Source organism: Peromyscus eremicus, chromosome 16_21 (assembly GCF_949786415.1).
Source record: "Peromyscus eremicus chromosome 16_21, PerEre_H2_v1, whole genome shotgun sequence".
Lineage (NCBI taxonomy): Eukaryota > Metazoa > Chordata > Mammalia > Rodentia > Cricetidae > Peromyscus > Peromyscus eremicus.
Genome location: NC_081432.1, coordinates 66,104,170 through 66,176,258, shown reverse-complemented (window position 1 = coordinate 66,176,258; position 72,089 = coordinate 66,104,170). Strand labels below are relative to the sequence as shown.

Genomic DNA, 72,089 nt, shown 5'->3' with positions numbered 1-72,089 from the left:
AATATTACATTCTAGCTTGAGGTAATGAAGACTCACTTTATGCATTTTAGCTCCATACAACCCTGGAAGTAGAAATTCCCCCAGGATCCCTGAATCCTTTTTATGAAGCATCATTTTTAGACACCAAGCTTAGGTATACAGTGACTCTACAGCTGCTATTGCTCTCAGGTCCTTTCAGAGGTGGCATTCATTCTTGTCTTCTGCTTTTCTGTACCTGTAGCCTCCTCCCTGTCACACATTGTCAAAGAGTAGTGGAGTTTTCTGATACTCAGTAACTATTCACCTCAAGGAAGCAGCTTTAGACCTAATCTATCTCTCTTCTGACCATGCCTCAATATTGCTCAAGCTTTGTTCTTCAAAATTATCAAAATCATAAAAGACAAAGAAAAATTCTCATATTAAAATATTTTAAAGAAAAAAATCAGGGCCAGCAAGATGGCTCCATTTAGGTAAAGGCATTTTGTCGCTGAAACTGATGACCTGAGTTCTATCCCCTGGACTCACATGGTGGAAGGAGAAACCAACTCTTGTAAATTGTCCTCTGACCTGACACATATGTCATGGCATATACATACTACCCTGTTGTTGGTTGTTTCTTCTCTTTTGGGGGGCCCACAACTCAGCTCCCAAATAAATCAGACATGGAGGCTTATACTTAATTATAAATGCCCAACTTTAGCTTGGCTTGTTTCTTGCCAGATTTCCTTAATTTAAATTATTGCATCTACCTTTTGCCTTTGGGCTTTTATCTTTCTCTTCTGTAAATTTTACTCTTACTCCGTGGCTTGCTGGTTGTGTAGCCGAGTGACTAGCCCCTGGTGTCCTCCTCCTTCTCTAGCTACTTATCTTTTTTCTTCTGCCAAATTTCTCCTTCTTTATATTCTCTCTGCCTGCCAACCCTGCCTATCCTTTCTCCTGCCTTGCTATTAGCTGTTCAGTTCCTTATTAGATCATCAGGTGTTTTAGACAGTCACAGTAACACAACTTCAGAGTTAAACAAATACAACATAAACAAAAGTAACACACCTTAAAATAATATTCTACAATGCTACCCTTCCACAATAAACTAAATAAAATTTAATAAAAACAAACAAAATAAATAAAATAAGTTATCTTGGCTTTCATCTTGGAGCAGAAAATATTTGGATAATTCGAGTGATACATATTATGTGGTTCAACTTAGCTAATATCTTTGGATCAGTCAGTTGTATTATACTGTAATTTCTCTGAAAGTTTTGATTAATATAAAAAGTAAGATAGAGAGAAAAGAAAAAAAGAAACAAACATCAAGGCACTTTCCATTACATCAATAGCAGGGAAGGGTCTAAGGAGATTTATTTGGTATTCTAGAGTCATGCACTTAAAATTAAAAAAAAAAAAGAATTCCTACAAATGAGTTAATAACAATGACATTAACTAGAAAAATATTAACAGTTGTTTCAAAAGGGAAATGTAAGGATAAGATAAATGCAACAATTAGAAAAGTAGGGAAATAGGAACCAAAATATACATTGTGAATCAATGCAAACATCTTCTCTGAATAAAATAAACACAGTTTTGAAATGTTTGATTCAAAAGAAAGTGACTGTACAGGCCACAAATGTGAGGGTCATCACTATGGATACAGGCACACAATATCAATATGTTTGAACATTCATCTGAAGTTGATGATGTAATAAGAAAATATAAGTTCACTCAAGAAAATGAAGAAAATCTGAATGCTATAAGCACACACATCCTCTAATATACCTAAACACTGTGGTAGCACACAGTGGGAAAGAGAAACATCAGGGTATTGGGAAGAATCAACATTGAAAAATGTCAGTTATCCTCAACAGAATAATAAATTTAATCTCCTCTCAATCAAAATTCCATTATAGTCTTTCACATGTATTACAAATCTAATTCTAAGTTTAAATGAAAGAGAATGTTGACAAATATAACAAAGATCTCTTGGAAAATAGGAAATAATAAGGTACCAGATCTATCCAAATACTATATATAAGGTGGCAATTCAGCAAAGAATATGAATGCATCATAACATTCATCTGTGGAAAGTGATGGAGATTTCAGACATGGATCAATGGATACAGAAATGCTATGTGTTTCATGTATACTGTGAAAGATGGTGTTATGACAGTTGATTTATTTTCTAATTTTTAAATCATACCCAGGTGTATGAGTCTGCATGTGGATTTGTGCATGTGAGTACAGATGCCATGGAGGCCAGAAGAGGGCACCAGCTCACCTGGAGTTAATTGTGAGCTGCCAGAAGGGGGACCTCGGCAAGAGCAGTGTGTGTTCTGAACTTCTGAGCCATCTTTCCATCCCCATTGACTTTCTCCTAGGAAAGAAAAATTTAAACATCTACCTCTTAATATTTACACAAATACAACAAAATCTCAGATATAATTAAGCTCTAAAACTTCTTTGAAAGTTATATGTTTATTCAGGGTACTTGGAGAAAGTATTTCTGGAATCCTAGAATAAGATAAATCTACTGACACATGACACAAATTGAAAATACTACATGAAAAAGACTTTTCGATGAAAGAAAATGTTAGCAAAACAAAGATATAAAAAAATCACCCAACTACAACCAAATTACACAGAATGTTGTAACTGGGGTACATCTTTATTATTTATATTTGAGAGGAATTAAAAATAAAATTCATGCAAAAGAGTCTCTCAATCCCACTGAAGAGTGGACAGACACACCATTCACAGTACAGCTACTAAGATATGGAATAAACACAAACCTGACAGAAAAGCCAACATTAAAAAGTGAGACTTGGGGGAAAGAGCTCTCTTTTAGAATCATTGGTGAAAACTTGATTCCGTTCCAGGAAGTAGTGGCACATACCTTTAATCCCAGCCCTCAGGAGGCAAGCAGATCTCTGTAAGTTTGAGGAAAGCTTGGTCTACAAGACAGCCAGGGGTGTTACACAGAGAAACCTTGTTTCAAGAAAAGAAAGAAAGAAAGAGAGAGAGAGAGAGAGAGAAAGAAAGAAAGAAAGAAAGAAAGAAAGAAAGAAAGAAAGAAAGAAAGAAAGAAAGAAGGGAAAGGAAAGGAAAGGAAAGGAAAGGAAAGGAAAGGAAAGGAAAGGAAAGGAAAGGAAAGGAAAGGAAAGGAAAGGAAAGGAAAGGAAAGGAAAGGAAAGGAAAAGAGAAAAGGAAAATGGGTTCCCATAGCTGCTTTGACAAAGAAGGCATTTTAGTCTTGCTAACCTAAAGCAAAAAGTTCTTTTTGGCTTAAGAAGTACAGTTCCTTTCACTTAATATGGGATAGGACACAGATATGTGAGCAGAGATATGTGCTTGTTGTGACCTAGGAAGAATATTTAGTGTGAAGACGTTCATCAGAATGCACAGAAAAACAGTACATATGATAGACTCAGATGGGATCTATTTGTGTAATTGGTCTGAAAGAACTGTCAGAACACATCGTTGGATGGCAAAAGTCAGCTCATAGGGAATATGTGTAGTATTCATGCTGGTCAGTTTTGTCAACTTGACACTTAAGATCACAAGGTGAAGGGGAACCTGAATTTAAGAACTGCTTCCATCAGATTGTCCCATGGGCACAACTATGTGGTATGTTCTTACTCAGTAGTTGATGTCAGAGGGTCCATCCCACTGTGGTAGTGCCACCCCAAGGCAAGTGGGGCCAGGGCTGAATAAGAGAAGTGGCTGGTCAGTAAGCAGTGTTTCTCCACAGTCTTTGCTTTAATTCCTGATTCCAGGTGCCTGCCTTGGGTTTCTGCCCTGACTTCCCCTACTGATAGAGGGTGACCTGGGAGTTTAAAGATAAAACAAGCCATTTCCTCCCCAAGTTGTTTCTGGCCCTGATATTTATCTTAGCAACAGAAAACCTAACTAGAACAGTATTGTACTATTAAAATAAATGGGCCAGTTAGATGGCTCAGCAAGTAAGGTGCTTGCCGTCAAATCGGAGAACTTGATTTTGATCCATGGAACCCAAATTGTAGAATAACAGACTCTGGCAAGGGGCATGTTCATGCCCCACATCCACATAAATGCATTTTTATTTAAAAATAAACTAAACTTTCACAAGAACTTGGAAGATCACTCCATGATTAAAGGGTTCTTCCCCAGAGCCCACTTAAATGTCAGATGGGCATTGCAGACCACCAGTGCTTGGAAGGCAGAAACAAGAGCTCCCTGTGGCAGGGTGGCTGGCCATGCTAGCCTTATTGGTTGGCTGGGTTCAACTGAAAGAACCTGCCTCAGGGAATAAAGTGAAGAGTGATAGAAGGAGACTTCCCAAGTTAACTTTGAGCCGCCTCACATACATGTACATTATGGGTTTGCACACATATTCCCACACTCCTGTGAGCACACACACAGACATATATGCACACCACACACATGTACACATGGAAGAAAGATAAAGAACTTGCCCAAAACATTAGACTACTTACTATACTCAACCAATGTAAGTGAAAAGATGTACTATCTATACCTAACCAATTCAATGAACAACAAGAAAAAAAGTCATTTGTCCTTAGGGGATGGAGAAGATCAAAGATTATCATTAAGAGTGACAGATAACTCTGTTTTTACTATTCAATTTTTTTACATCAACTCAAATGACACTGTTGTATATGAAAAATATTTTTAACTTTTTACAAAGAAAAATAGCAGTTATTTGTTCTACAGCAATAAGTAATATATATTACATTCATATAAATTAAAGATTTCAAAGACTATTTTATCAATGAATAATAACATAAATATTGTCATTTCCACTTTTCTGTACATATGTATATCCTTATGTAGCTAGTTCTAAAAAATCACCACTTAATTATGTATATTTAATTTTATGTAATATTGTATTTCTAAAAAGTTGAATTTAATTATTATCCTGAATTAAGTACAGTTATTTGATGAAATATCTTATAGTGAGTAATTTTGTAAATATGGACTCCATAAAACTTGAGTTGTGGGTATGAATTTTAAGCAGTCATCATAACAGGATTGAGGACAGCTCAGCATGACAGTTTGTGTCCCTTCTCTCTATTAGATGAGAAAAACAGTTAATACAGAGAGTATTTATTTATGTTCTTAGACCAATTCACTTTTTATAAGAAGTACTGTTAGGATGAAGTCCTTTGACTTAAATATCAAAAATTTTCCACTGATTTCTTCTCAAATCATCAAAATCTCCTTGGGAAACTGTCTGGGGTGGAGGAGAGCTATATTAGGTTTTATGTTTTAATTTTATTGCCAAACAATTGATTCTTTTTAATAAGTGCTGATACAAGATGAGGATCTTAGGCTTGTGGTCAAGCCTCAGAGAAACTTCAGGACCCTAAAGGACTACTTAGGCTGAATGACTTCTTAGCTGGCTTATGCAGATTCTGTGGAGGCCTTTTCTTAGCTGACCCACATGTTGTAGCTCATCTCCAGGTATGTCCTGCCATGGTTCAGCTGCAACACCTCATTAAGAATGATAGGTTTCAACTCTATGCTCTATTAATTTTCTTTAGAAGAGGTCCATGAAAATGAAATTCCCTAAAGTAAAAAGTCCCAAGATGCATTCTCTATGTTTTGGGCCTTTGTCAATCTTAGCCCAACCTCACTAGTTTGTGATCTATGTCAATTATACGTTTTGCCACATTGTGGCAGCTGGAAGTAAGTCACGTTATGAATTAGAAGGTTTTGGGATACAGGGGTGGGTATGCACTAAATTCCTCATGTATTTGTATGAAAATATCCTTCTGAAACCTGCTACCATGTACAAAATTATATGCAATTAAAATATTATTAAATTTTAATGAATTAAAGATAGTATACATTAGCATAAAAGGCCATCATATTCCAGAGTGATGCCCAGATCCAGTTTTAGAAGCCAGCATGTCCTCTGTAGTTCATTGTTTTCTAACACTTTTATTAGCGTATATTAACTGTACAGTGGGGCTTCACTGTGATGCTTCCACACATCTTCATGATGTGCTTTGATCATATTCACACCTTGTCACTCTCTCTTATCTAATCTCCCACCTTTCCCTTCCCTTCCCTGTACCTGTTTGTTCCCTGTTCAGTTTCACATCCATTTCCTCCATGGCTTCCATAGACAAAGGAAAATACAGAATAGTAGATCACTTTACTTAATCAACTCCAGTTCTCAGCATTTCCTGCAAAAAAAAATGACATAATTGTGTTCTTCATGAATGAATAAACTATGTCATGTACATACACCATACTCTAGGCACTCATCTGTGATGGACACGGACGTGGATTCTTTAGCTGTAGAATCATACAACTGGGTACATAGATATCTCTGCTGAAATCTAATTTTCATTCTGTTGGATATACACTACCATTCTTTTCCATCTCTAAGATCTGTCAACTGATCACAAGTGGGGAGCTAAGGTACAAGCTCCAGTTTTGACAGGAGTAGGAAAAAAGCCAAAACCAAATGGGATAAAAGTCTATAACCACAAAATCATATTCAGAATATACTAGAAAAGTTTGTGTTACTATTTGAAATATGGAAGTTTTGAACATAGAATAATATAGTGAAAAAGTTACAAAAGTAATCATGTGACAAATAAAAAAGTATATTTTCAAAGCACAAGATAACTAGAGCAAACAGTAGGTGCAGGCTGGAGGGGGCACTATCAAGGTTAACACTGAGGCTCGTGAGTAAATCTTCTAAGGGCTGTGAGTTTGGGTCAGAGCCTCAAGAGAAGTAGGAATTGGTTGCTGCAGGGTAAAATGTGAGAGGTTCTCTAATTTTAATGTTTTTTGAGGATTTCCTGCAAGAGTACACTGTATTTGCATCATTCCCACCTTTCTCTCTCCCCTGTTCAACTTCTGTGTCCCTTCCGTGTTCCCTTAAATTCACACCCTCTTCTTTTCTAATTGTTGTTGTTATATATGTGCATATATACATGTTTATGTAAGCTCATAACCTATTGCATTCAATAGTATATTTAACCCATAACCATATGTAAATACACCACCTATTTCAGCCAATAGTGTTGCTCATATATGCATCTGTTCAGGGCTGTCCACTTAGGACTAAGAGCTAATCCTTGAAAAAAACTGGTTCCCCTTTCCTCAGCAGCTGTTGATTGCCTGCAGTTCCTCATTTAGGGGTAGGACATTTTGAGACTTTGCTCCATCCATGTTGGTATGACAGTTTCAGGTCTTGTTGAATTCATCACATTGTTAGCAGCATCCCTGTCATTTCTAAAAGACACCATTTCAGAGCATGCATCCTGGTCCTCAGACTCTGACAGTCTCTCTACTCTCTGTGGGGCTGGAAACCCCACAGTCACTCACTATCTGCATTTTCACCAGTTCTGGATCCTGTAATAGCCTCAGTCCACTTGGTCATTAGTTTTGAATGCTCACTGGAAGTTGATAAAAATATTTTCATATTTCATTTCACTTGTTGAGTAGAGTCGTAATAGTAAAAAATTAAACCTTCTCACCCAATTGTTTTCCTTCACAATATATGGGCAACCAATTAGAATACCCCCACAACCCTACAGTAAAAAGATATGCATAGGGTTACAAAGTACAGAAAAGAGATGGGAAGTTTTCCATAAGCCAAAGGGGGGGAAAAACAAAAACAGAAAATGTAGGTCACCAAATTACTCTGCCAGCTTTCTTTCTACAAAAAGACATATAGCTAAGGAAGGCTGTCATATAGTTTGTATATTTTCTCCAGTGTATCTCTTGCTTTTCAAGGCTCACTGTAGAAGCATATAAACAAATAAGCAGATAATATTTTTCAAAAGCTAAAAGGACACAGATTAGGTCAGGAGACAGCTTCAGGCAATTAGAATATATAAAAGAGAACTTCTTAGAATTATCCATTTTGCTAATATAGAAATCATTTAGAAAGTTAGCCAGTGGTACTATTACTTAGAATATCTTGATCTCTGTCAGTTAGCTCTGATAAAACTGTGGAAAGATAACCTCCCAATTGGCTACTTTTATCAATAGGGTGTCTTGAGTTTTTTTCTTGTGTTCAAACTCCTAGTGAATTCTTTTTTAAAAGGTTGATTTGTTTTCTTGTACATGTGCAAGCCTATGTGAGGCCTTTGTGTACCATGTGTGTGTTTCCAATATGTTCTGAAACAAGGAAACATGCTTTGAGCTAATGTTGAGTGCTCAAGGGAGATAAGATAAAGTACCAAGGTGTACAGGAGTGAACAGTGGAGTTGGAGATGAGCAAAGTTTTGAACAAGGAGATTTACCTTCACCCCTTTTAGTCTATGGTAAAAACTGGAATGCCACTTCTTTGAAAATTATCAACCACTGCATGTGGCTTTAAAAATACAGAAAAAGTGAAACTGATTATTAATTTGCCATACCCATACTTCATCATCATGGTGGTTCTCATGTTCTTTGTCTGTATGTTGGGAATAACTGCCTTCCATCAAAAAATGTGATGTCCAAATTCTATCAAAATGAGCCAATCTGCACTTCAAAAATTGAAGAACCGTGAGCAACATCATGAACTGAGTATGTCTTCCTTGGATTAAGAATTTTATCAACAGAAAGAGTCAGTTTGGAGCTAATCACATTAGCTCAAACAGAACCATGAACGGTCTTTTTATCATAAAAATGAAAGAAATTATGTTCAAGGCCAGAGTTTCCATTTCATGAGGAACAGTTTTTCAATAGTGGCAAATTCCCTTCCTCATGTAAGGCTAGACTGCATGTCACTGGGATGAACTGAGCATGTATTCTTCCTGTATCATCAGGAGAGATAAAGCCAGTCGGAAAGCACAGGAATGTCCAAATACATATATGTAAACAAAGTATCTACACGTGGAGCTTCAAGCAAATCCAGCAACTGCTGTGGTGGGCCAGCCACTCCAGGAGCAGAGGAGAGCAGAGGGTTCCTTATCCCAGAAATCAGGAGAGCTGTCTGCTAGTGACTCAGAAATGAGTTCTCTCAGAAAAATTCCATCTGTCAAATGGAACAGCTTCACTCCAGATTAGGACTCATCTTCAAAGGCAGCTCAGAGCCAGCCCGGGTCAGAACAGGTGTTCAAATGCACAGTGCCCTTGCTTTAATTAAGGACAACTGCCAAGGACCATTCTAGGTTCAGAGTTAAGGCTCTCCCCCATCTGCTTGTCTGGCACCCACACCGTGTACAATACTCCTGAGAACACACCCCAGCACAGAGCTCTTTCTAGGAATCATTTCCAGCCTAAAACAGGATGCCAGAGACTGACATTAGGAACATTTTCTTTCTGTAGCTTGTGTACAGTAGAAAGTCAAGAGATATCTAAATTTAGCAAATCAGAGCATCAGCAGCAGAAAAGGGTGATTTAACATTAGGAAAGAAATCTATAAATAAATATGGGAACTGATTTCAGCAAAACGATAGTGATTAGACTGCGGCCTGAAAGAACATACATTTCCCTATAGCACCTTTTGTGATTGTCAGTTAAATGTGTTCACAGCTTTGAATGGTTTAAGGAGAAGGATCTGCTTGACTGTTCACATTTATCTCTTCAAATATAGTACAATGTTCTATGACATGTAAAGAGCCAGCACTGAACCATTTAAAGTTGAAAATAAGCAAAAGGTGAGCAAATGCATCAAAGAAAAGAGGGTCAAAACCATGGCTTTGAATATCAATCAAACAGACAAGATGGGGTGGCAAAGCTCAGTGGTCAGCACATGCTTGTTATGTATGAGAACCTGGGCTCAATCCTCAGCACCTCCAATATGTAAATAAAGTATTAGTCAAGGACAGGGAGATTGTAGATTGATATAGTTTAATGAGCTCTCCTAATCTGCTTCCTAACCCTTATGCTCACAAGTCCCATAAACATAGAGAAGGAGGTAGATCTCTAAGAAATTCTGAACATTTCCTCTAATGTTTCCCCTCCGAATACAACTTCACCCAGTTTAAAAAAAAAAAATAGCTCAAACAAGTCCATGAGGCTATGAAGAGACAACACTTTCAAACAGAAGTTCTGATTGCCATGCTAATATCAAAAGAAGTATGTGTTCACCACTTTTAAAGCCTTCCACCTGACCTGAGAGAAAAGTCAAACAGGATCTCCATTTGCAAACAGTAAACTAAACTCTCAAAACATCAGATGTGTATAACAGCATGAAGGAGAGAGAGCAGTGTTGGTGTAGACACAACCCAGTTGAACCATTGCTGCCCTCAATCATAGTGTATACACATACATGCATACCCATATAAGCACACACACATACACATGTGTATACATGTATGTACATACATACTTTTTTTTACTACAGTGATACAAAGATAGGGAAACCACTCAATGCACAGTCTTTGGACATAGAGGGCAAGAGAGCCAGACTTCTGAGGTAGGGATGGTAGCACATGGCTAGAATACTAGCATTCCAGAGGCTGAGGCAAGAGTCTTACAAGTTCAAGACAGAAGGGAAAAAGGAAAGAAGGAAGGAGATAGGGGAAAGATAAAAGGAGAGAGGAAAAGAGAAAAGATGAAAAGGGAAACATATCTCAGAAAATATGAGATAGCGAAGAAAGCTCATCCAAATGTCTGAAAGAAAAAGAAAATATTCCAGAGAGATGTCACCCATGTAAGAAAGAAGCTGTACAGCAGGAGGGAGGGTGTGAGCGAACACAGGAGGAAGATGAGAAGGAATGAAGGAAGAAAAGAGGGAAAGGCAGGAGGCGAGATGAAAAGAGTGAGCAAGAGCACTGTGGAGAACTCACTTTTCACTGTTGGGTCAACATTCTAAATCATTCAGTTTAAGTCATCACATTAGTAAAAAAAAAAAATGCAAACCATTTGATCAGGTTGTCTAAACAGAAGTAGGAAATCCATTCAAAAAACCCCAACACCCACTCAAGACACATGTGATTTCTAAGGTGGTATTAGTAAAATGGAAAGATCTGGGGCACACAACCAAAGAAGAAACACGGGAGGAAGAAAGCTACCAAACCTGTGCACATCATCCTTCAACAGCACAAATAGACAGAGCAAGGCCTTGTGACAAAACACCTCCTCATCTACCACTAAAGCCCAGTGGATTCATTTAGATGTGAAAGGCTTGGTCTGATGGGCACAAACAGTATTTAAAAAAATCACTCAACATCACAATGAATAACTTACTTCATTTTTATAAAATTTTCTATAACCCCAGAACTCTGTCCACCTTCTTCTTCTGGTCCCTAATAATTTTTTTTTTAAGATTTGTTTTTCTGCATCCAGATCCCTCAGTAGTTGGATGAGGTTTCTAGCACGACAATTAGAGTGTTTGGCCATTCCATCACCAGAGTAGGTCAGTTCGGACTGTCTCTCAACCATTGCCAGCAGTCTGTTGTGGGGGTATCTTTGTGGATTTCTGTGGGCCTCTCTAGCACTTTGCTTCTTCCTATTCTCATGTGGTCTTCATTTACCATGTTCTCCTATTCCTTGTTCTCCCTCTCTGTTGTTGATCCAGCTGGGATCTCCCACTCCCCCAAACTCTCTTTCCCTCGACCCTCGCCCTTCACTACCCCCACTCATGTCCAGGCTGTTCATGTAGATCTCATTCCATTTTTCTGTCATTGGGCGATCCCTGTGTCTTTCTTGGAGTCCTGTTTTCCAGGTAGCCTCCCTGGTGATGTGAGTAGCAGTCCAATCATCCTTGTTCCACATCTAGTATCCTGCTATGAGTGAGTACATACCATGTTTGTCTTTCTGAGTCTGGGTTACCTCACTCAGGATGATTTTTTCTAGATCCATCCATTTGTCTGCAAACCTCATGATGTCATTGTTTTTCTCTGCTGAGTAGTATTCCATGCCCCGGGTTGATCTCTGGGAGTCCAATTAGCAAGAATGAGGAGAGTTTATATGAGCGAGAATTGTTGAGACCAAGGTTGGATAAAGCACAGGGACAAATAGCCAAACGAATGGAAACACATGAAATATGAACCAATGGCTGAGGGGTCACCAACTGGATCAGGCCCTCTGAGTGGGTGAGACAGTTGATTGGCCTGATCTGTTTGGGAGGCATCCAGGCAGTGGGACCGGGTCCTGTGCTCATTGCATGAGTCGGCTGTTTGAAACCTGGGGCCTATGCAGGGTCGCTTGGCTCGGCCTGGGAGGAGGGGACTGGACCTACCTGGACTGAGTCTACCAGGTTGATCTCAGTCTGCGGGGAAGGCTTTGCCCTGGAGGAGATGGGAATGGGGGGCGGGCTGGGGGGAAGGTGAGGGGGGCGGGAGGGGGGAGAACAAGGGAATCTGTGGCTGATATGTAGAACTGAATTGTATTGCAAAATAAAAATTAAAAAAAAAAGATTTGTTTTTCATTATGTGTGGTGCATGTGTTGTGTGAGGGAGTGTGCACTTGTGAGTGTAAGTACCACAGAGGCCAAAAGAGGGCATCAGATCCCTTGGAGCTGGGTTACAGACAGTCCAACATGGGTGCTGGGCACTTCTGGGCCATCTCTGCAGCCTCATCATTCATATTTTTATCTCTTTCTGTTGTTATTTTCTGCCTTTTATACATATTGTTATTTGCTTTCTTTGGCTATAAACACCTTGGAAACATCATCTTGGTCTTCCCTTGCAGAGATTCCCATGGCTGCTCCTCGGTAACAACTCACTAAATAAAATGGACCAAGATACCATTCTAAGAGGTGGAGTATGACCCAGACTAGAGGTTTGTATTCTCAGCAGGCCTCAGTCTTTAACTTCATGTCTGCAGAAGTCTCCACTTCCTTCATTTTTGGTGAAAATGAAGTCCTTTCCTCTTAAATGAAGGAATTGGAATCCATTATAGGGTCTTAAGATTCCTCCCACCTATGAAGTTGTATTTTGTTATGAACTGTTGAAGATTAATTTGAAAATGATTGTCTCTTGCACACATGAACAATGTCATGGCTGTTACAGCCAGACATTGTTTTCACCATCATGCTGCAGATGAAGAAGAAGCTACCTCCAGGTCCCCGGTAGAAACTGTGACAATGGCAGAAACAGGTGTTGAAAGTAGGGCATCTTATAGGACTTCCCACATCTGTGGTAATGCCAAAGAGCAGAGGAACAAAGAAATTTAGGTTAGATAAGAGTGCCACAGGTGTGCCTGCAGTTAAAGGGTGCGGTGCTATGGAACTCACAGTTGGGAGGGGAGAAAACAGACCTACACCCCTCCACACACACTCACACACTCTTTTTAGAGACTGGATTTACATAGGAACTGTTTCCAGTGTGGGACCAGCTAATGACTTTATCTCATTCTCTATCTGACTTCCCTCCAGTGAATCTTGTAAAGGAACCAGCTACCTGATCCTTTAATCCAGCTAACATTTTATAAAAGAAGATTCAAATTAGTTTTGCTTATTCCAGATGCTTTATATGCAAATGAGCCTCAGAGTTGGTTGCTGAGTCTAAGCAGAGGCCATGATGTGTTGGAGGAAATACTCCCACCTGACAGCCTTCCCCAAAACAATGGTAGCATTCTTCTTCTCCATGCTGCTGGTGGCCCCCCTCCTCCCAAGGGAAGGCTTTGAGAATGCCCAGGTAACCACTGTGCAACTCTTTGATTCCCTAGGATGAACTCCAGATTCCTTGTCTGTGTAATTGTCTTCCACTTTCCCCAAACAACATGTGGATCACTACCCCCGCCTTCTATAAAAAGCATTACCTATGCAGTATTAATCAGAGTTTGCAAGTCAAATATTAAGATCATTCCTTGGGGTAATTCGATGGTACAACACTGCCATTTGATTTTCCCCTTTGCAACTCTAACTAGACAAGAGAGACTGAAAATGTTGAGCTAGAAATTATTTATTTAAAGCCACAAGCCAACACACGTAGACTCTGGCTAAAGATTGCTTAATCTCCTTCTAACAAAAGTGGCATCTTAATGCAGAATGGTGTGACACTCTAACCTTGCCCGTGGGCTAGTGCTTCCATTCTCCCATGTAGCCTGGCATTTGCCCTCCAGCATTTCCATGGTGCTCCACTCCAAATGGAAGTGCTCTTAATTTCAAATGATTTATTGGGGACAAGTGGGAGGCCCATCCAACCTATGTCTGTTTGTGTTTGGCTTCCCACATCTCTGAGGGTGATTACAAGAAGATATCTTACATTGTAAAGTGGGAATGGGGGAAAGAAGACAGTTAAGTCCAAGGACAGCAACTCAATTGCCAACTCTCAGTGGAACAGTTACACACCACCCTTGGGGTGATTTGTTGAGGCTGTCCCAGTTGGGTTATTCAGAGTAGAAGACTAACCCTGGTGAGACAAGATAGTGACAACATGGTGGCACTGACCAGTGTTTCTGTACAGTCCTCTCTCGTAGCCATTGCTTGTGTTAACTACAGTTTCCACATGCCATGGAGGTTATATCTTTCTGTGTCTCTAGCATTTGTCTATGAACTACTCATAAGTTTAATATTCTGATGATTCTTCAGAATGCCAAACAAATAATAGATACTCAAGAAAAATGTTAAACATGTGGAAATTCGTCCCAACCATATTTCAGCTAAAGCAGGTGCAGCTTAATGAAGAGGGTGCTGTATTTAAATAGTGGGATCCGACTCACTGCGGGAGCTTTTACCACCAGCTATCCAGCACGAATATCAGCTGGAAGTTAAAGCCTTGCACATCCCCACAGAACTTTCCACAGCAATGGAAATGTTCTACATCTGGGTTGTGTAATACAATAACCACTCAGCAGTGTAGCCACTGGACACTTGAATTTCAGTACTAGTTAATTTTGATAAATTAGTTTACACAGATGCATGAGACTTAAAGTTACATATGGAATAGCATAGGTTTGGAGATGTCCCCAGAAACAACTCTTTGATGCTTTGCAGAGGAAAAAGTAGAGGTGACCATGTGTGAGTGTGCACTTGCTGTGTTCTAGAGGGTCACTGTCCAGCTCATGGTCAGCATAACAGGGCTATTAGGAGTGTGTCTTCTGAGAAAGGCAGGCCTCAGTTGGCATCTTTGGCTTTTTACTCACTAGCTATGTGACCTTGAACAGCTTGGTGTTATTGTTGGCATCCAGAGTTGCCCATCCTGCCAAGCATGTCAGGATGAAACCCTCAAATTTTTGGAGAAGATAGAATAAAATGTCAACATCATTCTAAAAATGAGTTGTTGATGGGTGGCATCCCCCTAAGAGAAAAAATTCCATATGATTTTAGGCAACACACAGTCACATACACATGCAGACACACAAATACAACACATGCCCAAGTATTCACACATGCAGGTGCACAAACACATACATACTTGCACACAAGTAAACACACATACAAACTATGTACTACAGGTATGATGAACACACATACAAACTACACACTGCAGTTACAATTCTCCTTCCAGTGTTAAAAAGTGTGTTGTTTGTGTACATGCCTCTGACCTAATGCCTCAGACAGAACGGCCACTTCATCGTTTGATGAGAGAAGCTATTCAATAGTTTCATCATTTCTTTTCTTTTCTTGTTTGTATTGAAAAAAAAAGCAGTTTTTCAAACAATGTATTTTGATCACAGTTTCCCTTCCCTCAACCCTCCTTCTGGCTTGGTGGATGTGTACCCATGCAGAGAACAGTGTAGGGTATCCTTCGATCAGAACTGCCATTTTTCAGTGTCTTGAGATCAACAAATACAGTGATTAGGGTCATCAGATGTGATAGTAAGCGCCTTTATTCACTGAGCCATCTCACCAGTCCAACCCCCAGTTTTTATCAGAAAACAATGATATAAAGTTACATTCTTTTCATTGCTTCTTCCACATTAGTATCCATGGGTCACACTGAGCACTGCTGGGAGCCGAGTTTCCTTTGAAAGGGGTGTTCAGTTGTGGTTCTGGCCTTACTGTCCCCAGCCCTGGCAACCTGGGCTGGGCCATCCTGTTTCCATACCTTTAAGACTTATAAAAGAGTCTGATGAAACTGAGCTCATCAGAGTGGGACATTCAGACTGATCAGTCCACTGGGCACTTAGACTGCTGCCCCAGCCAGCCTCACCATCCCGGAGAAGGAATAGGAACGCGGTTTGATTCCCTTTTTTGCATGTACCTTCAGGTACACTGTGAGGAAAAAAAAAAATCCTCCTGTGAACTGCTTCTCTCCTGAACCAAAACAAACGTTCCCACACCGCAACACCTGCGCATTTTTAAGTATATCAACCAAAAGGGGTTGGTCCATTAATCAACTGACATTGACAAAAGTGTTAGCATTCTTCACATGCTAGCTGAAGAACACCGTAGATCGCTATCTGCCTCTGACTTTCATCGCTGGAGGCACCAAAGGAAACAAGCTCCTTCCAATGGTACCTCTGCAGCACAGCTTGGCTCTTCAACACTAATAATCCATGATTGTGCTTCTTGGGCAGCACAGTTAAAAACAAAACGTTTGGACAAGTTTGGGTCTGCTGCTCTAAATTCTACCAGACAGTCAAACTAAGTGACTGAGAACTTTTATTAAACAGGTATGTTCTCACATCTAGGGAAAGGGTGAAATTATCAAGAAATAAACAATACAAATTTCAGCACCTGTTAAGATTTGGAGCTCAACCTTGAATCTGAAATGTTCATTTTGAATGCTCATCCCCCTCCCCTTTTTATTTATTTACTCTCCAGACTCTTACCCCAGGTCAGGCTAGTTTTTGAGACTAAGAAATCCTAACTAATGCTTCCTCTGGTAGGGCTCAACAATGAGTGGAGAGACAAATGTAATGTAAAGTTGGCATGGAAGTTTTGGGTGTTCAGTGAGACTCGAGGAATGAAACAAAACAAGGGAATATCAGAGAAAAAATGGCAGAGATGGATATAATAGTGGCTTTATGGCCCAATCATGGTAGTAGTAATCACAACAGTCAGGAGATAGCATCAGGAAGATCATGAGTTTGAAGCCAACCTGGGCTTCATGGCAAGACAGTTTGCAGTAAATTTAAAAACATTAATAATAAATAACGATTCATGTGGAGATTAGAAGATAGAATCTTGGTCAAGAATTCCTCCGGAACACATTCCAAGATTCAGTACAATACATGACAGACACTATCCTCTCCCTAAATATACAAGTACATAAAATTATTTTTCCTATACATATAAACTATGACAGAGTCTAATTTATAAATTAGGTACAATATATATTAACAACTGCTATAATTAACAAAATAGGGCAGTTATAACAATCTACAGTAGCAAAAATTTTGTAAGCATGATCTCTTTCTCTTTCTCTGTCTCCACAAATCACTTTAAATTTTTACACTCTCACTTTTACATATTTGAATTCCAAGGACCTCTATTTTTGGACTTTGGGGTCCAAAAATACTTAACTACAGTAAAGGAGTTCAACAGGGCACAGTAGAACCTTCACAAAGAGTTTAGTAACAGAGAACCTCAAGGATTGGTGGTCAGATAACAAACAGTGGATAACAGCAGGTAATTCATATCCTGACTAGGATGGCATGATAGATACTTCACCATAATACTCTGAACAGTACACAATTTAAAAGTGCTTACTTTTTCTTGAATGTTCTTTTCAGATGGCAGGTGAAGGAAGCTTGAAAATAAACCCATGGACGAGGGGGTGTCAGATGAGGTATACAGCATCAGGTCTTCTAAGGAAAATGAAATCCAAGGGGAATGAAGTGAATTGCACTGGATCCCACGCTGAGGGAAATGACTCAGGCCACTCTCACTTGCTTCTCTCTAGACAATTGCTTTTCAGGTTTGGTACTCTCTCATTCATTCTCACATTTTATACATTTCTGGGGCCATAGATGCTCAAAAAGTGACTCAACATTTTAGGTTGTAAACTTTGGGCTTCCCAGTTAAGACCTTTACCATGGATCAAATTCTGTCACAGCCTTACAAGAACTTAACATTGGCATCAGAACATCCCGTAACATTTTGCATCTCCTTTTGGCTTGGTTTGAGTAGCCTCCTTTATGGTTAAAAATTGTTGGGTAAAGTGATCTGTGTCTGTCCATATCTATTATGCCCTATTTATGTAACTGTAATTCTTAATTTGATGTGTAGATGCTGGGCATGGGGGAGCATAGGCACAGCTTCCAGCGATAGACTTGGTGCCTCCGTGTCTGAGCACCTGGATCATCTGGGGACTGTTACAGAGCTAATTGTCAGGTGTAAGTGCACTGTAATACAAGGCTCTCTCAAGCTTTTAGAATAACCACCTCTGCCCTTAGAACAGGCTTAAAGAGAAATGGTCATGGGCATTTCTCAGTGTGATCACTAGATTGCTAAGGTGGCCTAAATTGGAGGGTGCAGAGACAGATAGTGGATATGGACAAGATGCCTGGCCTACATCTACATCAAGAACAGCTCACAGCTTTTGAGGTTGGCTTGGGATGTTATATTTCCTAAACATATATATGTGTATATATATGTATATGTATGTATTATATTTAAATATTTATATTTAAAATTTTATATGGCAGACTCATCTTTCTCTTCCCTGGAATAAAGTAACCCCCAGGTCTCCTAAGAGATGAATTAAGTTTGTGCATGTGACTGCGGATATAGTGAGGATGAAGGAAGATGTTAGGACCAGATTGCAGATTAGTGGGCAAAAGATCATGAGGAGACACAGAAATCTCAAGTTTGAGGACAGCCCGGATTACACAGTAAGACCTTGTCAGAACAATGGGGTGGGGACTGGAGTAGTGTTCTACAGTGGCAGAGGGAGACAGAAGAAGGCACACTGCAGGCCTCACCAAGCATGTGCATAATAATAACTAGAAACCAAATTCCTCCCTTGGGTTTTAAACTGGGAAGCTATGTGATCAGACTGGTGCTGCACGGTCACTCACTTGCAGTTTGAAACATAGGTTCGTCAGAGACATCAGCAGCAGGACCACCTGCTCCCCATTTCTACCAGCAGTGACAGCCAGAATGTTAGAAGTTAGGGGATGTGACAAGGTTTTGAATTAAGGTAACAGAAGCTTTTCGAATAGAAATGACAAAAAATAATTTCAGGGCACCCTGAAAACCAAATAAAAAGTTAAACATAAATTAGGACAATTAATTTTCAAAGTTCTCTTCTGGCTTTGGATATATAGCAAGCCTAGTTAAATAAGAAACAAGAAGGTTTGCGGGTAAAGCTGAGAGCAAAGTAGCTGTGCAGTGGTCTACCCAGGCCTCCCATTCATGCTCTTTGGAGGCCTGGTCTTTGCTTTAACATTGGTGGAAGAAAGCCACTTGTTCTCGATGGTCCTGCTAACTCTGACATCTTTCATTTCTTCAGCCAGCTCTGTGTCCTAAAATTTTAGTTAGATGTTGATATTCACAAGCGAGAAAGTTAGCGCCATCAAGATGATTTAGCAAGTAAGAGGCTTGCCACCAAGCCTGATGACCTGAATTTGACTCCTGGAATCTGCATTTTGGAAGGAGAAAACTGCTTCTGCAATTTGTCTTCTACCCTCCATATGGTTGTCCCCAGCACACATCCACATCACCTTCACCCCCACATTTATGCACACAAAATAAATGAATAAATAAAATGTAGAAATGTGTGAGAAGTGTTTCATAGAACATTCTGGATTTTAGACCAGTTCTGGAACACTGGAGCATATGCTGGTACCCTCTGCTAAATTCAGCATTTCCTTAGGTTAGACACACACTCTTGAGTTTGACACACTCCAACCACTCTTGTATTTCTTTTTTATAGGCACATATTAATTATAAAATATTGGGTTTCATTATGACATGTTAGTGTATGTGAATAAAGTATTTTGATCATAATCTTTTCTACTGCTATTTCTGGTCACTCTTGCCTCCCCACTAGTCCCTCCCTCTTACCAGTCACTCTTCTACTTTCACATTTATAACATGGACTTGCACATGAGAGAAAATATTCTGGGTCTAGATTATTTTACTAAGTAACTTGAACAACTCCAGTTCCACTCACTTTCTTTAAAACATCACATTTTCATTTTTCTTTATGGATAAATAATACTCCATTAAATATCACATTTGTCTTTGTCCATTCATCTGTCAGTGGGTACGTGAGATGTATCTGGAACCTAGCTATAGTCATAATGTCATGGGGTGTGCATGTGATGACTTTGATCCTTTCTGGTATAAGCCTGAGCATAGTATAGCCAGGCCATATGGTGGTTCTAGGTTTAGTTTTGAGGTACAGCCATACTGATTTCCCTTGTGGCTGCAAATTTACACCAGCAGTGTTTATTGTTTCTATTTCCCTGCATCCTCACCAGAAGTGTGTGTATATGTGTGTTTGTGTGTGTGTGTGTGTGTGTGTGTGTGTGTGTGTGTGTGTGTGTGTGTGTGTGTTTTAAACCTCTTGATGAGAGCCATTCCAACTGCAGTAAGATTTCATTTCAATGTGGTTTGGGTTTGCATTTCCATGGTGGCTGAGAAGATTGACCTTGACTGTGTGTCCTTATTGGACAGCTGTATTTCTGCTTTTAAGAAATGTTTCCTCGGTTCCTTTTCTTATTCATTGCTGGACTCTTTTTGGTTCTTTGACAGACCTGTTTCTCTGGTTCTTGTTTCTAGTGTAGAACAGTTGCTGTGGACAGTTCCAGTGGCTTCCGGAAGCTTTATCTCTGAGGCTGTTATTTTCCCAATGCACTTCAAAAGGCACCTGAGTGGACCAGACTGGAGTAAAGAGCAGCCCCACCACCTTCTCCACCAACCAATGAGATAGAAGAGCTGCTAAATGGGTGAACTGGTTCTGTGCCACCTTAGGGAGGTGTCGTGTCTCCACTCAGCCTCCAGCAGGACTGACTCCAGTGCCTAGCCATCACTTCTCAAGCTTTGTCAGCTGCCTGTACTCCACTGGCTCACTTCCCCCATTCCCCTGTGTGCTCCTGGGACCACGTCCAGAATAAGCTGATGGTACACAAACCCCTGTCCTTGGGTCTGTTTAGAGAAAACTCAAATGAAGATAAGATCCGTGGCCAATGAAATCCTTCCTTTCTAGGTTTCAACTGACTTCCACATTGTAACTACTCCTAAAGAGTCACAGCCTCCATCTATGAGAATTAGACATCCCACTCCAGGCAAGGGAAGCTTAGGGACCACACATGAATTGTCTGAGGCCACCTGACGTGATTGCCTCAAGGATGACTGAATGCCTCTCTTCTGACCACAAGTCATTCATGCACAACCTCAGCAGCAGGTAATCTGTAGCACCTCTTTCTGCCAAACCCAGCACATCTGCCTTAGAAATAGCATCTGACTGGAGTGCTGACATACCCTTGTCTCCTTTGCCTTTTCCCTCTCTTCCCAGCAGAGCAGAGGAATTGCAACAGAGACCATCTCACCCCTCACAGCCTGAAATCTTTACCCTCAGAAAGCGCCAAAGTCAACCTGCACTCCTTTCTAGAGGCATAAGGCAGCCCACTCTCCTGGGCTCACTCACAGATAAAACAGAGAGCCACCTCTCCCTCTCATCCATGCTCAGTGGAGTAAGCACAGCAGCTACCTCCCTTTCACAAAAGACATTTATGGCAGAGCCCAAGGACCAAGGCTGCAACTCTGACTTCTGGTAAATTAATATTATTTAAGCACATCTGCCTGTTTATTTAAAGAGGTGCAGTGGCCTCCGCTTGTGCACTTGTGTGAAGCTAAACATCACACTGAGTTCTCAAGTGTCGCAGCAATTAGTCAAATGGGGAAAGATGCTGCTCCAGGATGTTCAGGGACACTGTACTTGATAATATTTAATTTGCTCAATATTACAATTAGGAACTTCAAGTGTGTTATAACCTTAATAATGTCAACATGTTTCCATTATCTTCAGTGTGTATATTATTTTTAACCTACTTCACACATAAGAAGATATTAATGCATTTTTTGGCTGCTGATAAAGTAGCCCTCTAGCAGGCTTGTGAAGGACTTAATAACCTTGTAGAAATGTTTTACTGATGAATATCATAAAATGATTGGAAAATCACTTAGTGAGGACTGAAGAAAGGTACTACATTATTACTAGATGGAAGAGGGAGACTCAAGGAGACAGCCATGACTAACAGGAAGACTGACAACCCAAGATACCAGACTGACAAGGAGATGGCTGGGGGGAAGCGACTAAGTTCCAAGTCAGAAGACCTGGGTTTCCAGCCCAAACTGCATAGCCTGTCAGCAGTGTGAACACAGAAAAGTTACTGAACTTGTCAGAAAATTGATTTCCTTTCCAGTTATAAAGTCTTGGTCACTGTAGTAATAGTCACATGAAAATGTAATTCATAAGTGGTTGGCCAACGAGGCAGATGAACTGCAAGGAACCATGTAGATACATGACTATTGCACAAAGCTGGAGCAAAAGGGGAGGATGAGTGTTGCTCCTTCTTGTTGTCAGCCATCACTCTGTCTCCACAGCATTTTATGGCAACTAAATAGAAACAAGGAGAAATGCTGACAGAAAGGACAATTCATTCTTCCACCTAGAGCTGTGTAACTAGAAATGACAGCTGACCATTATCCTGTGTCCCAGGCTCTGCTCATTGTGACAGTGGGCTCCATGCTGGAGAGACAGCCTTCTCTGGTGGGAGAAAAGTCACTACCAGAAAACAAAATACGTGAGAATCACAAGACATCATTCTGTGAGTGGCCAGTGAGCAGTAGCCAGATTTTGTTTGCTTATTTGGGGAGCAAACTACTCCAGCCTTGGGCAGTCCCTTGTGTTGCCTCCTCTTTCGCTGATCGCTCAGAGACAGGCATAACCCTGTGACTAGATTGGTAAACATTTATGTAACTCCACTGCTTGGCACTGGTGTGAAATTACTGATATGTTGGGATCCTCCGTTTTCCCTAATTAGACCAGTGAGTGAGGGATTTGCAGAAACCCTTCCAGAGACTCTCACTTTAATATTAACTAATGTGCACTTGGCCTACTTTTTGATTTTCCCACTGAACATATAGGGTCAGTTTCTCATCTTGCTCTGCACCCCTGTGGAGTAAACTCGAAGCTCAGAACTGCAATGTTTCCAGAGGCAATGTCCTCTCTCTCTCTCTCTTTCTGCTCCCCAACCTTGTCCTTTGCCTTCTGCCGGGCTCTGTTCCCTGACCATGTGCAGACAGACAGAATTGTGCTTTCATGGGTGTGTGGGACTGTGTACAGGCTTGACTAGTGAATTCAGTTGAGGAACTAACCCTGTTCAGAGTTCTAGATATATGCCCACCTGTGTGGCTACTGTGTGGTAGATGGCTGTGTGTCTTTAAATATGGACTGACTTTCAGAACCTTACCATACTATTTATTCAGAATTAGCAAAAATAAGCCAGTATCACACACACACACAAAAGTGTTCTCCATGAAGACCTAAAGGAATCGAAGTGGAGACACTGACTTAGAGTCAGATGGTGCTCAAATCCTGGGCCCTGAACTGACTTCTGCAATCACCACCTCATTAATTAATGTGAGCTCCAGATTCCCCACCAATTAATGGGAATAAAATCTGCTATTCATTTGGTTGTGAGTTTATAAATGAATGTGATAGTAAATTTCTCCCAAGATCCTAGCACCTAAAAGACACTGAATGAATTGCTATTTCCATAGAATTAGTAACATCCACCTAACCTGTCATTTCGAAGGGTCTCACGAGCTCCCTACATGCGTAGAAAGTCAACCTTGTAAAATATAAAGAAACATACTGGCTTGGAGGCGTGGAGGGCACTGATGCCTTCCGTCAGTGATGGGAAGGCAGAGCATCAGCACCTAAATATGGAGGTGGGAAGGAGGGCATCAGTGACTAAAGATGGGGTGGGAAGGAGGGCATCAATGACTAAAAATGTGAGAAGGAGGGCATCTGCACCTTCAGTTGCTGCTGAAATAACAGTGCCTTCTGTCCTCCTTGCCTTCTGTTGACTCCTTTGTCTTTTGAGCATTAAGTTGCCTTATATTCTTTCTGGATGTTTCTCTAAAATTGTTGACTTCCAGCACAATGTGTACTTTTAGATCAAAGAAAGCCAAGAAGTGAAAAACGGAAGAGTGGAGATGCACTCTATAGGCCTGGTTCCCAACAACATTTGGTTCCCTAGAAAGGCTTCATCTTCTAGAAACATGGTATTCCACTGCAGGAGGTCCCAGCTCCTTTCAACACTCACATTCTGCTGGGACAGAGTCACTTTTTTCAAACTTGTGGTCTGGCAGACTGTGAAGCTGCCTAAGCCCCAGAAGCACATCAAGAAGGTTATTGGACAAAATTAACTGAGTAGCTTTTTAAAAACTGTGAATTCTACGTTTAGTTCTGGGTTTCCATTTACTCTGTAGAGACAGCCCTGCTTGTCTGTGGAATTCTTTTTTCAACAGTCTACTCACTTCAGAGCTTTGCCCAGCTTTCTACCCTGGGCTCCGTTATGGTCTGAATTGAAATGGCTCCCATAGATCCTTATTTTGAATACGTTTTCCACAACTAAGAGTATCATTCAGAAAGTTGTGAGAATATTAGAAGGTGGTGCTTAGCTATGGGAAGAAGGTCACTTGGAGGCTGGGCTTTAAAGGTTACTCCTAGTCCTGTTTCCTGTGGTCATCTGTTTCTTGCTCTACCAGGAAGTGAGCTGCTCCTGCCACCATGACCTAAGCTGTTTTCCACTGTCTTTCTGACCACAGTGAAATGAAACACTCTGAAATTACAAACTAAAAATAAATTGCCCCCTCATTTTTGTCAGGCATTGTGGTCACAGTAATGAAAAGTAATTAATATAGGCTCCCTGCTTGCTACAGTCCATTCTTCTGGTTAAGACAGAAAAGCCAGTCTTTTTCTTTGGTGATGTCCATTCCAATAGCATATGGCTCATGAGAAAAAAAAATTTATTTCATGCTGCCAATCTTTATTGCCCAGAGCCAGAAATATTTGAGAGAAATACTTGCCTTCAAGGTTATCCCTGGGCTTAAATTCCTGCAGCCACACCAGCTCCTGGTTTGCATAAAGCCAGCTATGTTATCTCTGCCACACTCATCAAAGATGAACATTTTTCAGATAGACTCAGGCTTTTGTCCTGACTGCATAACTCCTTGACTTCTCTGTCTTACACCATATACTAACTTCTCTACTGTGTGATGATTATCTTGATGTTGTAAAGATATGATGGTTTGGGGAATAAATAGCAGCTGAAACCAATCACACCTCTTAATAGCTATTATCACACCATGACCACCACCATCATCAACACCATCTTGTCATTCAACTCAGTATAAACCTCAAGACTCTATGTACTGTCATACTTCTTTATTTGATTTAAATAAACTTACACTCTATTTTAACTATTATTATTGCTCCAAAACATACACATACCAAAATCATATCACATACATACTCTCACACACCACACATATCTACACACACCACACACTCACACATATAACACGCCAAACACATCCACACATACTCATACTATCACACACACACACACACACACACACACACACACACACACACACACACACGCATCCACAATTTCCATGAAGGTCTCTGGATCTCTCCCATACTAAGGCATTGAGAGAATATCTTCTGTTGTTGCTGGTTAATGATTACTGTTTGTATCAGCTTCCTTGGCAATTTGTAAGTTTTTTGTTTTTTTGTTTTTTGTTTTTTTTCCTGAGAGTTCTTCTACATCTAGGTCACACACAGATTATAAGAGATTTTTGTAGAAATGAAAGACCCTGTGCCTGGAGCCTATCTATTCTGGCACTGCTGTATGCTCTGGAGCCACAATGTCCACTATGAGGGAAAGCAATCATACTTCTCTTGGTTGTTAGTCCCTGACTTCTTACCCAGCTGGGGAGAGTTTCACCTGGTCTTCCCCCGCCCCACCTCTCCTTTCTCTTCCTCACTCTCACTTTCTTTCTCTTGTTTGCTTTTCCCTTACCTACCTTTTTTTTCCCCTTTCTCCTTTTGCTTCCCTCTCACACACCCCCCCCCCGCCCCACCCTCTTTCTTCCTCTGCCTACAAGTTTATGGCCATCCTATTGTCCAATCTTGGAATACTGAGGACTTTGTAAGATGCTAGAAGAGTATATATAGCCCTTTATAGAAAGGAGAACAACAAGTGGGTGAAGTGTGTGTGCACGTTACGTTAATAATCCTCTACCATTAACTAATGTCCCCAGCAGCAGTGATGTCACTGTCACCATCATCGTCTCCCTTGTCACCAGTATCAGGAATCCGTCTGCACTAACAATATTCTAATTCATACAAGAAAGTGAAGATTAGTCAGATTTGCAGTAGCTTTGAAGCTCTTGTTATCACTGTGAAGACAAAGGAGCCTACAAGACAACCACAATGCAAACCTCCAAAAGGCAGTAGACAACTGAGCTAACAACAAGGCTCTAAAAGCATTCATTTCCACCCAGACCGAGAAGTCTCTTCTCTTTATGCAATTCTTTAGCAAGTCTAATGGTCTCCCAGTGCAGAACCACAAGCTGCATTGATATGTGGAATCAAAAAGGATGCTCTGCCTTGATATACAGAGGCAGAAAAGACGCTCTGAATACTGGCGACACATCGGCTCGTTGCTGACTTTCACAAAGTTAGAACTGGTGGCAGCAAACACATTAAAGAGGCATCTCACTGATAGCTCTTTCTCTTATTTTCAGGTAGATGCTAACTTTATATAAATCCCATTTAACTAATGAGAAGGAAAACACACTCAAAGGTAAAGGAAGTGCAGGTGTAAGGTGGCCCATTTAATAGGTAGAGGAATCCTCCCAAGAAATGGGCTTGCTGTCATTACTCCTACAGCTGCATGATTCCAAATCTTCCATGCCTGGAGGCAGAACCCAAAATACATTTGATTGCATGGGAGCAGCTCCCATGTACTGAGAGATAACTATGTGCTCACCCACACAATAATATGTTCACAAACAGCACACCTGATATTTCCCACATCAGCTTGGAGAAGTATTTTCCTTCAAAATGACTGCACTGCTTCTCAACATCAAATACCCATGAAGTCATAAGTCACAATTCAACACCAGTCAAGGCCAGTGTTCATAACCACTACGTTACACAGCCTTCCACTTCATGTCTGCTCTTACATAAAAGTGATCTAGTGTTTGTAGAACAGTCTCTCCTCATCCCAGCACAAGTGTTATTCAGAGTTCCTACTCCCATGACTTCTCACTGGATGTGGTTCAGTCAGTGGAGGAATACATAGCCTTCTCAAGTGCAGTACCATTCTTCAGTCCTACACATCACATTCTCACACCCCACCAGCTGTCTAGTGCCCTTCTCCCTATTAGGTTAGGGATTTAGCATTTGCTATATAGGGCTGCACTTGTTTATACTGACTTTTCTCTATCTATTTTCTCCTATCACTTCATCTGTGAAACACTGTGAAAGGGTTTAAAAATACCTAGATACGAATAAGTCATGCTGGAAGACTGTTTAGTAGCCTCCAAATTTGTTTCTGCCTCTCACGATCTTTGACCAATTGGCAACTACATAGATTATAGGTCACTCATGGCGATACAAGTTAGCAGAGACTAACGTGCAAATTTGGTTGTGAATATTCATTGGATGGATGTAAGAGAACTTTCCATTACTGTGACAAATACCTGAAATAATTAATTTATAAAAAGGAAAGGGAATATTCTCTTCAGAATTTCACAGGGTTTGGCCCATATGGGTTAACCCCATTGCTTGGGGGCCTAGATGACCTCTGTCATCTTGGCAAGTTCATGTCGTAGAAGCTACTCAGCCCATGGTGGACAGGAAGGAAGAGAAAGGAAGAAACGGGGGCCCAATGAGCTAAAACCTCCCACTAAATCCCACCTCTTAAAGTTCCATCACCCTCAACAACATTACGCTGCTGGCCACATATTTAACACATGGGCTTTTGAGGGACATTACGGCTCTGAATACAGCAGGAGGAGGCCCTAGAGGTGTGTATTAATGATGTTGGAAGATGAAAGGAAAACCACCAGCGCTTACAGAACTGATTATCCTGAGCACTGAAGCTCAGTTCCTATGAGGCCTATGCAAAGAGCTATTCTAGAATGCATACCTCAGAATTGCTCGCACAGAAGATATAAGGCTAGGCTGTTCCTCTGCCAACTTCTATCTTCTTACAGGTTGAGGGTTACCTAGGTATGGCAATTCCTTGTAAATCCTAGTTGTATCTCCCATGGCTTTATTAACAGAAGAGATTATGGGACAGGAAAGTGAAGAAATGCTGTTCTGTGTAGCCGAGGTCTCACACTGACAGGAATGCTCAGAATCATTGTACTAAGCCCAAGCAGGCAGAGGCAGTGTGGAGCAGGGCACCCAAAAAACTGGATGACCAGCGTGATCTGTTTAAGCTGACATCATTTTATCCCTCTTCAACTGAGAATCGTTTTTTGCAATTTTCCTGGCTTTGTGGTAAGATCTAAACACATGGCCCTGCATGCTTTGGCCTGAGTCTCATCTGCTATCTCTCACCTTCTCACATCCTCCTCCTCCATCTTTCCTCAGACACACGTTATCTTCCTTGATATGATTTTAACTCTTGGGGTCATATCTTCCTCCCATATAGCTAATTCACCTTTAACTAGCACCAGAAGTATTAAATGGCTACCCATCATTTCTTTTCCATCTGTTACCAGTATATTACAGCTCCTGACTTATATATCGCTCTTCTACAATTTGTTTTTCTTTATCACAGTGTAAACTATTCTGGGTTCCACTTGTGCATTTCTCTTCTCTATTCCTCTCCTCTTGCATGAGTTCTTGGGGGACAGAATACCTACTCATCTTCATAGCATCAGTGTTGAATGGCTTCTTAACCAAAGCAAGCACTCAAAATAAAAGTTTGTTGACTGAATTAAGTACCTGTCCTGCAGTGTAATGTGATGAGTTTGCATTGATCGGGATAGGGCAATCTATTCTGAAGGAACACTCCAGACATTTAAAAATATTTGCCATTCACTCTATGTATTGATCACATGTGAGCAGAGGGCTTCTGCTTATGACAGCTACTCAGGATTCCAGCTGATCTCCCAATCAATGTATCTCAGCATTGGACCACATTTAGAAGTAGGACCACTGTAAGTATCCTCAAGAATGGAATGACACCTGAATTTTGTAGTGCATCCAAAAGCACCTGAAACAAAGACTCGAATGTAAGTGGTATATCTGGGGGATGATTTCAGGAAGCAATGTGAAGGAGCAGGAAAAGTGATAAAGGGGAGTTAGAAAGGAATGAAGGAAAGGAGTTCCTGTTAAGAGCAACCAAGGTTCAGTCACCAGGACTCCGTGCAGAAAAAGTTCAGCCCATGCTGTTCTGAGAAGGTAGGTCTAATGGGCTTGTATTTATATGTGATTTATGAGTTTTCTCAAGTGTGTGTGTATGTGTGTGTGTGTGTGTGTGTGTGTGTGTATGTGGTATTTTTTCTTTTTTTTAATTAAGAAAAAATTTTCATTCATTTTACACACCAATCAAAAATCCCCCTCTTCCTTCCCCCCCCAGCCTTCTTGCCAACCCATCCCCACCCCCAATCCTTCCCACAAGAAGGCAAGGCCTCCCATGGGGAGTCATATCCAGTAGAGGAAAGTCCAAGCCCTTCCCCTGCCTCAAGGCTGCACAAGGTGTTCCATCATACATAGTGGGCTCCAAAAAGCCGCCTCATGTACCAGGGATGGATTCGGATCCTACTGCCATGGGGCCCTCCAAGCAGATCAAGCTACACAACTGCCTCATCATGCAGAGGGCCTAGTCCAGTTCCATGCAGGCTCCACAGCCATTGATCCAACTTTCATGAGTTCCCACTAGTTTGGTTTGGTTGTCTCTGCAGATTTCCCCATCATGATCCTGATGCACTTGCTCATAGAATCCCTCCTCTCTCTCTCCCATTGGACTCCTGGAGCTCTGCCTGTGGACTCCACAGCTCTGTTTGGCTGTGGATCTCTGCATCTGCTTCCATCAGTCATTGGAGAAAAGCTCTGTGATGACAGTTTGGGTATTCACCGATCTGATCACTGGGACAAGCCAGTTCAGTTCAGGAACCCATTCCAAAATTTCTAGTAGTCCAAGCTGGGGTAATCCTTGGGGATTCTTGGCAACTTCCTTAGCACTGGGTTTCTCTCCATCCCCATGATATCTCCTGCCATCATGGTATCTCTCATTGCTTTCTCACTCCTTCCCTGTTCCAGCTCAACCATCCCATTCCCTTATGCTCTCATCCCCCATCCCCTACCCTCCATTGCCTACCCCTCATCCCAGTTCACTCATGGAGATCTCATCTATTTCCCCTTCCCAGGGTAATCCAGGCATCCCTCTTTGGGTCTTCCTTGTTAGCTAGCTTCTCTAGAGTTGTGGGTTGTGTATTGTTCTCTTGTTTCTATTTTATTGATTTCAGCTCTCAATTTGATTATTTCCTGGCATCTATTCCTCCTGGGTGAGTTTGCTTTTTTTTGTTCTAGAGCTTTTAGGTGTGCTGTTAAGTCACTAGTGTGAGATTTCTCCAACTTCTTTATGTGGGTGTTTAGTGCTATGAATTTCCCTCTTAGCACTGCTTTCATAGAGTCCCATAAGTTTGGGTATGTAGTACATTCATTTTCATTGAATTCTAGGAAGTCTTTAATTTCTTTCTTTATTTCTTTCTTGACCCATTAGTGAGTCAAATGAGCATTATTCATTTTCCATGAGATTGTAGGCTTCCTTTAATTTTTGTTGTTGTTGAAATCTAACTTTAAGCCACAGTGGTCTGATAGAATATAGGAGGTTATTCCAATTTTTTTGAATCTGTTGAGATTTGCTTTGTGACCAAGTATGTGGGTTGATTTTAGTGAAGGTTCCATGGGGTGCTGAGAAAAAGGTATATTCTTTTTTGTTACGGTGAAATGGTCTGTAGATTAAGTCCATTTGAGTCATAACAGTTAGGTCCCTTATTTCTCTGTTAAGTTTCAAGCTGGCAGATGTTTCCAGTGGTAAAAATGGGATGTTTAAGTCTTCCACTATTAATGTGTGGGGTTTGATGTGTGATTTAATCTTCAGTAATGTTTCTTTTACATATGTGGGTGCCCTTGTATTTGGCGTATATATGTTCAGAATTGAAACTTTATCTTGGTGGATCTTTCCTGTGATGAGTATATAATGCCCTTCTTGATCTCTTTTGATTGATTTTAGTTTGAAGTCTATTTTGTTAGATATTAGGATAACTACACCAACTTGCTTCTTAAGTCCATTTGATTGGAAATTCTTTTCCCAGCCTTTTACTCTGAGGTAGTATCTGTTTTTGAAGTTGAGGTGTGTTTCTTGTATGCAGCAGAAGGAAGGGTCCTGATTTCGTATCCATTCTGTTAGACTGTGTCTTTTTATAAGTGAATTAAGTCCATTGATATTAAGGGACATTAATGACCAATGGTTGTTAATTCCTGTTATCTTTTGGTGGTAATATGTATTTCCCTTCTTTGGGATTTACTGTTGTGAGATTATCTATTGCCTGTGTTTTTATGGGTTTATCTGACTTCCTTAGATTGGAATTTTACTTCTAGTGCTTTCTGTAGGGCTGGATTTATGGATAGTTATTATTTAAATCTGGTTTTGTCTTGGAATGTCTTGTTCACTCTGCCTATGGTGATTTACAGTTCTGCTGGGTATATTGCTGTGGATGTCTTTCTATATTCTGTGAATATGTGCTGCTCTGATTGGCTGATAAATAAAGCCATTTGGCCTATGGCAAGGCAGCTTAGAGGCAGGTAGGAAATCCAAACAGACAGGAAGAGAAAGGAGAGGCAAGGCAGATGCTGCCAGCCACTGCCAGGAGTAGCAAGATGTAAAGGTACTGGTAAGCCACAAGCCATGTGGCAAAGTATAGATTTATAAAAATGGGTTAATTTAAGATATAAGAGCTAGCAAGAGGCCTGCCATAGACCATACAGTTTGTAAGTAATATAAGCCTCTGTGTGTTTAATTGGGTTCAAGCAGCTGCAAGACCTGGTGGGACACAGGAAAACTTCCAGCTACAGTATAGTAGTCTGGACTGGCATCCACAGTCTCTTAGTGTCTGCATTACATCTATTCAGGACCTTCTGGCTTTCAAAATCTCCATTGAGAAGTCGGTTGTTATTCTGATGGGTCTGCCTTTGTAAGTCACTTGGCCTTTTTCCTTTGCTTCTCTTAATACTCTTTCTTTATTCTGTATGTTTAGTGGTTTAATTATTATATGGCAAGGGGACTTTTTTGGGGTCTCATCTATTTGGTGTTCTATAGGCTTCTTGTATCTTCATAGGTATTTCCTTCTTTAAGTTGGGGGAGTTTTCTTCTATCGTTTTGTTGAATATATTTTCTGTGCCTTTGAGTTGGTAAATTGCAAATTCTTGTTAGTAAATTGCAAAAACTCTGGGTATGGTGTCCCAGGTTTTGGCACCAAAATGTTAGTAAGTTGCACATTATGCAATTCAGTGGGTTTGGTGTCCTGGGTTTTGGCACCAAAATATTAGTAAAATGATGGCTGAAACTGCAGAGACAGTTCAGCCCTGGAGGGTGAGGTATCCCAGACACCTCGAGCTGCTCAGAACAAGAGCTCTGCCCTGAAGGTATGCTGGACACCTGGAGCTGTGTAGCACAGCTGTGATGGCTGAAACTGCAAGGAGACAGTTCAACCCTGGAGGGCGAGGTATCCTGGACACCTCAAGCTGCTCAGAACAAGAGCTCTGCCCTGAAAGTGTCCCAGACACCTGGAGCTGTGTAGTACAGCTCTGATGGCTGAACTGGAGACATTTCAGCCCTGGAGGGTGAGGTATCCTGGACACCTCGAGCTGCTCAGAACAGCAGCTCTACCCTGAAGGTGTCCCGGACACCTAGAGCTGTTTAGCACAGCTCTGACAGCTGGGACTGCAAAGAAACAGCTCAACCCTGGAAGGAAATTTTTCTGACTTCTCAGGAGAGTCAAGCCTGGAACTGCTTCAGCAGGGAAGGGTATCCTGACTCTTCAGGAAAGTCAAAGTATACCTGGTGTGATGGGGGATGGTCTCCCTGCAGGACATAGCAATCCTGCTCCTCTCCTGGAGAGCCTCTACAATTGAGCTTTGCTCAGCCCCCACTTAAGGTGGCTTCCTAGCAGAGCTCTGCTTTTCTGGCCTAAGATGTTCCATCTTTTGCTTCACTCTGCAAAAGGGAAAACCCCTGCAGAAATGTAGCAATCTCCTCCAGCTCTGGAGAAAAGCGTTACTTATAGTTCCCTCTGTCCACTGAGGGACGTCTTAGCAAAGATCTTCTGTTCAGCTCCTCCTTGCCCTGCTCTTTGGGCTCTCTCTCTCTTGTCTTGTCCACTGGGGGACGTCTCAGCAAGGATCTTCTCTACGCCAGTGAATGAAGATCTTCACACCCAAAAAACTCTTTTGAGGAAGAGGTTTATTTGGGAAGGAGGAGTCCAGGAGAGTAGCTGCCTCTACCAGGGTGGAGAGAACATTCTTCCTTTCTAACTGACTAGTCAGGATGGTTTACACAGGAAGTCTAGGGGGTGGAGTCAACCCCGGGCCCAGGGTTATACTATCTTGCTCTGTGATTGGTTGGTTTCACAAGTCAGTTGGACGGGGCAGAGATGGCTCTGATAGGAGCTAAACTGTATTTCTCTCACTGGCCTTATCTGAGCCATTCTTCCCTAATTCTGGGCTCCAGGGTCAGGGTGAGTTTCTTTAGCCAGCCCCTTTTCCCTACACTTCTCCTTCTTCTATCCCTATTATTCTTAGGTTTGGCCTTTTCATGGTGTCCCAGATTTCCTGGACATTTTGTGTTACTTTTTTGGCATTGGTGTTTTCTTTGACTGATGAATCTATTTCCTCTATTGTGTCCTCTACACCAGAGATCCTCTCTTTCATCTCTTGTATTCTGTTGGTTATGCTTGCATCTGTGTTTCTTGTTTGTTTACTCTGATTTTCTATTTCCATCATTCCCTCTGTTTGTGTCTTCTTCATTGTTTCTATTTCACTTTTCAGGTCTTGAACTGTTTCCTTCACATGTTTAATTGCTTTTTTATGGTTTTCTTGGCTTTCTTTAAGGGATTTATTGATTTCTTCCAATTTTTTGTTTGTCTTTTCCTCAATTTCTTTAAGGGAATTTTTCATTTCCTCTTTAAAGACCTTTAGCATCTTCATGAAGTTATTTTTAAGGTCACTTTCTTCTGCTTCTTCTACATTGTGATGTTCAGGTCTTGCTGTTGTAGAAGGGCTAGGCTCTGGTGATGCCATGTTGTTGTGTATAGTTTTGCACTGGTGTCTACCCATCTCTTCCTCCAATAGGTGCAAGAGTTGCCTGTGTCTGAGTGACCTTCTGTTGGTCCAATCTGTGCTTGCTGTGTCTATGTCTCAGGGAGCCCCTATGAGGGACACATGGATCACCTTGGGAAGGGGAAATAGAGGTTTCCATGAGTAAACTGGAGATGATGGGAGCAATAGAGGGAAAGGGATGAGGGATAAGAACATAAGGGAACAAGATGCTTGAGCTGGGGGAGGGACAGAGTGGGAGAGCAATGAAAGAGATACCATGATAAAGGGAGACATCACAGGCATAGGGAGAAACCTGGTACTAGGGAGGTTTCCAGGAATTCACAAGGATGACCCCAGATTAGACTACTAGCAATAGTGGTGAGGGTGCCTGAACTGGCCTACTGGTAATCAGATTGGTGAATATCCTAAATGGGATCTGTTATTGGTATGTAAAATAAATTATTTTTTTAAAGTTAGGAACAAGACAGGGCTGTCTACTATCCCTATTCCTTTTCCATATAGTCCTTGAACCACTGTCTAAATCAGTAAGACAAAAGAAGGAAATTAAAGGCATAGAAATAGGAAAAGTCAGATTATCCTTATTTAATAGATGATATAATATTACACAAAAATTATCCCTTTATTATTCAATATCAAGTGGTCAGTCCTAAACCCCTAAACACACATATACAAATAAGCAACACTAAATGGACTCAGTAGGATTCCATTGAAGACTCAATTAAAGAAACAGTCATGATATTCAATGACAATGAGGGGACATGGGAGGAGTTGGCGGTGGGAGAAATGGAAATGATACACATTCCACTATGAAATACAATACTCATGTAAAATTCTCAAAAAAATCAAATTTAACAACAAAAAATAAAACACTAGAACACAGTGCCCATGAGCACTGCATCCCCATGTTCAGACCTGTGATGGTGTTTCTCATCCTATGAGGACCTGTGTACAAGTTTCTAGGTCAAAACTCCTGGTGCACTTTCTTCCTGGTCCCTTTTTCGAGATTAAGCAACTACAAGGTCTAAAAAGATCCACATAGAATTACACTTGTTTGAGGTTTTGCTGACTTACTGAATAATTTCATTTCTTTATTGAAACAACTCCTTATATTTAGCAGTATTAGTGCTGCCTAGATGTAATCTTGAACCCCTGCCCCCCTCAAAACAATTAGATGTGAAGTTTTGGCCCATATTCACCCACACCTTAAGATTGTCTTGCTGTTTTCAGGCCATGTAGCTTTTGAAGGTGGTGCTTATCTAAGTGGAAGATACTGTTGCTGGCAGATCATCCTGTTCTATACATTTCTGCTCTGCTCCTATGGCTCTTTCTTGTCTTTCTCCAAGCTTTGCTTCTTACTCACCATCCTATTTTATCCCTCTTATCCAAGATTCATCATTTCTCTCTTCCCATCTCATTCTAGCTACACATAATTAATTTTACACAAAAGGAATCTCATTCCATGTATCCTGGGAGAAATATATGAAAAAATTCCATGATACATTGTACCATGTTGAAGTGGGGATATGTCAGACCTCAAAGCCAAGTAGGCCTTTCAGGGATGTCAGTGATATGCACTGAATGCTTCCATTGATCAGTTTTAACCAGATAATCTTCATGATGTCTAGCTGAGATACAGACTATGTATTTTTTAAAAGGACTTCCTTCTTCTCAGATTGGAAACACCAACTCTGGGTCATGGTGGGATGATAGTATCAACAATGAGTCATGCTGGTTTAGCATCACAAAGCTACAGAGTGGGACACTTCACGAGTAGAGTTGGCCAGTTTCTTGGTAGATGCTATTGTTTTTTTTACATTTTTTCCAACTTTTTATTTTATATACTATTACTTTCCCCAAAATATACAAAATCCCTGTTTCTGAGAATTTTTTTTTATTTAAGAATTTTTTTTCTTCATTTTACATAGATCCCTTTCTCATCCCTCCTCCTGCTTCCCCCCAGCCTTCCCCTCCCCCCAACCACCTCCCCATCCCCTCCTCTGAAAGGGTAAGGCCTCCCATGGGGAGTCAGCAAAGCCTGGTACATTCAGTTGAGGCAGGACCAAGCCCCTTCCTACTGCATCAAGGCTGAGCAAGGTGTCCTACCATAGATAATAGGCTCCAAAAAGATAGATCCTGATCCCACTGCCAGGGGCTCATCAAACAGACCAAGCTACACAACTGTCTCCCATATGCAGAGGTCCTAGTCTGGTCCCATGCAGGCTCCACAGTCTACAGTTTGTGAGTTCCCATGAGCTTGGCTCAGTTGTCTCTGTAGATTTGCCCATCATGATCTTGCTCATATAATTCCTCTTCCCTCCCTGTGACTGGACTCCCAAAGTCTGGTGCTTGGCTGTGGATCTCTGAGATGCTATTCTATGTACGTTTGAGGAATGGAAATTCTGAAGTCCAAATAGGCTTCTTTCTCTACTCTGGCATTTTCAATAAACCCAGTAATTCAGGGCCTCAAAATAAGTTCATCCATATATTCATCAATTTGCCATTTTTATGAAATTTTTATCCTTATGAGATAGAAAGCAGGAGGAAACAACAACAAAACAGAATGTTCATAAAGTAGAAGAAAAACAATTTTATAAGAAAATATTTCCATTTTATATTTTTCTGGGGTCAATGTAAACAATAGTGAATTAACACTTTTAAAATTATTCACAGGCCACTTGCCAGTGCTGTGCTAACTATGTAAATGTGGAGGCTGCCCTGTTCTGGCCACAGATCGATCAGTGTGCTCTATAGAGTAAATATGTCAGTAAGTACCTTTTGCCACCATCGGAAGGATCTTCTACAACTGCTAAATCCATGAGATCAATGCCTTGCATTGCAGACATGCACTCCTATGTTCAGGAAAAAAACAGAAGAATGCAGAGCAGCTGACATGAGTATAATGGGTCTTGATGTTGGTCACATGGGTCTGTGGTTCAGAAGTAGAGGGAAAATAGAAGGAAATGAAACATTTATTGAGTAGCTACTAAAGAAGTAATTGTCCTTAATTATCCAATTTAATTTACATGAATTAGGTATCTTTGAAGTGTCTGCGAAGATGCCTCCATTTTTCAAAACAGCAAAGAATGGAGCTGGAGCAATGGCTTAGCAGATAAGAGTACATACTGCTCTTGGAGAAGATGGGGATTGGTACTCAGATCCACACTGGGTGGTTCACATTGCCTGTAACTATAGCTGCAGAGGGTCTGATGCTCTTTACCAGAATCTGAACACCCATATTCACATTCACATTCACATACACACACACACACACACACACACACACACAATTAAAAATAAAAATAATCTTGAAAATATCAGATGACAATTAGGTAAAAAAGATAAAAACAAGGATCATGCATTTGGGTGACATCACATGTGGAGACACCAGCCTCTTCTTCCATGTAATATTAGCATATTTAATACTCTAGAGGGTTTTGAGAATTGGCCATCTTTTTTTTAGAGTGAATAAGAAACAAAAGAGATTTTTTTGTGTATTGAAAAATCCCTCTCTCCATATACCATCAAAGATAAAGCTATGTCGACAACCTTGGCTTCCAAGCCTTGTTTTAGAATCATAAAAAGATTTGAGAGTCACTGGCAATCCTGGGGGTGATTGAAATTGGGAGAAAAGAAGAGAGTTAGAGACAGAAGGAAGGAAGTCAGATGGAGAGAGAGGAATAGGAGAAACTAGCTGTAGATGTGGATCTGATGGAAACGGATCCAGTGGGCTTGTAGAAACTGGAAAAAGATAGATTATGGAAGTGATTTACAGAGCAGAAAGGGCGGTCAGGACACAAGCACTTGGAAATATGATGAGAAACATTATAAAAAAGATTTAATTGCATTGTAAGTTTATAGCCATACATCTCAGGTCTGGGGATTTATTCAGGTGGATTGGTTTTCTTTATCAATACCAATTCCTCCCATACTTCTGTGGGGACAATGATACTGTACCTCTATCTCTGAATATTGCCTATCTTTCTTACTGGTCAATCTCATTTTTATCCTTGAATATTTCATATCCTTGACTCTAATTACATATAGGTAAAAGAAATAAGGAACAATTAAGTTTGCATTAAGAATTAGAAGACAAGTCGGGCGGTGGTGGTGCACGCCTTTAATCCCAGCACTCGGGAGGCAGAGGCAGGCGAATCTCTGTGAGTTCGAGGCCAGCCTGGGCTACCAAGTGAGTTCCAGGAAAGGCGCAAAGCTACACAGAGAAACCCTGTCTCGGAAAACCAAAAAAAAAAAAAAAAAAAAAAAAAAAAGAATTAGAAGACATGCAAAACCCTATTCTAAATCAGAATTTAGAGTGAGCTGACTATGAATCCTTTGCTGAATTGGAATAGCTACAGTTAGCCTCAGTGAAAGAGTCATCATGGATGAACGTTATTTTAATTTGTCTTGCTGTTATTTTCTTTTTTATTGTTATATAATACTAGAGATGGAACTATTAACAAATAGTCTACCACTGAACCACATACCCAACCCTTGAAAGTCATTCTAAGAAGAACAAAGAAAATGTTGCCTATCGACATTATTCTACGATCATGCAAGAAATAGGAAATTTTTTTTTACAGGAACATTATTGAATCACATCAAGTCTTCACTCCCTTTCTACATTAACCATAGTTGATTATGGTAGGAAATACATAAAACCACAGAGATCTGTGTCCCTAGCTCTCATTGTGAGTCTTTGGTCTCTTATCCCCAAGCTTTAGCTGAAAGAAGTTCTATTCATGTCAGTCATGGCCCAGAGGTATAGAGAATACCTTCTTCTACTCGGTCCTCACTGTTAGGGTATAAGTTTTAGCCACTATACAGCAGCTGAGGGAGTAACACTGGACACTAACTGCTCCTTTTGTATCTTACTCACAGAGATCTGTCCTGAGCACAATACCCACAAGCAGAGCAGAAGCAACCACTCTGTAAGAAACTGGCCACTCTCCATGCCTGCCTTCATGAGCAATAGTATGCTTCTTAGTGAAGAATCAGCCATCTGCAGCCAAGACCTCCACAGCTCTCCACAAGGTGACTGGGCTTATTTTGAACACAAGAAAGTTCCAGTTTAAGGATGTTCTTAAAAATACTGGAGATTTTATAATAGGACAATACACACAGTCTAGTAGCTTCACGCTAATAGCAAATAAACTAGTAAACTACAGAGAGGTAAACAGACAGTACCATGGTGGGAGTGCCAAGAGGATCTGAACAACCCTCAAAGATAGGCCACAGAAAATAATCTTTCTAAAGAGCCCTAACTTCATCAACAAGACAAAGGGATAAGATATGCCCAAGGGCCTTATTTAAAACAATATCACCCAAAGCTAGCAATCAGTAGGCACTAGCAGGTAATTGTAGTACAGATACAAGCAGACAAACCAGAAGCTTAACAGAGAAATCAGGAAGAGATGATGGTCAAGGAGAGCCTAGCTGAGACCAGTCATCCCTGCAGGTAGCAGAGTGAAGGGCAGAATCCGGGTGACCTTTTGAGAAGCAATTCTTACTTAGGCTACATTCTGTACTAGGATGGACTTTATAAATTCAGTTCCTCTCTTACTTAACAAGGGAACTAAAGGTCAGACACAATAATAATGTCTAGATCAGGGCAATCGGGAGCCAGAATATCTACAATGTTATCTACAATGTCTACTTTACATTGAAAAGAGGCATAAAAAAATAGAGCTAGAAGTCAAATATATATGTGTGCGTGTGTGTCAATAAAAATGGCTTTTGTGTTATATTTAAGGGACAAAACCATCAAAGTAGCCAGATAATCATATTCAAAAAACTAAAGGAAATCACACTAAAAGAACAAAAGACAGACATACCTGATTATTCCTTGATGAAATGTGAACATATAAATGTCAACCAATAAAGAGAGAGAAATAATTTCCCATATACGGTAGAATGGAATTGGAATAGTTAAAATAATAGTAAAAATAATCAAAATGGCTCAATTGTAGATTGGAGCTGGGCTAAGAAGGCATTAGAGACCCTCAAACCAAATCAACAGAATTACTTAACCTGAGGAACACAGAGGATGAAGAGCCTAAAAATGGATATCTCCAAGAGAAGTATGATCACTACTAAATGTGCTAGTATAGCAGGTATTATAGGACAGAACAGGAATGAAACTGAGACATAAAGACTGAAATTTCCCAAATTCCATTTTAAAAAAAGTTAATCTTCACATCCACTAAGTTAAAGAAACCCCAAGTAGGTAGACACACACACACACACACACACACACACACACACACACACACACACACAACCTCCACAACTATACATACCATATTTAAAACTGTAAAGCCAAAAATAAAAAGACTCTCTTGAGCAGAATTGGAGAAAAATGTCATGTGAAATTGAAACCCAAAGACAGATGTCTGACCTCCTCTCTATCTGAATCAATGGATGTCAAAAGGCAAATGAAACTTCTGACAATAAAAACCAACACAGCAAAATGGCCTTTAAAGAGCAACAATGAACATGAATGAACACATATCATAGAAACAATTTCTATCAAGCTCATTTTACATTAAATACTAAAGAGTGTATGCCTGTAGGATTCTACCACTTGGAAAGCTGAGGTGGGAAGATCATGAAGGTGAAGTGAGTCTGGCCTATACAGCAAGTTCCAGGGTAGCTTGAGCTATGTAGTAAGACCTTCTCTCAAGGAAAACATGGCTGGAGAGATGGCTTGGAAGGTAAAGGCACCTGCCATCAAACCTGATAACTGAGTTCAAACCCCAGTACTCACATGGTAGGAAAGAACCAACTCACACAAGTTGTTCTCTGACCTCCTCATGCATCCCATGGCATACAGGCCAACACACACACACACACACACACACACACACACACACACACACACACACGCACAGGCCAAACAAAAAAAAGTATTAGAGTAATGAAAAGAAAGAAACACAAAAGAAATTTCTACAGGATGAAAACAAATGACCTCAAGTATTAATTCATACACATTTCAAAAACAAGAGTGGAAGTATGGAGAAGTGCATGCCTTCAGTCAGTGTGTATATAATTGTACTAGAAGGTAGGTCTATTGGAGGAAGAAAATGGCACCAGATGATAGCTACTGTTACAGGAAAAATGAACAGACAAGGAGAGCTAAATGAGAAGCTTTATGTAACATTCTTTAGATATAGACTTGTTCTCCTTTCTCTTCTAAGCTTTTCAAAAATGTAATTATAAAATGCATTGGCTTGCAGTGTATGATGATACAGTATGCACAATGAGCACAAAAAAGAGAAAGGGAATGAAGCTATACAGGGGTAAAGTTTCTGTATTTCACTGAAACCATGTAGGCTGAAATCTAAATAGATCCAAATAATGAAACAGAACTAAAATCCAAAAACTAATTCTCCTAAGCAACCTCTCATGCAACCCTCCTACATAACCTCCTATGCAACCCTCCTACATAACCTCCTATGCAACCCTCCTACATAGCCCTCCTAAACAACACGTCTAAGGAACCCTCCTATCTAGCCATCCTACGAAGCCCTCCTGTGTAACTGTCCTAGGCAACCCTACTCTGTAACTCTTGTAGGCAAGCCTTCCATAAAGCCCTCCCAGGCAATCCTTCTTTTTTTTCCGTTATCCCTCTTTTTTAAAATTTTATAATTAATTTAATTTTACACATCAGCTACAGATTCCCCTGTCCTCCCTCCTCCTTCCCCCTCCCCCCAGTCCACCCCCCTTTCCCACCTCTTCCAAGGCAAGGACTCCCCTGGGGATCCAGCTCAGCCTGGTAGATTCAGTTGAGGCAGGTCCAGTCCTCTCCTCCCTTCACCTACGCTGAGCAAAGTGTCTCAGCATAGACCCTAGGTTCCAAAAAGCCAGCTCATGCACTAAGGACAGATCCCAGTCCTACTGCCTGGGGGCCTACTAAATAGTTCAAGCTAGTCGACTGTCTCACTTATCCAGAGGGCCTGATCCAGTTCCATGGAGGCTCCTCAGCTATTGGTTCATAGTTCATGTGTTTCCACTAGTTTGGCTATTTGTCCCTGTGCTTTTCCCAATCATGGTCTCAATATCTCTTGCTCATATAATCCCTCCTCTCTCTTGCCGATTGGACTCCCAGAGCTCCACTTGGGGCCTGGCCATGGATCTCTGCATCTGCTTCCATCAGTCATTAGATGAGAGTTCTACCATGACAGTTAGGGTATTTGGCCATCCGATCACCAGAGTAGGTCAGTTCGGGCTTTCTCTTGACCATTGCCAGTAGTCTATTGTGGAGTTATCTTTGTGGATTCTTGGGGACCTCTCTAGCACTTTGCTTCTTCCTATTCCCATGGAGTCTTCATTTATCATGGTATCTTTTACCTTGTTCTCCCTCTCTGTTCTTGATCCAGCTAGGATCTCCCGCTCCCCTAAGCTCTTTTTCCCCCGACCCTTGCCAGGCAATCCTTCTATGTAATCCATGCAGGCAAGCTTCCTCTGCAGCCCTCCTGGGTACCCCTCCTTTATAGCCCTTGTAGGCAAGCCTTCCACATAGCACTCTAGGCAACCCTCCTTTGTAACCCTTATAGGCAATCCTCCTGTGGAATCTTAACCCTCACACAGCTCATGCAGCCCTCCTATGAAATGTTGTAGTAGGACAGGCCCATAGGGTCGAGGAAATTGGCTCAGACCAGTAGCCAAGGCATGCATATAATGTAATCTTTAAGAGCCAACCTGGAGTTTGACTGAAGGCCTAGTAACAGTCGCTGTCAGAGTTTCTGATCATGCCCAGTCTGCCTGAGGACCTAGCAACAATCAATGTCAGAGTTCCTGATCGTGCCTAGCCAATGAGGGAAAACCACACAGACTGGGCACTGGAAGAAGGGTATATAAGGCCTTCCTTGTTGTTGAATAAATGAGTTTGTTATTTACTTTCAACAGATTCCAGTGTCTGAGTCGTTGATGCTATGCCTTCTCGTCCCCTCCCCCAAGGGAGCCCTTAGAATCCAAGCAACAATCTTCCTGTGGAATCTTACTTGGCAACCCTCTGTGAAGTAGTTTCCCCCAAGACTAACATATTCTATCTCAGAGGAAAGGTCACTGAAATAAGATATTTTAAAATAGGATGGTTTCAGGGATGTGAAACCTGATGGGAAGGTGAAACATTCCAACCATCAGGAAAGTTCTTTAAATTCAGGAAGTAAACAACTCAAAATAATTTCAAGAAGTCTTTGAAACTGACCCTTTTCACCAGGCCTCTCCCTCTCCAAGAGTATATAAACATGTTAAGACTGCTGGGAGACACCCCAGTCAAGATGAGCTATCTAGAAAAGGCTCAAGCTAGCAGAGCAGCCTGGAAGAAGGAGAAAAAAACAGGACCGCCTAGAATAAACAAAGACCAGATGATCTAATTGGAAGACTCAGACCAACTGAGCCACCTGCCAAGGACACATTCCAACCTGCTTAGCTGTCTTTAGGTTGTACAATGCACTACAGCTGTCCAGCTTTTGGGAGTTGTCACTCATGCTGGGTTGACTTTCAGTAAGACAGCTGCCTGTGAACCTTCTGCTTCTTTATGTAACCATTCATCCATATTTCTGTTGTAACAGATCCCCAGACCTTAGTACAACTGACACCATGATGTAAGTGCTGTTCAGGCCTTGGAACCCAGCACAGAGGCAGCAACACCTGTCGAAAGGAGAACAAAGACATGATCCATCAAAATCCATAGTTCTGGGAAAGTCCTTAAGTGTACTAACCTTCCGTTTTAGTTCCACTTCTGGCTAACTTTTCTTACTCACAGAGATGTTTCAACCCAGGATGTGGTTCTGTGCTTAAAAGTTCCCCTGAGAAAGGTTCAGGGCTGCACTGAGGTAGGTGCCAGCTGGCTAATAAAAGCTTTCTATTGGCTTGAACGTGTGTCCAAGTGGTCTTGGCTGGTGGATACCTCATAACTCTGTAAGTAACACCATTAAAAACAAAAACAGAAACAAAAGCCCTCATTGGTTCATCAAGTTGGACTTTGGTCTGTTGTCAGTTGCCTGTCTGGGGTGAGTAGGTATTTGTTCTTGTCTCCCTGGGGAAGTACAGCACACAACAAATTCCTGAGTGACTCCCATATTTATGCCCACCAGTTTCTGAAGGCTGACAGTTCAATGGGGAAGAAAGTCTATCAATAAATCCTCTGTGTAACCCTCCTAAGTAAGGCCATGGGTTCTTCCTGAGATGCTGACATCTCAATAGGGAAAGTAAAATACTTACAACAATCAGTGCTGAGACTCCTGGATACTTAGACACAAAACTCTAAGTTAAGTTGGGCCCATTGTAAGAGCTAAAGCCATACAACTCAAGAAAACAAAAGAAAAGGGAAGGGGAGATACCTCTGTTATTTACATACTTGCTTTGTGAGCATGAAGATCTGAGTTTGAAATAGAGCCCCTGTGTGTGCATGTGTGTGTGTGTGTGTGTGTGTGTGTGTGTGTGTGTGTGTGTATGTGTGTGTGTATAAGTCAGGCATGGTGGTTCAATGCTAGTAATATCAGTACTGGGGAGGCAGAAACTGGCAGCTCTTTGAGCTCCCTTGCTAGCAGATTAGTCCACATGGTGATCTTCAAGCCAATGAGAGACTGAGTCCCAAAAGACAAAAGAATAGACAGCAACTGAGGAAAGGTGCCCGAGCTTGACCTCTGACCTCCATATGCACAGACACACACACAGTCATGCACACACACACCCCAACACACACGTGCACTTATGAACACATGTAAACACATACATACAAATAAATAAAATGAATGAAGGAATAAGTTTTAGTTATGTGTATATTAGATAAAGACTTCGTGATATAATATTAAAAACGAAGGTGGCTAAGCACAACAGATAAATTGGATTTAATCAAAATTGAAATCTTTCATAGCCAGGTATGGTCACACACACCTGTATTTGCAGCATTCAGAAGGCCAAAGCAGGAGTGTTGTTTGAATCTTAGATGGTCTTTCAATAAAAAACCCAGTACCAGATATTGGGGTAAAAGCTGAAAGATCAGAGAAGCAGAGCAAGCCACAGCCACCAACTATTACCTCACCAACTCCATAAATCCTCTGACTGAAATCTTCCGAGTCTTCACCCGAAAGAACTGCCTTAGATCCTGTTTTATCACACTTTATATAACTTCCTCTACCCTGCCATCACTTCCTGGGATTAAAGGTATGTATGCTTCCCAGTAATGGGATTACGGGTGTGTGCCACCACTATCTGGCCTTTATGTCAAATCTAGTGGCTGGCTCTGTCCTCTGATTCTCAGGCAAGTTTATAAGGGTACACAATATATCACCATACAAGAGGATTGACACAAGTGTGAATCCAGTCTGGTGTACAAAGTGAGTAAAAAGCCAACAACAGCTTACACTTCCAGGAGCACAATCAAAAACATGCAAAGAAGCCAGCCACAGTGACAAACAGGATAAACCCAGCACTCAGGATCCCAAGACAGGAGAATTATAAACTCTAGGCCAGCCTGAGCTATATAGCCTGATACTATTTTTTTTGTTTGGTTGTTTTTTTTGTTTTTGTTTTTTTTTTTTTTTGTTTTTAAAAAGAACATCTGTAAAGACACAAGACATAATTAGAAGAAATATTTAAAATCAAACATCTGGTAAGATAAAACATATTATAAAGGACACTCACAACTCAATAGGAAAGAAACAAACAACCCTTCATTTTGAACATGTAGTCCTCCTGCCTCAGCCTCCTGAGTGCTGGGATTACAGGTGTGAGACACCATATAAATGCAATTTTTAAAAAGGAATAATGGTTATGAACATACATTTCTCAAAGACAATCTAAGAAATACAAATCAAAACCCAATGGCATGCTCCTTCACAGCCATTGGGATGGATAATACAAATGTTGATGGTGATATGAAGGAATTGGAACATCTGTGCATTTCATTTGAACACCTAGGTACATACCTAAGAGAAATGAAAACATGTCCACACCTGAATGTGATTATTTATAGGATTATTGATAACAAACAAATATAGAATCCACCCAAGTGTAAATTAATGAATAAACAGAGAACAAAATGTGGTACAGATTTAAACTGAGTATTTTGCAGCAGTAGAAAGAAATAGAATTGGAAGCATACTTCAGTAGATGAGAACATTTGATGCCTAGCATACATAAAATCTTGGGTTTGATCTTTGACACTACAAAAAATAAAATAATATGATACAACATGATCAGATACCCATACATCTGCTTCAAGATAGTTTCTTCTTATAATTAAGTGAAGGGAGGTAGAGATGATAAAGGTGCATTGTATGAAGTTCTCTAAGAATTACTACAATGTTATATTATTACTTGTTTCAGGGTCCTGTGCTGTTGTTTCCTTTGGGGGAGGGGGCAAGTAGGCACAGAGCCAACAATACAGACTCTGGGAGGATATTGACACAACAAGCTCAGTTTATTCAGGAAGAGTCAAGCCTTATATACCCTCTACCCTGCCCTGGGGGAAGGTCTGATGAATATGCATCTGCAGGTGTGATATGGCTGCCTTTCATTGGTCCGGGTCATCTCAGATCATGTCTCAGTTGCTGTTGCTAGTGCCCTTAGGCGGACCCAGGTTGGCTCTCAGGAACCTTATTACTAGTTTGGGCCAGCTGGCCCTCAAGCCTGTTAGGAATGAGTCATTCCACAATTACTTATTATTATTTTTTGAGGTTATAATTCTTCCTTCCCTTTCCTCCCCCCAAACCCTCCCGCATACCCATCCTTGCTCTATTCAATGGACAAATTAACCTAGGAGTGTGGTGATTTAAATACTACCATTGTTAATAATAAAGGTATCTGGAGAATGTAATTTGAGTAGGTGTCCAAGTAGGCTTGCTGTATCTTTACCTCTAAAATTATCAGCAATTACTAGTAAAAGAAGTATACTACCTATTTCTATGTAACAAATCTCCAAGCATGGAGTATCAAAACAATGCTGTATAACTTCTGATAGTTCTGTGGATTGACTGCACACTTTTGATAGTTTTGTAGGTTGACTGGACAGTTCCAATGGCCCCGTGGCTCATGCATATAGTTCTGTTCATTCTGTGGTGCAACTAGAAAGCTCTGGTGGTTCCATGGGTCTACCACAAAGTTCCAATAGATCAGTAGGTTGGGTGAGCAGTTCTTCTGGGTGTCAGCTAGATAGTCTTGATAGTTCTTTGAGTTGACCATACAGTTCTTATGGTTGAATAGGTTTATCAAACAGTTATAATGGCTCTGTTACTAGGTTGACTGGATAGTTCTGATGGTTCTGTTGGTAGATCACTGAGTTCTAGGGGTAGGTTGACTGGCAGTTATGGTGGTTCTGTAAGTTGACTACACATTTCTGATAGTTTTGTGGGTTAGCTGGATAGTTCTCATAATTCTGTCACATAATTTATCACAGAATTTTGATGGTCCTGTGGGTTGACCATATAGTTCAGTGGTTCTGTGTATCTGTTAGACATCAAGCATTGTTTTAATTCACCTGTTATCTATGTTCATGTGGCAGGTGGACTGAATTGGATGACCCCCCGATTCCATGTGTCTGTAGCCATGGTCCCATTGTGATACTATAGCTGTCCCACATATGGCCTTACTCCGTGAAGTATTTTCCAGTCTCTCTCCTCTCTCTCTCTCTCTCTCTCTCTCTCTCTCTCTCTCTCTCTCTCTCTTTCCCTCTCTCTCTCCCTCTTCCCCCCTCTCTCTCTCTTTCTCTCTCTCCCCCTGACTAAAACAGTCTGAACTTAAATCCAGCATGACAACTAGATTCCAAGAAATAGAAAATGGAATTTTCTAGGCCTTTCAAGAGCTAGACCTGTGACTTGTATAATATCATCACCATTGCCCTTAACTGGTGTAAACAATGAGAGTGCAGATGTGGATCTAAGAGTAGGAAAATTGATTCCACCTATGATGAGAGACAGAGAAAGCAGATAAGAGAAAAGGAAGAATTGTGGTAGCCCATTTGGGGAGAAGGCCCAAAACAGACCTATATACCCAGTCACAGATAAAGCTGAAAATACAAATCTTCATGGCCCAGACACTGACTGCATGGCAAAGCATGAACAGAGCAGTTGCTGTCTATAGATAATTAGATTAATGAGAAGGAAGAATTCCTGATTCTTTCTTCTGAACTTCCTGTCCTGGGAATCTATCTAGCCCTGGTATGAATGAGTAAAGCGATACAGGAGACCCTAAGCCAGTGTTTCTCATGACCATATTATTAAAGAGTAGGTGGCTACATAACACCAGGAAGAAGCCATGTTCACCAAACAAAACATCAGGAGGTATGCTCATGACACACTTCCTGTTCCTCACTGGGGCTTGGGAAAAATGCAAGTATGTTGCTAGTCAAGACAAAGAAGGAAAAAATAAATATGTGGGATCTCATTTTTCATGATGGTACCAACTGTCTCCAACTCCATACAGAGTTATTGGTAATCTCTGCTTTTCTTCATAGAGGTGACTTAAGTTTAGATACATACTTGTGAAACCTAAAGATGATATACTGTAATGAAAAGTGAGAGGAGGACCCATATTTGGAGAGAAGCATATGAATTTCAGATGCAGAAAGTCCCCAGAGCCACTAGCCAGGTCAGGTTAGAATGCCAAGGCGGGTCCCTTTCTGCATTGGAGGATGGGGGATATGCACAATTCTATTACCTAATTGAGGAGACAAATTCAGGATCACTGTTGATGTTTGCTCCTAATGAATGCAGACAATAAGACAGGTTGCTTCCATTTAGATATACTAATGAATATGGTTTTAATTTTAATCCTTCTTCTCTCCAAAGCAATTGCATTTTACAACCTGGAAAAATGGTGGGAGTCTAGGAGCATCACAAATGGACTTTCTCCCTGGGGTAATTCACCTGAAGCAGAAATCTGCAGGCAAAGAATAAGTGAATAAACAGAAATTAAAACCACCACTTGGTGCCTACTAGAAAAGTCTTCTTGTCCTCATTTTGGAATCCCATTGGGCCTAGAACATTCTGTATTCTGAGTTGCTCTTTTTGTTTGTTAGTCCTGGCTTTGAGAGTTTTTTTTTTTTTTTTGAGTGTTGCTACAAGAACCATGAATTTGAAAGCATGTCAGGAAGAAATGGGATACAGAACTGTGTTGAATTGCTGTCTTACATTGGAGATTACAATAAAAGATAGGTTAAAGTTTAGTCCCAGGCTTTGTGGAGTGCAAATCCTGGATAAACTGAATGAGATACTCTCATTTAGACAAACATCAACTTACAAGTATAAAAGCAAGTACTGGGTCTTATCAGTAGCCAATATAATTTATGAATCTCAGAAAAAGCTTTTTTGATTTCATGAAAAATTGGCCTTTGTTGAAGGTGTAATCTTATTGAATACAGTATATGACTTGATCATTTCTTTATATTTCATGTAAAGATCAGTAAGACTTGTCTCATCATTGACACAAGTGCTTTGTATCAGAGAAAAAGATTTGTGGCTGATAAGAGGACATGCTGCTGTTCTTCCAGTGATGTCCTGCTGTTCTACCCAGGGGTAATGAAGACCAAACGCAAGTCACGCTCTCCGCTGCTTGCTCCCGCTCCACCACTGTTGGCTGAACCGATCAAATTCTCACAACAGTTGAGGGCTCTGGTGGGAACTGGAGAAAGGTGATTGAATATGATCAATATACGTTGTATACATATATAGAATTCTAAAAGAATAAAGAATATTATTTCAAGAAGAAAAGTGAATTCAAATTAATTCTTTCTACTGTGTGCCTGGCAAACACCCATGAGCCTTTACAATGCTTGGGCATCGCGTTCTCTGTACTGGGTCTCTAGCCCACTAATGCCACCTGTCTTTACAGGGCCTTCCTGATCGCTTCCTACCCTGAACTCCTGAAAGGACTAGTTTAATGGACTCTATCACCTGGGCTCCTGGCTTCAAGTTAGGCTCAGCCTATGAGGATGCCTGATAGGTTGTAAAGTAAGATGATGGGTAATAGGACAGACATAAGTCCTCCATCTTTCCTCCGACCTTATCTCTAGCTATGTGTCTCAACTGAAGATGCCTTTCCCTCCCCTGGGATCTTCCTTTTCCTTTAGAAAATTAAAGAGTGACAGCCCTTATTATCCCACACCCTGGATCAGGACTATTTCCTGTATTTCTTCTGTCCACACATGTGGAAAACAAAGTTCCTTCCTGAACCATTCTATTTTAACTATCCCTTCTGTTTGTATGGGACCCTGACTCATATATTCCCCCAATTCCCAAATTTAATCAGTCCTTCCTCTATCCTTCCAGTGCATTGAACTTAATATCAAACCCCACAGACTTATTGCATTATGCCTATGTAATGGTATTTAACAGTCTGACTCTCCTACTAGGCCAACAGGAGCAGGCCATCAAGTTGGACTCTGAGATCTCCAGTCCTTCCAAATTTGGATCTGATTAAATTTGCCTCTCTTCTTTCTCTTTTCCTTTGTTTCTGGCAATTGGACTCCAAAAGCATCCAATCAAGCAATGTTTAAGCTAATTTAAGTACAATGAGTCTTCCTTATACTGTACAATATTTATCAAAATTAAGTGACTTAGAAATATTATTTTAGTAAGGAAACAGTACAGTCTAGGAAGTATTAATTTCAGTCCATATAGTTAGATCTGCAAGAGATTCTATTCCTTTCTTTAAGTCATTTGTTAAGTTTAAAGAGACCTGAGTGCTCTCTTTCCCCCACCCCCTACCCCCCCTCTATGTATATATGTGTGTGTGTGTGTGTGTGTGTGTGTGCGCGCGCGCGCACACACGCGCGCGCGTGTGTATATTGAGATTGAATCTAAGGCATCATTAATGCTATAAACACTCTACCGTTGAGCTACAGCCCAGCCTTTGGCTGGATTTCATGCTCTGTTTCCATAGTTCTACACAATGGTATGGCTTTTCATTCAAGTATTGTGCTATTGTCCTTTGTCCTCTGAGTTCCTTCTGAGGCCTCTCCCATCACAGAAGCATCTGCTCCTTCTACACCAGATGGGTAGGGTTCTTCTATGAGGCTCCATTTACTCCCATAAGTCTCAATACACATAAGCCTTTTCCCTCTGAAGTCTTTCTTCATCAAGGATAGATGAAAACGTTACCCTAGTGCTCCCTTTTAAATCACTATCCACCTCCGTGTGTGTGTGTGTGTGTGTGTGTGTGTGTGTGTGTTTGCATATCAGATGTCTTGTCAATAGCTCTGTCCTCCTTCAGCTGTTTGCACTATCTGCTGTAATCCACTAGTGTCTTAAGAAGATTGACTGAAAGAAGACACAGAGAAATAGAACTTCAGCTTTGAGTCTATAGATAGAGGAATAAACTTGAAACAAACTTTGCTGGATGACTATCATTTCAAAAGATTATCTGACTGTGATGTCAAACATGGAGTTGTAGAGACAAGTAAGTGTCTGTGGAGAAGAATCAAACCATGGTTCAGGAACTCGTGAGAGTGGGGCTGGATTAAGAAGTAGCTGTGGGCAGAAGGAAGAAAGACAGCTAAGAGTGTTGGCTCTAACAGGAAAACAGTTCTTTCACAATCTTCTCAAGATCCTACAGGGAAAAAACTGACTCTCCTTTTACTAGACAAGGGTGTTGCTATTGAGGATCATGACTCATAAACCTGTCACTTCACACACAGTCAGCAACCCATCTTACTGTGAGCTTGTGTGCTTTTGTGTACCACTGAGGAAGACCTCTGCAACACTGCTTGGTGACTCTTACAATTCATCTGCTTCTAAGAGGACTGGTCCCTGGTCCCTAACATGCCTCCAGTTCCTCCTGTGACAACTATCCCGAAGTGGCCAAAGTAACTCTGCAGTTCCTTATATTATCTTTACTAGCCAAACACACAGATTTGCCAATTGGTTACTCAAATCACCTCCTCTTCATTTCCATGTTCAAGACTCCAGCAACTTAATGAGTGATTCTTTAACTTCAGTGTCTGTCTGAGTCACCTGGAGGGGTTATTCAAATATACAGATCTGAACCCCACCTCAAGGACCTCTGATGCAGCAGAACTCAAGGATGTCTCTTCTCAATCCTCAAGTGATTGTGGAGCTTCTATGTCCAGGTGTACAGGTCAAGTGATACCAGAGGGGAAGGGATGTGCCTACTCTCTCCTAAAGGCAAAGCCTTTCAATAATGAATTTGCCCTATTTGTCTATTCTCAGAAGATTACCTATTATCTTGTTGTGTACATTGATACAAGGTAGTTATTTGTGAGAATTTAAGAATTATATTAAATACAGTCACTTCCAGATCAAAAGATCAAGAATATCCAATAATGTGAATGATTTATTCAGTAAATACTTAATAGACACTTGCTTTCTGTGATAAATATTGTACAATCTACAAACATGAGACAAGACCTCCATGAAAGAGAGAATTCTGTGTTGTTAAAAGCACATCGCTCCAGAAGTTCTAAATTCCAGCTGTGTGCCAGAGATACCATATATGGTCATTCAAGTCCACACTGTATGAACCATGGCCGTTGTGTCTTTTCACCTAAACTTGAGTCATGTTGCCAGGATTTTCATTCCCTGTGTCATTCTGGATAGGGCTGGGCACTCATCTGAAAGCAGGATCCATTTCATACAACATGGGCTGTGGCAGCTTTTGCATATTTACTGATCTTGTGGTTCAGCTTTCAGACATAGGCAAGCAGATAGCTTCAGCCACTCAAGTCCCCACTGAATCTTCCAGGTGCTCTCATATGTAGTAAAAAGCAGCAGTACACACTGCTCACTTTATTTGGATCGAAGGCAGTTATATATAGACCTTGGTTCTATTTGTCCTTGTAAAGTCTGTTTTATTATTGGGTTTCTGGTTTGCTTTGCTTTTTTTTTACATTTTAGATTATCTTTTCTTAGTAGTTTTGTATCATATATAGTAACATCCATCCAAGCTCAAATAGGTAGAGAGTTTCCATTGAATCCTCAGTGAACTTTTGTAATTATTTAAGACAAAACTCTATTCTATGTTGCTTATTCAAATCACTTTTAGTAGTTCTGCTGCTTTATAAAAACTGAGATAGACATACTCACACAGCAATACATGTACTACTGCTGGGATTCTTTCAATGCACATTGTGAACTTGTGCACACTGGTCAGTCTAGCCCTTATAGGCTACGTAACTTTGATATAACCATAGAACTTCACTTTGCTTCATGTGGAACTTGAAACCTTCCATTTGCTAGCACAGACAAAATGCCAAGGTCACTCCAACATTGTGTAACCACTTTGGTTGGTCTCTGTATTCACTCTTTTCTATTTTCTCCACATTACTTATCACTCTATTTATTCCTTTGTTGATGTATTTATTTTGTTTCCTCCACTTGGTTGTAAATCCTATGAAGAGATATGTTTTGTCTATCATTTATACTGATGTGTCACCAATTATTAGCCCTAGAACATGCTTTGATGCTCACTAGATATAATGAATGACTGAATTTCAGCCATCAAGTTTAAATAGTCAAAGATATCCCAACATGGATAAATACCTGAGTTGATACATGAAGAAAATTTCTAGAATAATGAGCTAATTAGTAGTAAGAACTCCACATCCAATAACAAATTTCTAAAAATGTATAAACTGGGAATGTAATTCAGTGATAAAGTATGTATTAGTATGTACAAAGCCCTGGATTGAACTCCCAATGGTCCCTAATTTTTCAGTAAACTAGTCAAGAAAATGTGGGCACTATTAGTCACAATTTTGAACAGATTGTAATACATGCCTAGCAATGCTGTAGAATTTAAGAATCCAAGGATATTGTATATATTAAATAGTAAGTCAAGGTTGCATGGATAAGAAGACATTCCTTGTGGATTTTGAATCATGGGTAACAGTTTACCTGGGCCTATTAACATTTCATCATGGGTTTGGGAGGGGTCCTTGAGGGTCTACCCCTCCTTGAGGGACTATTGGCAGTTAATGGCTGCAGGGAAAGGGCTGCCATTTTCTTCAGAGGTGTAGTCACTGATAAGTTGTCCATACTTTAATAAAAATCCTCCTACCCACATTCATGAAAATAACCCTAATTAAACTCCTTGAGTCACCCACAAAAAGTAGACATAAAATGACAAGGGGGACTTTTTTGGCAAGAAAGGGGTTTAGCAGAAAGGGAAGGAGAATAAGAGAGGAGAATGGAGGATGAAACTGAAAATTTGTTAATATACATATATATACACAAAACTGTCAAGACTTAAAAAAATAAAAATAAAATAAAATAACAACAACCATTTGTTGTATGGCATGTTCCTCCATATTGTGACATTCCCTCCAGACTGACGCATTTGACCCAGGAAGGAGAAAGGGCCTGGAAAGCCTTGGGTGGTAAGCAGGGGAGAGACAGACGTCACTTGTCTATGAAGAAAAGAAGCTTAAAAGGTTCTTTAGGATCCCTACCATCAATATTAAAGGACCAAGCAGTTTCTGAAGGGAATGGGGAGAGGGATACTGGAGGGGATGACTTCGACAAGCCAAGCTACAGAAAGGGAAAAAGGTTCAGACTGTAAGCTGCCTGCAAGCTTCATAGAGAGCTCCAGGGTTTCAACTTTCAGGGGACATCACTCATGTTGGGTGGGCTTTCGAATTATGCAGCTGCTTTTGTAAGTAACTCATCACCCAAACTCTCGTGAGTAATCCCAGTAAAAACACTCATTCTACATCAGTGCAGTTGTTACTTTGGTCTATGATAGGCTCTTTTTCTGGGGTGAGTAGATGTGTATTGTGTCTCCCCAGAAAAAGTCTGTCACACCGTCCATTTAACACTCAAAATGCTAAGGTCAGCATTTTGAAAAACTTGGGAGTAGGAGAGTGGTGGCAGATATTTAGCAAGGTTTAGATTAGGATGGAATAAGAAATGATCATTTTTTTTGCCCAGAATGTAAAATTGTTACTAGAAATCATAAGAAGCCACATCAGCTAAAGTAGGAAGGGATATAAGGGCCAAGTCATGGAAGTTTGTGCTTACCATCTATGTTCTCGGTATATCATTTTGGTAAGCAGCATTTCACTAAATATATGCCCCCAGGGTAGCAACAGAAGCTTCTCAAAAGGCTCTAGAGGAACAAAATGATGTTCATGATCAAGTATCACAGCCTCATTCTTCCTAAAATAGGTCAAATACACACATAAAGTGAAGGCCGAGGAAAACCAAGGCATAAAGCAAACTATTCTATCTTGTTCAGTTGGTGATTCCCAAATACTGATGGAAGGTTCTCCATGCATGATTCACACCAAAGCAACATTAGCATCAATTAAATAGATTATAACAAGCCCTCTCTATCTTGGTAGCCTGTGGTGGCTGTCCAGAAAAGCATAAGAAGGAGGAGTATTACATATTCTTCATCACAAGGAGGGTGGTCCTGTGCCCTGAAACAGTTTATTGCATGATACAGAACTGGAAAATAACACAATCAAAGCATGTCTGAGGTTATGTTCTTCCTGAAGGGGCACACAATAAATTGAGTGCAGAAGGACAAAAAATGCAGAGAACAGTTATGAGCCTTCTGATCTTGCCCAAAATGCAGGCAATGAAACTTCGCATTAGAGATTCACAACTGCATCTGAATCTCTCTTCCACAATTGTTATGGCAGAGTCATCTGAGAGAGCTTTTGAGACCTGGAGGCAGAGGGAAGATATATTCTCTAAACACTCTTGAGACCTAAGCTTGTTGGTGGTTCAAACTGAGAGAGTGAGAGTAAAGCTGTGCATGCCAGAGGGCTGAAAGAGAAGTCTCAAGTGCAAGAGGGAGAAAGCCTTGGAAGCCCAGAAGGCAGCAGGTGACATGGGGACTACAGTCTAATACAATGACCGAAGTTGGGTTCACTTGAAGATGTAAATGGCAAGGGACTTCAGTTAAAAGATACTGAAGATGAAGTACTCTTACCATCTGGAGGCTGATTAAGATGGAAACAGACACAAATTTAAAGAGAAAGATGAGCTTTTCTCAAGTGTCCTGGCAAATAATTGCTTACTTTCCACTTCACAGAAGGACGAAAATTGTGCTGAATGCATGTGGAAATGGACATGAATATGGAATGTTGGCTGGGTTTTCTGTGGCAAGGTAAACTTCAAGCCCCTAGGTACAGAACACCCCATTATCCTATTTCTTGATGTTCAAGTAAGTCATTATTGACTATATATGTATGACAAATACCTGCAAACAGCTTTGGCTTTCAGTCCTGGGTCATTTCCTTGAGGGCATTGTATATATTCTGTACCTATAAGTTCTGTCTCAGTGTTACTGCATGTGATGCCATCTTGACAAAACCTAGAATCACTTGGAAAAGAGTCTTCATGAGGGATTGTCCAGGTCAGGTTGGCCTGTGGGTATGTCTGCAGGAAGTTGTACTAATTGCCTTAATTGACTGGAGAAGACCCAACACGAAAGTGAATAGCATTAGTCCCTGATTTGGGGCCCTCAACTCTATAAAAATGGAGAAAGCTGGCTGGATACCAGGTATGCATACATCATCCTCTCTCTGCTCTTAACTGTAGATATAATGTGACCAGCCCCTGCCACTGTCTCAAGTTCTTTTTATTGAGATTTCTTCAAAGTGATAGACTGTGATCTAGTACTGTGAGCAAAAATAATAAGACTTTTCTCCCCTAAGCCACTGTCTGCAAAAGAGTTTTATCACAGCAACAGAACAAAAAAATGAGGACAGCGTGTAGTAAGAGTTCAATAAATATTTGATGAGTGACTAAAAGAAGAAAGATGGGAATGTTGGCCCTGCCCACTTCCAGAAAACATACAAAGATTACTTAACAGCAAGGGGTCTTAGATAAAACCCTAAATGCTTTATATGAAAGTCTCCACACAATCTGACAAATCCTCCCTGACATACTGAAACACTAAATCAAAAGCAAGGTATCCTTCTGATGTCTTTTAGCTCTCCATCTGTAGAGTATAGATAAAAGAAAACTGGAATTTACATGACTGAGTCAACTTTACTCCATTTGCTATGAATGAACATTCAAGTGAACATGCACACACAAGCATATCTATTTGGAAGCAGAAATAATCAAAATATGAGGCAAACTAGAGAAAGGCGTGGTCATCTGATGAGCTGTAAGTATCGACAAGAAGATAGGAATTTGGGGTCTAAAATGAATCCAGGGCATTTTTATAGCTCACGCTTTTGTCTTTGAAGATGCAATGAAGCATCCATCCCACAATCAGATCTTTTAAAAGCAATCCTCCCTGCCATTAACATTTGCCTAATGCAGTGTCAGTTGACATTAAGAAAAGTTGATCAGGTAGACTTGGGTAGACTGAATTCTTTGGGGGAGGAAAAGCAAAACCAGATTATTCCGGTACTGAGGTAATTTAAAAATCCATAATAAATAAAGTAATGTGATTTTCAGAGAATCACTTAAGCAGAAAAAACGGCATAAAGTTACTACATCTACAGAAAAATAAGAGTTCCTTAAAAGTTGTAGCTCTTAATTTATTGGACAAGCATTTCACGTTGACTTAGCGATTAAGAAATGAAATATTTATTTTTCTGGTTTTGTGGAAGAAAGTGTATTGTTTTATATTTGTATAAATTTATGGCTGAAATGTTAGTGTTGAGAATCTGCAGGGTCATTGCACATTAAATGGATATTGATCTAACATTAGAAATAAAAAACAATACCCATTAAATTAATCAATAAAGACTTAATTCCTGATGAACTCAGCAACCTAAGGTGGGGTACTTTTTGTGGTTTTCTTTCCTTTCCAAGCAAACTATTTCAGGTTATAGTAAATAATCCAACATTTAAAAGATTATGCTGGGGAAACAGCACTGGTGAAAGCTGCAGTTTGTAATTGCAAAGTTAATTATCTTTCCTAAACCATCAGTTGTCACTTAGAGAGACCAGATTCTTGCAGACTCTCCAGGGACTGCCTTTATTTCATTCCTAATGGCTTGGGACCCACCATTTTGCTGTCTCTGAACATTTGGTCACTGAATGCACCATTTATGGAGTATTGTTTAATTAAGGACAAATTAAGAGAACTGTGCACAGAATTTAATTTCATGGGCTCTGTAAATTCTTTTAAAGAGGATACTAACTATAGGCATGATAAGTTTTCATTATCCATTTCTTCTATAAGGTATTGACAATTTATTGTCTGCAACAGTTCCGAGTTTTGTTTACTCTTGGGGGATTTGTGTTGGCACTGTAGTTTTATGCTTTGCGGAAATCCTATTGGCGGCATCTGACTCCATTAACCCCTTCCACTCAGAAGAATCCAGAAGCGGAAGCTGGTGTTTTAAGATTGTGTTTGGCTTTTGTAAAGACTAGGAATTTCTTCAAAGCATCAAATGAAAGCTGACGTTAAAATGTATGCTTAACGCTTTTGAAGATGGGATAAAAAAAATTATAGCTTTTATTGATCCTTCCATGTGGCAAACATTTAGTGAGTGCTTGCTGTATACCAGGAAGCATCCTAATGGAGAATACAACATTTACTAAGTACAGGAGTCCTGAAATATTTTGGTTTTAAAATAATTTTACAATAAATGTTCTCTGGGATCTCTATTGTCACCCCAGAAGCTAAGTTCAAATAGTAAGCTACAAGTTTTAGTATCTCTATCTTGATAGGATAATTCTGTGCTACGTACAGAGTAAAACTTGGAGATATTTTTGTTCAAGATTCTATGTGTTACTGGAAAGGAGAGGTTGATTTATTCATTTAAGTTCCCAAGAACTTAGTATCATTTATCCAACACTTAAATCCCCAGTGTAAAATTGCTATGCTGTACAGTCTAAATGACACAGTCACAACTAGGTGCTTTACAGAGAGTTTGTGTTTGGACCCAGCAGATGCTCTTATGTGACACTATTCTTGAGGAGACATGAACAAATGTCTATTTATCCCAGGTAGGGAACGATGAACAATCTAAATAAGGACACTACCAAAGTCCAATTTGGTGGACAGGTACATTTATTGGGGTTACTTACAGGAATATAGGTGAGGTGTTACTTGCAGGAGCAGAAATGACTCAAAGACAGGTGCATCACCAAAGCCCACCCCAGCACAGGTGTCCGCTCAGGAAAGTTGGGACCTGAAACACACTGCACAGCCTGCAGACTGCTGAAGAAGTTGGAGAGTATCTTTTTCAGGTGGTCCAGCTTGTCTGATAATGACTTTGAGCTGGCTACACTGCATATATATATGCTTCAGGAAGAAAGGGCCAGGAGAATCTGGTCAGTTTCAGAGACTTCCTGAAACTATTGAGCTGTTTACCTTCTGAGTTTAATGAGCTTCCCTATGGGATGGAAGATTTTATCTGGGAAGAAAGTTCTGCACAACAGATGCTGCATTTAAGTTCTCCTAAGCCAAAGCAAAATTTGTTATCAGCATTCAAAAGCTTTGGAACAAACTAACACCAGGGTTTCAGCAATGAGAATGTGCTTTTGTCTTACAACGATGAACCTCCAGTGTCTGCTGCGTTCTTTTTCTTCTGTGTTTGTGTTTCACTTTTCTCCAGCACCTTCATAAAATGGCTGCCAATGGTGCCTCTATTCACACATTTTCTTCCAGGAGACCAAGGACTTATATTTTATCCCAATTTAAAATTCTCATGAAAGCATTCATTGGAGAAATTTGACATAAGAGATTCTTTAGCCAATCCTTTATAGCCAAATAGAAAATATTTCTAGAACAGGCTGTGATTAACTCTATGTCCAGGGTTCAATATGGATTTGGCAGAAATAGAGAGGGGGGGGCATGTCATTTATGAATCTGACTGCCATTGTAAAAGGCATCTCAGTGTTTGTGCTAAAACTCAGAACAAATTCCTTTCAACAAATAATGTGACTAAATAAATTATTGTGCTTTTTATATAATGGACTGTTTTAAAGTAATAGAAATTACATAAGTGCATCTACATGTAGTATGTATAAATCACACACACACACACACACACACACACACACACACACAAACGTACACATGTAATTTTGAATTAAAAGAATCACAAATGCAGGCACCTTGAATCCTAGCACTCAGGGAAAATTTCATACCTACAAGGGCTACCTACATAGGGAGACTGTGATATCTATATCACCAGCAGCAAATTGTATGTTTTTTATATAAAATTTAAAAATTGGTGGTTGGCATTTTATGCTTAAGTGGTAAAACTACAAATAAAACCAGGTTACTAAGAGATCTGAGCTATCTTTGGGAGCCTTTCATGGGACGGCAATATTTTCTTAAACTAAGGAAAGGTATTAGAAGAAGTATTCATTTTGTGAGAATTCGGTTTGTGGTCTTTTCATATAAGGGTTGTGGTTTATAAAATAAAATGTGCTAATACTTACAACCAAAGAAAGCACTCCTTAGCCCATGTAGAGCTCCTTCCCAGAGTTACTTCTCCTCTACCATGTGGGTCCCATAACTTTGTATAATAGTCGTAGGCCTCTTCCAATGCACTGAATTTGTCAATGAGTGTTAGCTTTAATTTATCGTTCCTAGAGCATATTTACCAAGTTCCTGTGTTTTGAGGCACTTCTGGAACAAGGAACAGAGAATGGTTTAAAGCATCCAAGACATGCATGGTGGTGCACACCTATGACCCCAGTGACTGGGAGGATGATGCAAGAGGATCATGTGTCCAAGGTCAGCCTGGGGTGCACAGTGCCTGTCGAAAAAAGTCGCCTCAAGTTCATGCCAGCTTTATTTTCTGGCTGTTTTCAACTTTTCAACAGTCGCACCTCATTTCTAGACTACAGAGTTGGATGTTTGTGCATAATTACACTACACAAGTCTTGTTCTGTTGTTGTAGCAACCAATTAATTATTTTTTTGCCAAAACTGCAAAAGTCTCTCTTTTGTATAGATGTCACTGTTCTTTGCAAAGTCAACTTCTGTCTGGCAGACCTTCACCCACTAGAAAAACTGAGATAAAGAGAACTATGAAAGCACAAGTTAATAATAGCAGTGTGCATGCATGGGTGTGTGTGCATGCTTGTGAATGCATGAATCGATGCCAAGAGAGATTTTATTTTTTATGATTGAATCAGTGAACATAGTGTAGGTCTAAATAAGACTAAATTCTTGCAATTTGCATTTCTTCTATCCTGGGAGAAATGAGTGTAAACATTTGGGTGTGGGAAAGAAAAGCATAATAAAGGAACAGATAGGCAAAGGTAAAGCTTATGTGTGTCCTCAGACCCTCAAATGTGTGTACTGAGATGTGCAGCCAGACCAAAAAGATTTTCTTATAATCATATTTCACAAAGAATTCCCTAGCTATGACCTAACTGCTAAAATATTTAGATAAGATTAAATGTATATAGACAGAGAAACAGAAAGGAAAAAAGAGGGTGTGACAAAGAAGTGAAGGAGAGCTTGTAGGGGAGAGACCGAGGCTTAGAAATAATATGCCATCTGATTCACGGCAGACTCATTGCCCACCCAACACAAAAATACTATAGAGAAATTATGCCAAATCCAAAACCTGTCAAGTGAGATTTAGCAATGTGGTTCAGATGTTATCCCCCATTGGGTAACTGTCTATAATCTTGCAACAAACCCCATAAGTGTTCCTGGTAGTTATTCCATATGCTAAGGGCAGCAATCATTTTGGAGCTGTCAGTTTTAATTTCAGTTTTATTAATTTTACCATAAGCCCACAGACGTATGGTTCAGTAGGCATATATCACACAGATCGTAAACTTCCACAAAGAAGCTGGTGGTGGCTACAGGTTATGTCACAGGTCTGATGGTAATTAGATGCAACCCGAGAATAGGAGAGAAGCTCCTGTGTCCATGTCAAAACACACATGAAGAAACTAGCCTGTGCACAGATTGGCAGCAAAGATGTGTCCAAGTGATGAAAGAACCTTTGGGGACATCTTTTTAATTAAGAAGCATTATGTTGTAAAAATATAAGTTTAAGAAGAATCCTGTGCTCTTATGACAAAGAGCTTATTTTTAAGAAATAGAAAACGACATCTCTTTCTAAAAGCTCTGCTTCTTACCTCAATGTTTTTCAGAGTCTTGCTGATGTTTTGAGAAGTGGAATCAAATTGTCCATAGTGTACAGTGCACATATTTCTATGGCCAGTTTGCTAATGTGTGTGCTTTTTAAAACATGTAGAAAATGAAACAGATATTGCCATGAATTAAACATGACTTCAGGTTCTTAGACACTCATCCCACCAAGAGGCAGATCCTTTTCTTCTAGGCCAATTCCCTGGTTTGATGTATCCTCTGGAATGTGGTAGAAGTGACTCCGGTTTCCGTCTCTAAGACTGAAGATGTTACCCCAAGCAGCCCTGAACTAAGCTGTTTATTGAGAATGAAATTTTGGAAAAGCAGGAAATCTCAAATATGGCTTGTTGGTGACTGCTGAACCCCTCTGATTACTGTGGAGTAAGAGTTTACAGTCTGCTGGGGAATGTTATTTTAAGATGTGTTTCTTTTGTTTTTGTTGCATTTGCTTAACTCTGTGAAGTTGTGTTACTGTGTCTATCTAAAACACCTGATGGTCTAATAAAGAACTGAACAGCCAATGGCAAGGCAGGAGAAAGGATAGGTGGGGCTGGCAGGCAGAGAGAATATATAGAAGGAAAAATTTGAGAGGGAAAAGAAGTAGCCAGAGAAAAAGGAAGACTCCAGGGGCCAGCCACCAGGTACACATCAAGCCACAGGGTAAGAGTAAGATTTACAGAAGTAAGAGGACAGAAAAAGCCCAGAGGCAAAAAGTAGACAGGATAATTTGAGTAAAGCTGGCAAGAAACAAGCCAAGCTAAGGCCAGGCATTCATAATTAAGAATAAGTCTCTCCATGAGTGATTTATTTGGGAGCTGGGTGACGGGTCCCCCCAAAAAGCAGAAACAAACAACATTTTGGTGTTCCAAAGTAAGCTTGAATTTCCATAGTGACTGAGAAAACTAAAAAAAAGAAGAAGAAAAAAGAGGATATGGCTCCTTTAAGAGTTTCTGTCTGATCTATGAGTCCTTGAGCAGCTAGTACATTAAGTAGGAACAAAAAACTAAGTAAAAATGCCTGCCACAGTGCAAGCATGGACATTCTGGAGCTCTAGGAAGGTGGAATGCAGTTCCTGGTCAGACCAAACTCCAACCTGCCTCGAGTTTCATGCTTGGTTTTCAAGATCCAAGAAGCCAGTGGAGCAAGCTGCCCACTGAGAGCTGCTTGTAGAGCATCCAGGTTATCAGTTTAAAGGTTTGCTCATATGATTAAAAAAGGCTGAAGATATGCAATAAAAAAGGTCCAGACATAAAAACCTCTAAACAGGTTACAGGGTGTTTCACAATGTGCATAAGCTTAAGAAAGAAGGAATATGGGTATAGATAGTCACAGAAAGAAAGAAGTAGTTTAAAAATAGAAAAGTCTTTAAATAGAGAGTAAAAGTGGTATAAAAAAAAGCCATGTAAAGATGGAAAGCACACAGGGAGTCTGCATCCTGCATAGTATTGTGTTGGTTTTGAATTTTTTGATGGCTAGTTAGCAAAAGACAGCTGCTAGGACTCATGGGATTGTAAACTGGACTCCTAAAATGAATCAACCTACATATTCTAGGAATGCTTTAACTTTAAAAAAGAAGTCAAAAATATATTTGTCAAATGAAAATAAAATATGCTTTGAAGTTTTGTTCACACAGAAGATGAGAGGCTGTGGATTCCTTCAGGGTTAATATGGATCGGGTTTGGTCATGCAAGACCTCCTAAATCTTGGTAGGTGATATCTATCAGCAAAGATTGCTGCTGATCTTCCCAGGATGTGGCTATTATCTGAAATTTTCTCTAGGGGACCCTAAAGATGCTTCATCCACAGTCATTAGGAAGCAATTTGGAGAAAACCACATCCACATTCCCAAGAGGGTTGCGGGAGCCTTTTGGTGGTTATTTGGTAGGTTATGCATGTTTGTTATCATTTAGGGGAATATAGGGTATTGATACAGATTTAAAGTTAATTTTGTATGTTTCTTCTCTTGTTTAAAGGATTTTGGTATATTGATGAAATTTTAAGGTTATTTTTGTTACAGTATATTGTATGTATGTTTCTATTTTTGTTTGAGATAGTGTGCCTATGCAGTTTATTTGGAAATGTAGGGTGAAGCTCTAGTTTTTTGAAAACTATTATAAACTATATAGGATAATCAGGAACATAGGTTAGCAGTTATTACTTATAACAATCAAATTTGTAGATATGTTAGGTATTATTTCCAGATCATATAGAGATATATTTTAGATAGATAAATGGTCTTCAAACCTTTCCAAGAACTACAGAATATGGCACTTAAAATGGTTTGTTAACATAAAGTTTTTCATGACAATGAGACACATCTATTCCTGGCAGCACCAATTTACTTCAGAGATGATGGGCTTTGAAGTTTGCTTTCATTGTGGCAAGGTTAGCCACTGGGCAAAGAAACTGTTCTTGCCTTTGACTGCTAACAATGTGCTGTGTAGACTGGACATGCAGGACACACATGAAAAAGACTGTGAACTTTGCTCAAACAAGGCAGGACAGTCCTTCAAAATTTCTGCTTCATAAAAGAGTTTACCAGATATTCTGCAGGACACACAGGAAAGTGACTGCTGAACTTTGCCAAAACAAGTCAAGACAGACCTTTAAATTTCCTGCTTCAATGAAAAGTTCACCAGATACTACAGGCCTGTAGGCTGAAGATGGTTGCCTAAATGTTGCAGCAGGAACTTTGGGTGACTGTCCAGACAGTCAGATATCTCTGTCATTGCTAGAGTTTTGGAAGTTGTTTGCAATGCACTTTTTGTTTACTCAAATATTATATCCTTCCAGGTCTTTGATGGAGTTGAAGACTAGATAGTTATAGTTGCAGTTTTTCTTAGTTATGATAGAAAGTAAGTCAGGTGTAAAACTTTGGATTCACTAAGATAGGATAGATAATGCATTATTTTCTTTGAATAAGCTAACTACAAATGGACAGAATATTATAAATGTAATTTCTACTTGATAATTTTTTGTTGTATATAGTGTTACTCTGTTAAAGTCAAAACCTTTCATTTTTATTTAGACAAAAAGGGGGAAATGTTGAGGAATATTATTTTAAGGTGTGTTACTTTTGTTTATGTTGCATTTGTTTAACTCTGTGAAGCTGTGTTACTCTGCCTGTCTAAAATACCTGACAGTCACATAGCAAGCCATGGAATAAGAGTAAGACTTGCACGAGTAAGAGAACAGGAAAAGCCCAGAGGCAAAAGGTATACAGGATAATTTAAGTTAAGTAGAGCTGGCAAGAAACAAGCCAAGCTAAGGCTAGGTATTCATAATTAAGAATAAGCCTCTCTGTGAGTGGTTGAATTCGGAGCTAGGTGGTGAACTTCACAAAAGAAAAACAAAACAAAAGCCAGCAACAACAATCTTAAAGTTTTGCCTTTACATCTTGGAATACTCTGGAAGGCACCCACAATGCAGAAGGTCTCTCTACATTGCAAGGAAGCCCACGTCACTTGGGGAGTCAGAAGCCTCATGAGAGATGGTTATAATGTCTGTAACATAAGGGAAACTATCTAAGATCACCTGCCTCATCTCTGTTGGTAACCATATACGGCTAAATGAGTGACCCTTGCTGACATCTTGCAGCAGAGCTGTTGGGCCCAGATCCCTACAGTGGTCCTAAGCTACAGGGGATTGACAGTTGAAAACTGGCTTCATCTGAAGCCACTGTCCCTTAAGATGGTTCATAATGTGTCACTAGACAATGTTCACAGACCGTGTGTATGATATCTATAATAGACACACACTTGTGACTTAATGGGAAGTTACACAAAATAAGAGGATTTTAAATAAGATTACATTTCTGTTAAAAAAAAAAAACAGTGACATGGGCTATTGGGAAATGGGCAAAGGGTAAATACAAAATAAAAATAATAGGAAAATTGTCACTCTGTAGTGAAAGTAAGCAAGCAGAGAGGAAGGAAAAGTATGTATATATTTAACAGGAAAGTATGTCTGGCAGTGTAGTGTCGGGAGATGATAAGTCAGTTCAAAAGAAGAATCCAGGAGCCTTCAAGAGGGCTCAGCAGGTAGAGGCTTGTCACTGAGCCTGGTGACCTGAGTTTGATCCCCAGGATCCAGAAGGTAAAAGGAAAAAAACGATTTCTGCAAGTTATCCTCTGACTTCCACAAGGGCACCATGATGCACATGGGCCCCACCACACACGTAAATAAATAACTACAATTTAAAAATGTTTAAAGAGAAATAAACATAAAATCACTATGGGCAAAGAGACATTGTCACCTTTTACAGTTGCTACCTGGTGCTGTTATGGTCAATGTCAATCATAAGAGTCATTTAAACATTTCAAGTATGCTGTGGCAACTATCTTTCTTGTCTGTAGTAGTTCTTGTCAGTCAGCTCACAGAATGAAATTGGGGCAAACAGGATGGTGCTTTAAAATCATGAATCTATAAATTAATGCAATGAGAACTTAGAAAGGTTAATTAGCTCAAATAGTATCCAATGCAAAGATTTGACTCCAAGTCTTCTGTCACCTAGGACTAGCCCTTGGGACAACAAAACTTTTCATCCACTGTTATCAAGAGAAATGTAAAGGTAAAGGCTTGATCTTAGCCTGGATTCAATACAGCATCTTGCCTAAGAACCCTCATAGGCAGAAAACATTAGCAAAGAACATCTGAGGACATTGCTTGCATGCTTCTTTGTGCTCATTTGGTTTCTTTTGTGGTATGGATAAGTCACCCAGGTCAATCACTCACCCCCTTAGTGGTTGGCCTTACACCTAATGCTGCTGGCCAAGCTCAGCCCCAGCAGCAGATGAAGTCAGAAACTAGGAGGAAGAGGCTTGGTCCTGGCTCCTGTGTAATGGATTAAGTACAAGCAAAATGCCAACAGTAATTAAAAATATATCTTGTCCATTAGCCTACTGTCTGGAGAGTTCCCAGCCTTTGTGGTCATACCATTCGAGGTTTTGATTTGGACTGTGGTAAACGCTAAACGTTTGTCGTCACTCACTGGGGCTATGAATAGAACAGCCACAGTCGACTCAGTTGGGTTTTATTTTGCTGTTTTAGTGTATTCCCCATGTCATTTGACAGCCATGCTCACATTCCATCAGTCAGACACATTGAAAGCTTCTCAGCTGGTACTAAAACTCATCTTCTTTGTATGAAATCGGATATGTCATTCTACAGACAAGAAAAGTCACCTACTATGTGCCTAGTACTGTGTTGTAAAGTAAAATACTGCAAAATTCTGAAAACATTCCCTTGGGAAACTGAGAGATGGTTTGGCAGGTAAAGGCACTTGGCACCAAGCCAGAGGAGATGATTTCAATCCCCAAAACATACATGGTGGAGGGGGAGAAATAACTCCCAAAGTCATCCTCTAACTTTCAAATGTGATCTGTGATATACATACACACACTGGATAACGGTAAAAAATAAACATCCCTTTGACTGGTGATCTGCTACTTTTTATGGTGAGAAAATGATTAAATCCTTAGTCTGCTTATGTATGTCCATCTATTTAGATTAGTTCCTTCAAGAGATGATGTTCTAGAAGTGGATGGAAGGCTCTTCTCTAACGAAAGTCCAACAGCGAAAGTGGAAGACACCAAAGTTCTTCAGTCCACGTTCCTACCTTGAACCACCAATGAAGCATGATGTCTTTATCCCTCTGAGGGAAGACATTGGGCATGTGGCAACTATAGTGATCATCTCAAAACATTATCTCCACCACCCTTAACAGATTCTGCATCTGAGATCAAATGAACCTGGGAAGACCTTGTCTCCATCCCCCTTGCAGTGCCTTTGACAGCTAGCTCCTGTAGCAGTACTTCAAGAGCTACAAACCTTTCAACTTTCTCCTCCAAGATAATCTCTTCCAACTCAAGCAGGTCTTCCTCAGCTTTACTCTACTGCCACGCTGTCTATCATGGCAGCCACTCAGGGCGAATAAATGGTGGAACATGTCTAGTTCAATCTGAGGTGTTCCTTGAGTGCCAGATGCTCACCAGATTTCAAATCTTCAATGTGAAATCTTATATGAAATACTGTAGACATTTTATATTGACTGTTCAAATCATAATGTCTTAGATACATTAAGGCAGATAAATTATTAAAGTGAATCTTGCCTCTTTCTTGATGTTTTATATTGACATTCAAAATTCCATGTGTGGGGCTGAAAAGATGGCTCAGCAGTTAGGAACACTGGCTACTCTTATAGAGACCTAGATTCAATTCCCAGTGCTCACAACCATCTGTAACTCCCATTCTAGAGGATCTAACCCCTTCTTCTGGGCTCTTCAAGCACCACGCACACACACACACACACACACACACACACACACACACACACACACAGTACACAGACATACATGCAGGCAAAACATACACACACGAAATGAATTTTAAAAGTTAGCATGTAGCATGTGTGACTTGCTTCAATATTTTTCTGGACACTGCTGCTCTAAAATATTAGATCAGGAAGGTGGGAGAGGTGAGTGAACAAGGTCTTTATATTTCCTCATTCCCTGCATTGCCCCAGTCACTACATCCAACATCCACTATACCATGCCCAAATGCATGCATGGATTTCATTTCTTGTGACTATAAAAAAGTAAAATATGCATATAGGTGATCCCGTCCTAGTCACTAATACCTGCAGTGTCAGCATAGCCTTAAGTGGATCATCCTTCAGAACCAGTGGAAAACATGGGACACTTGCCTGTAGAAAAGTGGTTCTCAACCGTTCTAATGCTGTGACCCTCTAATAGAGTTCCTTGTATTGTGGTGACCCCCAACTATAAAATTACTTTGTTGCTACTGCATAACTGTAATTTTGCTACTGTTATGAATCATAAATATCTGATATGTGTCTGAGAACCACTGCTCACTGCTCCAGAGGACTGAGAAAGAGGCAGGATCCCCTGGCTGCCTTCTTTCTTACTGAACTTGCTCAACTGTAGCAGCTGCTGCCACCCTCCAATGACTTTGACTCTATCTTCATGGTCTTCCAGTAAGGATTGAACACCAACAGCTCTCCAGCACTAGTTTGGAACTGCAGAGGTGTCCAGGTTCATGGACTAAGCAGCTGCCAGATCCTCAGTCCCTCCAGCATGCTGACAGTCATTGCTGGACTGCCACCCCCTATTGTAAGTCGATCTAATAAATTCCTTTTTGTATTACATGTATATTTTTTCAGTTCTGTTCCTCTAAGAGAACCTGGCTTCATACAATGGCTTAGCAAAACTAGTTTATTGATTTATAGTTCTTTACATTTGAAGGCTGACATAGGTCTCTGCAAGCTAAAATCAAAGCATTGTCAATGCTGTGTTCTGTTCTTTGGACTCTGGGAAGGCTCTATTTCCTTGCCTTTTCCAGCTTCTACCTGCATTCTTTGGCTTATAGCCTCTTCCTCTGTCACCCAAGTCAGCAGTGAGACAAGTCTTGCTCTTATCTCATTACTCTCCTCTGCTGTCTCTTCAGGGCACTTGAGATTGCTTTGGTTCCCATGATAACCCTTTCTCAAGGTCTTTCTCTTCATCTCATTTGCTGTTGCTTTTGCTACAGGCTGTGAAGCTGAGAACATGAGAACCTTTGAGGAAGAAGGGCTTCCTACAGATACTAAGCTTCATTTAACCAGCCTGAAATAAATGCACACTTAAATTTCCTTATCTTCATAGGATGGATATATTTGATCCCTGGGTCTGGAAGATTTTATGAACAAGATCAAACATCAGTTGAAAAATAGTGTTTCTGGAGCTCTAATAATAGTAACTTCTGCCCCAGATGATCCAGAGAAATGTGTCTTGTACATGTCATTGTTTTTAAACAGGGATTGGTATTCATTCCCAGTAGAGTTATTAATCAGGGCACCATTAGCTGGCTGAGAAACTTTGGAGCAGAGTTGCAATAATAATCTCAGAAATCAAATAAGTTTAAAATTATATCTAGGCTTCTACACTGGCTTTTCCAACAGTTTTACTTTTTAATGTTGTGATGATTCACTTTAACTGTCAACTGGACACAAACTAGAATCACCTGAGACTAGAGTCTCATTGAAGGCTTATATAGATTAGATTGGGATATGTCTGGAGGGGAGCATACCTTCACTACATAATTGAGGTGGGAAGAGCCTCCCACTGTGGGTGAAGCCATCCACTGGCTGAGATCTAGGAGTGTGTAAGGGTGAAGAAAACAAGCTGAACATAAGCAAGCATGCATTCATTCTCTCTCCACTCTTGTCCGTGGATGTGACCAGCTGCTTCAAGTCACCCAGCCTTGACTTCCCCTCATGATGGACTTTAACCTGAAACTGTTTCTCCTCTAATTTGTTTTTGTCAGGGTATTTGATCACAGTAACAGGAAACCAACAAAGAAAAACGTCTATTTTCACACTATGAGCACCTCTATTTCAACATTTGTCGTTCTTGGCTCGGCTGGCATCTTGGAGAACACACTTCTTTGTTGTGGAGGCTTCCCTGTGGATTTTAGGTTGATTAACAGTTTTATCTGTCCACTGTGTGCCAGTAACCAAACACCTCTCACCTCTAGCTAGCTATGTCAAGAAAAAATGTCCCCGGACATTTTGAGATGCATGATTGGAGTAGGTACAAAACCATCCTTGGGAACTACAGTTGTAGACAAAGACTATGTATAAATTCTCTTGTAGAAACACAACTTGATTCCATTATTCCATTCCTTCATCTTCAAAGAATTTGGCTCAAGTGTTTCTCAATGACTCTGTATATCACGTGCCTCCATAAGCAATATAGCTGGGTCTTTCTATTTTGAACATGAGGATAAATCAACAATGAGGTAAAAAGTATGAGTTCTGGCATCATGAAGACATGTTGTGATCTTGGTTGATATTTATAGCTTTAATTCCTACATGAATTAGTAAATGTCCAGCCTAGTATTCACTGTTGTCAACTGCCCTCCTGGATAAATCAGGCTACTGAAAACTACACAAAGTCTGCTGAAACAAAACAAGTCCTGTGAAATTGTGAGTCAACTCACACATATATTTGAACAAGTACACACACACACATACACACACATACGCGTGTGCAGACACATACACTGAAATAAACAAATCAGACAGAGAAGCTGTTCCAAATTTAAGCCAAGTTTGATGCCCAGATTTGACCATGGTGGGATACACTCCAGGCTGAGATTGATGGTCCTTGTCAACATACCACAGAGTTCTAGAGTCTGGGACCTAAAGATGTACCTTGGAGCACACCATGAAGGGACTCTGAGCTATTCTGAGGTCAGTGGTGAAGATCTGAATCCAAGTTTGCACTTCCCAAACTCACCTCAACTACAGCTACCCTGTGGACCTGTTTTAAGTACATGTCTCATCACACATAATATGTGTGTGTGTGATGAAGGGGCTCTGTTAAATTTTTGTCTTTATTTCCTAAACCCTTGATTTAGGTCAACCTTCTCATTTTGCAAAAATGCAAGGAACTCAATCTGTGCCACTCGGTGAAGTGATAGCATCATTCCCACTTCAGCTTTCTGCCTTTCTAGGGGTCACCACTGTGAGCACAGAGCTCACTCATGACTGTTGTCCTGCATGTGTCAACTGCTCTGTAATCAGCCAGGGGCATTGTGCTAAGAAGCCATCAATTATCCTGAGTAGTCAATGAGAGTGGCTGTCGGGAAGGGACTCAATTGAAGATAATCCATAAAAAATCAATTACATTATTATTTCTTAATTAGAGCACTTGACGATATAGCTTTCCTCAGCAAAGCCATCAGTGAATAAGCACATAAATACACATAAATAAATGCTGCTTCTTTCCCGCAGAGCTCCTCGATAAGTTCACAGTGACCTTTATCACCAAACATTTGCCAGACAAGAATGTCTGCATGTTTAAGAAAATTCCCAAGCTGTTTTCCCCTGTCAGACAGAAAAATGAGTCTATCACAAGTGTCTATAATAATAGCAACGCTATGTTTCTAG

The 72,089-nt window shown here is 40.3% G+C and overlaps 2 long non-coding RNA genes across 2 annotated transcripts; one reads left to right on the top strand and one right to left on the bottom strand.

Moving 5' to 3' along the window:
* Positions 1-33,065: 33,065 nt before the first annotated feature.
* On the bottom strand, positions 33,066-43,096 carry LOC131926567 (uncharacterized). The gene is made up of 3 exons (XR_009383516.1): positions 43,041-43,096; positions 36,918-37,071; positions 33,066-34,256 (listed from the first exon to the last, which is right to left on the bottom strand). It is a non-coding gene; the product is annotated as an uncharacterized LOC131926567 (long non-coding RNA).
* On the top strand, positions 33,451-39,320 carry LOC131926568 (uncharacterized). Its single transcript, XR_009383517.1, has 3 exons — positions 33,451-33,544; positions 36,816-36,909; positions 39,024-39,320. It is a non-coding gene; the product is annotated as an uncharacterized LOC131926568 (long non-coding RNA).
* Positions 43,097-72,089: the final 28,993 nt, after the last annotated feature.